Consider the following 72,089-nt stretch of genomic DNA (forward strand, 5'->3'; position numbering starts at 1 on the left):
ACAAAGGTTTGTAGAAATTTTCTGTGACATAAGGTCAAAGGGCATAATGCCAATTAACAATATGACCACTTCAAATGGCCACAAAGTCAATTTGGCACGGGTTCGATTCCCCAGCGCTTTCTTTAGCAACTTGTTGCGTGCGTCATAAATGTGATTGATTATGGAGCTGACTTGTGTTCAATGCTTCAAATGACAACATGTTGCATATTGTTGATTGTGTTATTGTTGTTATTGTTTGTGTTTCTGTGACGCACATCATTTATTATATAAACGCGTTTAGTTTCATTGATTTTAATGTTGAGGAAGTTACTTAACCAGGGTACTGCTTTCATTTGCAAGAGCCATGATTTTCTTCCTACTGAGATATATTTGCAATGCTGGGTTTGCAAATCTCTTATTTATTAAGGGAGTTCAGGATTTTGTACAAATGTTCTAGCATTTGGCATATATTTTACGGCTATGCATTTGCTCCGTCATGGCAAATATGCAACATCAAAAACCGTAGTTTATTTTTTCAATATTGAGTAGTAAAACCGAACAAAATATGCAATGAATGATATGAAAATGAAAAACCTTGTTCACCATCCGTAGCTTTCATTTGCTATAGCAACGTTTCCAACATCAAATAAATAAAAATCTAAATTCCCTTTATTATATTCTAAGTTATGCTACATATTTGATATCAACACGTTTACAGTTAGAACACTGAATCATTCCAAAGTCTCGACTTATCCTTTCCCCCCAGGTTACTAAATAAGTTTGACCTCATTAGTTCTTTTTTTTACTAAAAGTATTTTTCAACTTCCGGCATCAGTCTATTCTGCTGTCTATAGAAAAAAGGCAGCAAAGTGCCTTTTGGAAATTTTAATGACAATAAATGTCTGTGAATACAGTTTACTTATAAACTAAAGAATGACTCATTTAAAATTCACAATTAATGATAAAACAAGGTTTTAATTTTGATGTCTATTTGAAAAATCTTAGATTTCCCAATAAAAATTCAGTTTTCTCCGATTTCACTTTTTGCACTTTACTGCCTTCCTGCTATGGACGGCAGTATTGTCCACGAGTTTAATACTTGCAAGGACTGCAATGCCAACTAATATTCCAAGTAATTTTTAGTGGCAAACATTTCTCTTTTCATATGAGTTAACCGGGGATTTCCCGTATCGCTTTAAATGTATGAAAATATTTATTCCAAGAAATTTTTAATTTTATAATTTATTTTAATAATTTGGAAAAATTTAAACAACGTGATGTCGCCTTGTCCGTCCTGATGTCACGTTGTTTAAATTTTTCCCAAATTATTAAAATTTCTCTTTTCATTCAATTTTTATAAGCTTCCTGTGAAAGTTTCTCCCTCTTCTTCTCCCATCACGCTGCTTTTTCCGGTGTTTTCTTATCTGCTTCGGTGACATATCCTTATTGAAAACAGCGCTTTTAAAATCAATACTATACAAACCAATCAGAAAAATGTTTTCGCAAATTCGACGATAATTTCGAACTTTTTATTTAGAATTTTCTGGATGTTTTTAGTATGCAGTTTTGTAGCCCAACCACTTTCAGTCAAACAAGGTACAAGTTATAGATCTCTCAAAGTTCGTATTTATTTTTGACAATTTTTTTTCTGGAGGGCGTTAGCTTGGAAGAAAATCTGAAATCAGAAAAACAAATTGTCCAAAATCAGTACGAATTTTGAAAGATCCTAATTTGTACTTTGCTAGACTAAAATTGCTTGGGCTGCAAAACTGCATACTCAAAAAACTTCAAAAATTCTTAATATTAAGTTCCAAAATTACGTAGAATTTTCGAATTTTTTTGAAAACTTTTTTGTGTTTGCTTTGCATAGTTTTAGTTACAAAATTCATTGAAGTTTTTTCTTTGATTATCCAAAATAAAAAAAGGACTTTAATTGACGAAATTTGATAAAAATTGTCAAAGCTATTTTCGGATTCGCCGCTGTAGTTACCGCATGCAACTGCATTACTGATGTCAACGAATCCCCTCATTATCTCTTTATTTTTTAATTTCATATATAATGTTGACATTTTAAATTTTGTTTATTTTTAGCCCCTTTCAGTTACATTACTCTTTTTTTATCAGCATTTGGCGTCATTTTCGAAATCCATGTATCTCTGACCCATACATCACCTCCACCTTCAAATCAATTTACGTTACTCCATCTCCCAGGAGAAAATGAAACGAGTTTTAGTGGCCAGCAAATCGCTTTTAATTTTTTTGATCCTTTCACTATTTGCGTTTCCTGCAATACTTGATTTCTTTGTTTTTTGTTTTTGTTATTTTGTACATCTTTCTGCACGCTTAATGGTGATTTTTTTAATTTTCTTTGTTTTTATTTATTTTTTCACTTTTCAGTTCAAGTTTGAGTTGAATAAACCTCACCCATACTTTTTAGGATGCATTTATATAGTCGTAGTTCGTTTGTGTATGTAAAATTGTTGTAATTTTGTAACTCACATACGTGCAAATAATGGCGCTCTCTCCTTTTGTGAGAGAGAAAAATTTATATAAATTTACGTCACTTGTTTGCGTGCCGAGTCTACAAAAGGCAATCAAGTGGTTGCCGTATTTATAAATGAATTATAAACTAGTGGGGATATTTTTAACGTCAGACTATATATGCTTTGTTTCCGCCTATAGCTGTCTCATGTGTCGCATGTTGGTGATACATTATTGCTATAATTTGTTACTTCTAACTGTTGTTGTATCAAATTTAAAGACACTCCCTGAAGGTTTTGGGGATTGTTACCGATGTTGATGGTCCATTTTCCGGATTTAATATATCGGGGCACCTGGGAGTAGGGTTCTAATTTGGTCACACCGGCTACCAACGTGTTATACGGCACGCTCCCATGGATACGTTATTAAGACATTTTAGAAGAAGTTACAGCAAACCGCCAGCTTGTGCAGGGTTTGACCATAGTAAAGTCCTAGAGGATGGGTTTAAAGTAAATGATTTGTAACTTTTAGGACACTACACATCCGAGATATGCATTACGTATTACATATTAGGCTTACGTTTGACAAGATAGCAGGTTAACCTAGAATGATTCGTGGTTCCTTTTTAGGTCGCGCTTCTTATTATCTTCTTCGTTCGTAAATGGCGATCTAGCCTGTTCTGGCTCTTTTATATTGTGCTCTTTTACCTCGCTTTTTAGGAGGTGCTAAGGGTCGCAAGAAGACGTCCCGTGGCATTTCTGAGTGCAGTATTTTGACAGACCTGCAGCCTTTTGGGGTGTGTGTTTTTAGGTCGGGCAAACAAACTAGCGACGCTTAGTACATGAGCAATTCTAGAAACACGATCTAGCACACCTTCTTCGGAAATTTTCGAGATTTTTGAAAAACGCGTTTAACTAGTTAAGAAATTGGGATTCTATCTCCTTCTCTTTCTCTCTATTTCTTCAATATCTGCATTTGTCTACTTTATACTATGTTTATTTGTATATTTTCCTTTCTCTTGCTTTTTCTACACATCGTTCTTTCCTTATCTTTGTTCCATACATATTTATTATTATCTTTGTTTGATTTCTTTGGCTTTGGCTTTGAAAATCCATCACATTGAAATGGGATTGTTTAGACGTTAGAGCTTTTTCTCGTCGTTTATAGAAACAACACATACAGTAAAATTAATGTTTGGAGACTTTTGCTCGCCAAATATATAATTTTTTACTCTCCCATTCTCGTGCTCAGTTTTAGTTCTCTATCTCTTCATTATACGGGTGTGCCCATTTTCTCAAAGTATTGTTGTTGCCATTTAACCGGTTAGCGTTTGCCAAAATACTCAAAACAATTGTACTCCCTACAAATTCACTCACCGCTACTCAGCGTCGCTCTCACCAGCGCAACAAAGCAAGTGCCTTCGACGCGTTTGTAGCAGCGTCGTTTTATTGTAGCAAGGCGCTCACATGACAAACAGCTAGCAACTCGTAAGTTCATCAATTTTCCCAAAGAGTCGGACCACAACGCGTCGAAAACATTACCTGCCGCATCAGTCGCCATCAAATGATGAAACTGAGCTCAACTCGCAGCAACTCTACTCTGTTGAATGTTGTAATCGACCAACGACTTAGAATTGACACCTGTCGATATCTAATGGAAATTCAATCGCGTCGTCTAGCGGGAGAATAGAATTTAAAAAAACAAAATTTGAGAATTGTGTCTATGAAATAAAAAAATCTAAAATAAAAAACAAGTAACATATTAACCCCTTAAAAGCCACGCACAAAGTAACAACAACGCCGTTAGTTGTGAAACGCCGGCAGTTAGCAGATTGAACACAGCACCGCCCTATTTGGTCGTAATAAAAATAAGTGTCAATAGCAACAAAGAGCTGCATTAAATGCATTGAAGAGACGCAACGACAAAAGGTTAAAAAAATTTAAAAAAACATTTTTGCAACCTCACAAGCCAAATTTTTTGGTTTATTTCAAACTCAAATCCGCAAAAGAGTTTTTGCAAAATTGTGAAAAATAAAAATTATAATATTTTAATATTTTATGAGCACGTTTGTCAATTGACGTCAGCATTCACCTCGCAAAAAAATTACTAAACAAAAAGGCACTAACAAAATTGTTAAGGCGATTTTTGTATGAGTAAAAAGTGTAACAAAATAAATAAAAAATAAACAACAAAGAAGTACAGTGTTAAATTGAAAAAATTAAAAAACAAATTTTTTTGGCACACGCGCATCCGTTGGAACCATCTGAGTAAAAAAAAAAATTACTCAACAAGCAGAACAAAGAAAAGAATTGTCGTTTATATACACAAACAAAAATTTTGTGAAAGAAAAGTTACTGAAAAAAAATTTATCAAAAGGTAATTGGAAAAAATTCCACATAGAAACATCATCAAATCAAGTTAAAAAAAAATGCGATGTGTCTCCACTATTTCTCCACACACTACTTCCATGTGAGCGTATTTTAGTCGCAAATGTAGATGTATATACATGTAAAAGAACACGGCTAACGACAAAAAAGAAATACACTCATAGACTATGTGATGCACTGGCCTACTGTGCTACGTGAGAATCTCACTGAAGTGCGAGTTGTCCATTGCAGTCACAGCAAAGCAACTGTGAGCAAAAACCAGAGTTTTTTTAGGATTTATTTGATTTAATTTTAACGTATGACAGAGACAGTGACTTACTATATCTGCAAAGATCATTAGTTGTATACGTCAAATAAACACCAAAATGCAGTACTAATATTTATTTCTAAATTTATTAAGTATTCATAATTTGTTTTCTTCTTTTAATCTTTAAAATTTTTCTGGGGCGATTTCTTGCTCATTTCGGTAAGCTAGTTTTATTTCTCTCTTTCGCAATGTTTTCTTTAATTATTCCTTCAAGTAAATTTTTGAATGTGCTGGTATAGTTTTTGAAGTATTATTTGAAAAAAATGATCTTTCTTGGTAATACATTTTCTTGGAGCACTTCTTAGGTCGCAAAGTCTTCGCGAAATACGCCCTTTAGTCTTTCATATTGATGTTATATTACAGGTGTACATTTAGTGTTATATCGGGGAAAAATATTAAAAGTTGTCTATTTCAAAATTAGCCTAAGTAAGTTTGGGTTGAAGGCAGGAAGAAAAATTACTTATATCAGAGGTTGTTTGTAAGATAAACCTCACTAAATATATAATGTTCTCGTTTATTCCTGTTGTTCTTATTTAAAGACACCCATTCAAACAAACGCAATTCAAATAAAAACAATTTGTAGCCACAGCTGATTATCACTTTAGTCAATGAATTATAAATAATTAATTGTGATTAGATGACTGCTAGGCGCACTTGATTACACAAGACTTGATAACAAAAACGTAATTTCCGTTGAATCTAAATGTTTGTGAATGTATAATATGTAAAACTTATTATAAAAGATTAATATTGCGCGAAATCAATGTCTTGTTTACTTTTTTTGTTTTAATGCATAAGGCTAATTAGTTAAACAAAAATATAAGAAAATATAGTTAAAGGAAAATAAAGCAAGACAAATAATAAGTAAAGAAATAAAGTAAAAAAAAAAATAAAAATAAAGAGCAAATAAATATTATGAGAAGTAAGAAAAATAAAAAACAAGAAACTTACATATATGTATAAAAAAATTTAAAAAGGCAATAAAATGGAGGATATAATGATCAAATTACTACAAATTATAAAAATTAAAAACGTAAACAAAAAGGAGAGAATTAAAAAGAAAAATTTGCCAAAACAAACAAAAATTGTAATAAAACTTATAAAAAAAATGATTAAATTATATAAACACAATTTGCAAAAATATTCAAAAAAATACAAAATATTACAAAACTGGTCCTAAAATTACGAACACTTAATACATTGCCAAAACAAACAAAAACAAGTAAGGAAGGCTAAGTTCGGGTGTAACCAAACATTACATACTCAGTTGAGAGCTATGGAGACAAAATAAGGGAAAATCACCATGTAGGAAAATGAACCTAGGGTAACCCCGGAATGTGTTGTTTGTACGATATGGGTATCAAATGAAAGGTGTTAATGAGTATTTTAAAAGGGAGTGGGCCTTAGTTCTATTGGTGGACGCCTTTTCGAAATATCGATATAAAGGTGGACCAGGGGTGACTCTAGAATTTGTTTGTACGATATGGGTATCAAAAGAAAGGTGTTAATGAGTTTTTTAAAAGGGCGTTGGCCTCAGTTCTATAGGTGGACGCCTTTTCGAGATATCGCCATAAAGGTGGACCAGGGATGACTCTAGAATGCGTTTATACAATCAATATGGGTATCAAACGAAAGGTGTTAATGAGTATTTTAAAAGGGAGTGGGCCTTAGTTCTATGGGTGGACGCCTTTTCGAAATATCGATATAAAGGTGGACCAGGGGTGACTCTAGAATTTGTTTGTACGATATGGGTACCAAATGAAAGGTGTTAATGAGTATTTTAAAAGGGAGTGGGTCTTAGTTCTGTAGGTGGACGCCTTTTCGAGATATCGCCATAAAGGTGGACCAGGGTTGACTCTAGAATGCGTTTGTACATTATGAGTATCAAACGAAAGGTGATAATGAGTATTTTAAAAGGGAGTGGGCCTTAGTTCTATAGATGGACGCCTTTTCGATATATCGCCATAAAGGTGGACCGGGGGTGACTCTATAATGTGTTTGTACAATATGGGTGTCAAATTAAAGGTATTAATAAGAATTTTAAAGGGGAGTTGTGGTAGTTGTATATGTGAAGGCGTTTTCGAGATTTCGACCAAAATGTGGACCAGGGTGACCCAGAACATCATCTGTCGGGTACCGCTAATTTATTTATATATGTAATACCAAGAACAGTATTCCTGCCATGATTCCAAGGGCTTTCGATTTCGCCCTGCAGAACTTTTTCATTTTCTTCTACTTAATATAGTAGGTGTCACACCCATTTTACAAAGTTTTTGCTAAAGTTATATTTTGCGTCAATAAACCAATGCAATTACCATGCTTCATCCATTTTTTCGTATTTGGTATAGAATTATAGCATTTTTTTCATTTTTCGTAATTTTCGAAATCGAAAAAGTGGGCGTGGTCATAGTCGGATTTTGGCCATTTTCTATACCAATACAAAGTGTGTTCAGATAATTATGTGAACTGAGTTTAGTAAAGATATATCGATTTTTGCTCAAGTTATCGTGTTAACGGCCGAGCGGAAGGACAGACGATCTACTGTGTATAAAAGCTGGGCGTGGCATTAAATTTATCCTGGACAAATCAAATGAAAAAGGGCGGAGCCACGCCCATTTTGAAGTTTTCTTCTGTTTTTGTATTTTGTTGCACCATATCATTACTGGAGTTGAATGTTGACATAATTTACTTATATACTGTAAAGATATTAAATTTTTTGTAAAAATTCACTTAAAATTTTTTTTTTTTTTAAAGTGGGCGTGGTCGTTCTCCGATTTTGCTAATTTTTATTAAGCATACATATAGTAATACAAGCAACGTTCCTGCCAAATTTCATCATGATATCTTCAACGACTGCCAAATTACAGCTTGCAAAACTTCTTAATTACCTTCTTTTAAAAGTGGGCGGTGCCACGCCCGTTGTCCAAAATTTTACTTATTTTCTCTTCTACGTCATAAGTTCAACCCACCTACCAAGTTTCATCGCTTTACCCGTCTTTGGTAATGAATTATCGCACTTTTTGTATTTTTCGAAATTTTCGATATCGAAAAGTGGGCGTGGTTATAGTCCGATATCGTTCATTTTAAATAACGATCTGAGATGAGTGCCCAGGAACCTACATACCAAATTTCGTCAAGATGCCTCAAAATTTACTCAAGTTATCGTGTTAACGGACGGACGGACATGGCTCAATCATATTTTTTTCGATACTGATGATTTTGATATATGGAAGCCTATATCTATCTCGATTCCTTTATACCTGTACAACCAACCGTTATACAATCAAAGTTAATATACTCTGTGAGCTCTGCTCAACTGAGTATAATTACGAAGAAAATAATTGCGAAACAAATTTTAAATAATTTTTTTAATTTACAAAAATAATAATTACAAAAAATTGCGAAAAAAACTAAGAAAAAGAGACAAAGAGAAATAAAAAAAACTTGACACTAAATTATGAAATACTTATTCAATGAAATACTAAAAAAATAATTAAGTATAATAATAATAAAAATTATGTTATAATAAAGAAATATTTAAAGCAAAATTACAAGCAATAAATAAAAAAAAAACTAATAAAAGTAATTAAATAAAACATTTAAAACAATTCAAACAATGAAGATAAAATTAAAAAATGTTTATTAAAATATAAAAAAAGTAATGAAAAAATAAAGAAAAAACATTAAAACTATGAAATATAAAAAATAGTATGGTAAAAACAAAAAAATCCAAAGAATAATATAAAGTAAATGTAAAAACTGAAACAAAGTAAAATTGAACTTAGGAAAAAAATAAAATAAGAAATCGAAAGAAAAAATGTAGTAAAAAAATAAAAAAATTTAATAAAAAAGTATAGTTAAAAAATAAAAAAAAAAGTGAAAGTGGAAAATGTAGTAATGGGATTTAAAAAAATTTAAATAAAAAATTAAAAAAGGATATTAAATATCTATAAAAATTTAATAAAATAAAAAATATATAAAATATATGCAAAAAGTTTGAAATAATAATCGAATAATCAAATCAATATGAACAAAATTAAAGGAAAAAAAAAAATAAAAAAATACAGTAGCAAAAAAGTACGAATTAAAGATAAAAAAAAAAATAAATAAATGTAAGGCGCGATAACCTCCGAAGAGATCTAAGGCCGAGCTCCTCTTCCAATTTGCGTCGTGCTTCTCTTGATTTTACCTACAAATTGGCCGGACGGGACCTACATGTTTTATGCCGACTCCGAACGGTATCTGCAAGGCAGATGAGTTTTCACTGAGAGCTTTTCATGGCAGAAATACACCCGGAGCGCTTGCCAAACACTGCCGAGGGGCGACCCCGCTTAGAAAAATTTTCTTCTAATTGAAAAACCTCATTTCTAAAATTTTGATGTTGCTTTGCCCGGGGTGCGAACCCAGGGCATACGGTGTGATAGGAGGAGCACGCTACCATCACACCACGGTGGCGGATAAGACGCAATAAAAATAAAGCAACAAAATTAAGATAGAAAATGTTCAAAATAAATGAAAGCAAAATTAAAATCAGCGAAAAAAGAAAAGAAAGAGAATACATGGAAAGAAGAAAAAACAAACATAAAAAAGGAAGAAATAAAAAACAAAAGAAGGAAAAAAACAAAATAAGAAAGCAAAAACAGGAAACAAAGAGAAAAAGACAAAAAGAAAAAACTCGAAAAAATTGGAGATGAAAGAGAAAATAAGAAAAGCGAAGAAAATAAGAAAATTAAATAGAGGAAAATAAAAACAGAAGAAAATAAAAAAAGAAGAAAAAAAAGAAGAATAAAAGAAAGGAAAAGAAAAAAGTGTAATATATTTTAATTTAAAAGCAGAAAACAAAGAAGAAGAAAAAAATAGGAAATGAAAAAAAAGGAAACAAAATAAAAATAAAAAAGGAAGGGAAAAAGAAAAAAAGAAGAATACGAAAAAACAAGATTACAGGAAAAGAAGAAAATAAAAAAAAATGTATAATAAAAAAGAAGAAAATAAAAAAGAAGAATATATTTGAATTTAAAAGCAGAAAACATAAAAGGAAAATATAAGAAATTAATATAAAGGAAAAAATAAAAAAGACAAAAAGAAGAAAGAGACAAAAATAAGAAAAATAAAAGGATTTACAATTATTATCTTCATAACTGCTAAAACTACAATCCTAAAAATCAGTAAAGAATGCCTTTAAACAGTGAAAATTACGCACTAGTTATTAGTTATAATAAAAAAAGGGTTCGAAAGTAAAACAAAATTTCAAAGTTTTCAGATAAGAAATTACCAAAATAAATCCTGCTATTAATAACAAATTTAAAAATATGTTTCGTCAAAATTAAAAATCAAAGCTTTCGTCTCTCCATATCAATTTTTTCGTTCTCGTTTTGTTATATTTTATATAAATTCATATGTCAATTGAAATTTTAATAGCTTCTTTTAATGCACTGCGACAGATGAAAATTCTTGTCACCATCACAATTAATCACAATTCACAAACTTCCATTATATATGCACTAAAATGATATCCATCAATCAACGCGTTTACTTAGTTGCCATGGAAATTAGTGAATAAATCAATGTCTTCGAATTTAGATGTATACATATGTACATACACACTTATAACCCGTAATTGTGCACTTGATTTAATTTACGAATATATATCTTATACAATTTTCCGTTGTTGTGCAATCTTTATTTTCAATTGATCATATCATTTATTTTACCTTCAGAAGTGCCATCGAACTTCTCTTTTATATATATTCGCACGTGTATGTAGAAGTACTTATGCGAATAACATTGAACTTGAAAATACTATATTTTTCCTATACTTTATCTTATTGTTTGTCAGTTCGTCCACACATTTGTTACGTTTATATCTACACAATCAAATTTGTTACTGCTGCAAGTATCCAAAAACTTAATGCATTTCTTCTTATGATCAACTGTATAAGCAGCTAACTTAGTTTTTGATTGCTTTAGCCGTCAGACTGAACGTGACATGAATCAAATTGACCATTGTCTCAGCGGTTTTGTTGTTTGGCTATTGATGGTTGTTGACCTTCAAGTTCAGCGCTTAAGTTCAAAGATTTTATTGACAGTCATACTCTTTTTGATATCTTCTTCGAATAAGTAAACAAATTCGAAGGATTAAAATTTGGTAAGACTATTTTAGTTTGTTGAAAAGATTAGAATAATAACTGAAATCCAATTAAATAAGAAAAAAATTGTGGAATTAGCTGTCTAGAGTTCTGCTATCTAATTTGGATTATTGGGGAAGTTACTTGGGAAAAATTAGAAAATTGAAACAACTCAACAGCGTTGAAATAAATTGCATTTTTCTTAAAAAAATTGAAGTTTATTGGGAAAAGCAGAAAATTTCTTAACAAAGACAAAAAAAGAAACAAAAATAATAAGGCCCTGTCCGACTGTGCCTAAGTCTTTATACCTTTCATGAATTAACCTGAGCAATAATCTTATCCAATTCGCTATATCCGAATAATCGACTGTATAAGAAACGAAATATATAGAGAAAAGATGTACACAAGCGACTATTTCGATAAATTTCAAATACATAATTGATTGGTAATCCTCTGGCTCCTGTTGTCTACATTAGGTAGCTGTGACTATGAACCTCCTTATCTAGGATGTAAACTAAAAACAAGACCGATCTCTTCTCTGATTAAACTTGAAGCTTCTATCTAATAAGTTGAGGAAAATGTTGCAAAAAATCCCTTTTACCTGAAAATGGATTATATGGGGGGCATATGCTATTGTGGTTCGATCCGATTGGTTTCGAAAAATGTTTAATCGGTCACCAAAATATAGCGGCACGCCAAATTTCATCAAGATATCTCCAAAATTGTGCAATTGAGTTTGCGTTCAACTTAACGATGACGATCTCCTGACCATTTCGGTATACTTATTGGTGGGTCTATATCTGTTCCTTTTTGTTTTAAGGCATAATAACGAAATACACGAAAAAAAACAATTGAACGAAACAAAGAAAATTACAAAGTAAAAACGAAAAGTAAATGTTTGTTAAAGAAAAAAGTCAATAAAAAATAAAAAAGCAAATGAATTAGAAAAATATCAAAATAATTAAACAAATAATTTTTTTTTAAATTAAAGAATAAACAAATTATGAAAAAAGGTGATTAAAAAAATTTATGATTTGAACAAAAATATGTAAAAAAAAGTTCAGTCTTTAAAAAGAAATATGTAAAGACAAAATATATATTATTTAAAAAAAATAATCAAAAAAAAAAAAAAAAAATATTAAAAAAAAAAATTAATTCATAAAAAATATGTCACTTAAAGAAAACTATTTGAAAAAAAAAAACAAAATTAGCAAAAAGTACGGAATACAAAAAAAATATTAAAAAAATAAATTAGGTTTGAAAAATCTAAAAACAAAAAGGAATTACAAAATAAAATATGAAAAAATACAAGTACTATAAAGAAAGTAGACACAAAAACCTAAAAAATTGTTATTAATTACAATCAAATAAAAATAAATTAATTAATTACAGTAAATAAAGTAATTACAAGAAAAAAGTGAATTATGAAAAAAATTTGTTATAGAAAATTATCTAATATCAATAAAAAAAAATAATGCTAGAAAAATTTCCAAATTGTTTTTTGTGTTGTTTTTTATTTATATATATATATATTTTTTTTTTGATATTTTTTTTTTTGATATTTTTCTTCATTATACCTCATTCTGGACCATAACGAACTTTTTTTAAGACAAATAGCCACTTCATAAAAAACCGTCACCGATTTCAAAGAAAATTAAAAAAGAAATTATTATTAGGAACTTATAAACAATATAAAAATTCAAAAAATTGCATTTAAGAGAACATGAAAACAATATGCTAACTCCATAAGCTTTGAAAAAAAAAAAAATATATAAATTAAACATGAAATTAACAAGTAAGGAAGGCTAAGTTCGGGTGTAACCGAACATTACATACTCAGTTGAGAGCTGTGGTGACAAAATAATGGAAAATCACCATGTAGTAAAAAGAACCTAGGGTAACCCTGGAATGTGTTTGTATGACATGGGTATCAAATGGAAGGTATTAAAGAGTATCTTAAGAGGGAGTGGGCCATAGTTCTATAGATGGACGCCATTTAGGGATATCGCCACAAAGGTGGACCAGGCCTGACTCCAGAATTTGTTTGTACGATATGGGTATCAAATGAAATGTGTTAATTGATAATTTTAAAAGGGAGTGGGCCTAAGTTCTACGATATGGGTGTTTGTACGATATGGGTATCAAATGAAAGGTATTAATGAGTATTTTAAAAGGGCGTGGGCCTAAGTTCTATAGATGGACGCCTTTTCGAGATATCGCCATAAAGGTGGACCAGGGGTGACTCTAGAATTTGTTTGTACTATATGGGTATCAAATGAAAGGTGTTAATGAGTATTTTAAAAGGGAGTGGGCCTTTGATCTATGGGTGGACGCCTTTTTGGGATATCGCCATAAACGTGGACCAGGGGTGACTCTAGAATGTGTTTGTAAGATATGGGTATCAAATTAAAGGTATTATTGAGGGTTTTAAAAGGGAGTGGCCCTTAGTTGTATATGTGAAGGCGTTTTCGAGATATCGATCAAAATGTGGACCAGGGTGATCCAGAACATCATCTGTCGGGTACCGCTAATTTATTTATATATGCAATACCACGAACAGTATTCCTTCCAAGATTCGAAGGGCTTTTGATTTCGCCCTGCAAAAGAGTTTAGTAAAGATATATCGATTTTTGCTCAAGTTATCGTGTTAACGGCCGAGCGGAAGGACAGACGGTCGACTGTGTATAAAAACTAAGCGTGGCTTCAACCGATTTCGCCCTTTTTCACAGAAAACAGTTATCGTCCTAGAAGCTAAGCCTCTACCAAATTTCACAAGGATTGGTTAATTTTTGTTCGACTTATGGCATTACAAGCATCCTAGACAAATTAAATGAAAAAGGGCGGAGCCACGCCCATTTTGAAATTTTCTTTTATTTTTGTATTTTGTTGCACCATATCATTACGGGAGTTGAATGTTGGTATAATTTACTTATATGCTGTAAAGATATTAACTTTTCTTTTAAAATTTGAATTTAAAAAAAATTTTTTTAAAAAGTGGGCGTGGTCGTTCTCCGATTTTGCAAATTTTTATTAAGCAGACATAAAGTAATAAGAGTAACGTTCCTGCCAAATTTCATCATGATATCTTCAACGACTGCCAAATTACAGCTTGCAAAACTTCTAAATTACCTTCATTTAAAAGTGGGCGGTGCCACGCCCATTGTCCAAAATTTTACTAGTTTTCTATTCTGCGTCATAAGCTCAACTCACCTACCAAGTTTCATCGCTTAATGCGTATTTGGTAATGAATTATCGCACTTTTTCAATTTTTCGAAATTTTCGATATGGAAAAAGTGGGCGTGGTTATTGTCCGATATCGTTCATTTTAAATAGCGATCTGAGATGAGTGCTCAGGAACCTACGTACCAAATTTCATTAAGATACCTCAAAATTTACTCAAGTTATCGTGTTAACGGACAGACGGACGGACATGGCTAAATCGAATTTTTTTTCGATACTGATGATTTTGATATATGGAAGTCTATATCTATCTCGATTCCTTTATACCTGTACAACCAACCGTTATGCAATCAAAGTTAATATACTCTGTGAGCTCTGCTCAACTGAGTATAAAAAGGGTATTAATTAAAAAGGGCTTTACCTTGAAATTTTTATTTGACTAGAGCTTGGTGTGGGTCGTGTTAAATTATTAATTTGCACCTAAATTTTCTTTAGCAATTTTATCACTTCCTTGCGAATTCGACTTATTTATTTGCTTTTAATTTTATTGCTGCTTTTATATTCATACAATTGCTAAAAGTTTTGTAATTTTTTTGTTTATTTTGACTTTGATTACGTTCTTGATTAGATATTTCATATAAACTATGGTGTTATTGTAGTTAAATGGCGGTAATTTTTTGCATTTGTGCCCCAATTCGAAAAACCTTGTGAGACTTAAACAAGATGATACATTTTTATACTCAGCTGAGCAGAGCTCACAGAGTATATTAATTTTGTTCGCATCATGGTACCCCGTAACGGCATAACCTAATCGAGATAGATATAGACTTCTATATATCAAAATGATCTGGGCAAAAAAGAAATTCATTTAGCTATGTCCGTTCGTTCGTCTGTCCGTAAACACGATAACTTGAGTAAATTTTGAGGTATTTTAATGAAATTTGGTATGTAAGTTCTGAGCACTCATCTCAGATCGTTATTTAAAATTAACGAAATCGGACTATAACCACGCCCAATTTTTCGATATCGAAAATTTCGAAAAACCGAAAAAGCGCGATAATTCATTACCAAAGACGGGTAAAGTGATGAAACTTGGTAGGTGAGTTGACCTCATGACGCAGAATAGAAAATTAGTAAAATTTTGGACAACGGGCATGGCACCGCCAACATCTAAAAGAAATAATAAATAATTTAAAAGTTTTGCAAGCTGTAATTTGGCAGCTGAGTATTAGCCTTCCTTACTTGTTTTTGTTTTTTTTTTTTGTGAACTTTGAAGAAATTTCGCATAGACGTATGAAAATTTCGCTGTTAATTGTGGGATGTACTGCAGAAAAAATTCCAAACTATTTTCTATTCCAATTAGTGAAATCACCGAAACTATCTAGTACGGAAAAAAAAATAAAAAACATTAAAAAACCCAAAAGAATAAACAACTTAGTGGGAGAGAAACGAAAAAAGACTGAAAGGAAAATAATAAAGAAAGAAAAAGGATATAAAATACGAAAAGATAAAAACTAACATAAAAACGGAAAAAGTGCACGTGTATTAAAAAGCGAAGCAATTTTGCATAGTATTGTCATTGACATAACTTAAAACAAGAAAAATTAATAGATAAATTAAAACAAAAATCTATTAAAAAAATACAATTTGCTATTTGGCAAGTACCATTGAAAACAACTTGTGACTTGCTTGCTTAACAAGAAATTTGTGAACATGTGAATAAATACATATATTTTTATTTTGAAAACATTAAACAGTAAAAAAATAAGCACATACGTAACATAAATCAAAAATATATTTTTGTAAACATTTTTGCATGGACAAGTATCTCATCTTAACATAAAACACCTAATACATCTTGGAATCATTGTTACATATCAGTCATTATAGTGAAACAAAAAATAGAGCGTTCTTTACTAACCTAAAATATTAATACAGATATTTTTGGAAAATTTTTACTCTTAATGGTACGTAGAAAATTTTGAATTTCAATAAATTTATGGATACATTAGAATTTTAAAGAAAACACAATTTTGCCTCAGGTATTTCAATTAATTTTAGTCGCGGCGTCAGCTTGGAAGAAATCACCGTGACTAACTGTCTGTGACGGTATGAAACTCACTCGTCATCACTTACCTATAATTTCACTCACATACCAATCAAAGCTCTGTTCAAACCATGTGATATTATTATGAACTTTGAGTTTTGTGGCATTTTCTGTGACATCAAGTAGAAGATATCTGCACATATAACTGATTCATTGTTTCAAATTGAGGAGAGCTGTGATTTTGTCGTGTGATTGCATTACATGATAAATTGTGGCAGATAAGCTTTAGAGGTTTGGTCTGAAATGTCTTTTGAAATGCCTAGAACTGGTCCACAATTAGGTTAGGTGGTAGCTTCACTGGTAGGGGAAGCTCCCTTGGACAGCATGAAGGTCCGTTGTTATACCACATAAAATAACGGTGACGTAAGCTATAGCTGACCGCCACCGTGGTATGATGGTAGCGTGCTACGCCTACCACACCGAATATCCTTCGTTTACGCCCCGGCAAAGCAACATCAAAATTTTAGAAACAAGGTTTTTCAATTAGAAGACAATTTTTCTAAGAGGGTTCGCCCCTCGGCAGTGTTTGGCAAACACTCTGAGTGTATTTCTGCCAAGAAAAGCTCTCAATGAAAACTCATCTGCCTTGCAGATGCCGTTCGGAGTCGGCATAAGACAAGTAAGTCCCGTCCCGCCAATTTGTAGGAAAAATTAAAAGGGGCGCGACGCAAATTGGAAGAGAAGCTCGGCCTAAAATCTCTGCGGAGGTTATCGCGCCTTACAACGAAATAGTTTTGAATGAGACCGATCTCAACCTTGGATACATTCTCTGGAGATCCAAGTGAGTCGCGACCGAAATACTTTCGTCTAGTTCTAGCAAAAGCTGGCCAATCAAGCATGGAGTGACTCGATGATTCCAGTATATTGACACGTACCATATGGATTCCCATTTGGCTGTGCCCTGTCAAAACCCCATCGACCATTGATAGATGAGCCTTAGGGAATACGATTATTTCGGCAGACCTCCTGCCATATACTCCCGGCCAAAATAATCTTGCTACCCTGCAAGAGGTGGTGTTCGATTGCTGAGCTAATTCAAGGCCCATCTATGCGGGAGCAGACCACAGGTGGCCAGGTGTTTCAATTATACCGATGCGAGCTAAAAGATCCGTCAGACAGTGGCCCCAGATAACACTATGGCCCGGGACCCAGATACTCTTAATCTTAAAATAGTTTAATGCAATCGAAAGCGAGGCCAAGCACTCCCAGACCACCATCGTTCGCAGTATAGTTGAGCTCATGGCCTTGATATCCGCTTGGCTATTCCAGTATACTTTAAATTCCCTAACCGTAGTAGCACTGGGTAGCATTTCATCCACCGCTTCTTTAATCGCGGCAGCTACAGCTTGAAAGGTGCTCCAATTATCAGCCATTTTAAACTTGTGGCTACATTTAGCTCCCTCCACCAACCTTTCCATCCAACTTCGACCTATCCGTGAAAGAATTAACTGGTCACTGCCCTAGACGAGTCCCCTTTCCCATTTCTCTTACGGGGAGAGACTGTGGTGTAGCTTGCACAGGGAACAGTTATCGGCCACAATAGTCCGTCCTGGTAAGAAGGCTAAAGTACCGGAAGTCAGAAAGCACATAGCCCATATCATGAAGCCTGACCAACAACCAGGCCGCGGCCGCCTTTCCCGCAATATCTACTGGATGTATGTTCATCATGACTTTCAATGCCAAGGTAGGTGTTGTTCTAAAAGCGCTGCTGATACAAATCAGCATCGTTCGTTGTACTGACACTAATCTTCAAAAAGAACCATTAATTTGTTATTACAACACCTACGCTAGACCTGCTTTTTCTTCAGTATCGAAAGCAGTCTTTCTCTATAAATATAATGCATTGGAATGAAAACGTACTACTATGAGTCCTATCATTTTAAAGAAATCCCCTAATCTTTTCGAACATCATATTTTCTGTTATGTATGTATGTATGTATTTTCGTCAGATGTTGTTCCTATGTTGACTCTCATATGCATTCAAATATATTCTGCCACTTGAAAACCTAAAAAGTCAGTTGTAAAAAAACGAATATGTAATGCGCGTCTTTGGTATCACATAGCTTTGTCTAGCCGTCTAGTTTTTATATTTTTTCAGGTGTTGAACCTTATTGCACTTGGTCGCCGAAAGCCATACAATTTTTTCATTTATTTTGTTATGAAAAAAGCTATTAAAACTTAAATTCAATATTCTAAATTTCAAATGCATCGTAAATTTGCGGTGATATGTACATATGTAAGTGGTTTACATGCCGAGGTTATGCATGGAATTTCAAAGCTCGCAGGCGTTTCAAATGATAGCTACGATAATACAGGAAGGAAAAAAAATTTTAACCTTAAAAAAATACAGTAAAAAAAATAAATTAAAAATGAAATTTTTTTTTGCGTGATTAAGTGGGATTTGCGTTCATTTTAATGCATGAAAACATTTTTTTAAATGAAATTTTTAATTCTTCTTTATTAAAAAAAACCTTGACTTCAGGACGGACAGGTGATAGATGTTTCGATTATGCAAATTAAATTTAATATAAAAACAATAACTAAACAAATTTTTTAAATGTTAAAATAAAAAAATAACATAAAAATAATACAAAATACATATAAATATTTTGAAAAAAGTGAAAAAGCTTAAGAAAAGATAAATTATTAAAAAAAACTAATTGTTAATACATCCCAGAGCACGGGGAAAATGTGTCAATAAAATATGACACTATGGCGGCATTGCTATCAAACAAGTCCAATTTTCACATCCATTCTGCAACAGATGTCGCAGTGTTGTGAATATCAATTGACACGAACCAGAATAGAAGTAGGATTAATGAAGACAAACAAAAAACCGCTGTGATGGCTGAATGGTTATAGCAGCGGCGCCTAAACGTTGCCGATGAAGGAATTTAGCAGTTCCCGAAATGGATCTATACAACGAGCTTTGGCAGTTGTCTAAATTTTGTCTTTCTTCTATTCTAATTTAAAAATTTTTTCAATTAAGAAAAAATTTATCATAACAATAATAATGATAAAAAATTATTGTTAGGCCTTGAGCTCGATTCGAACCCGCGATATCAAAAAAAACTAAATTAAAAAAAAATTCACCGTTATTTGTCGGTCACAGCAGTATAACAGGTAAAAATTTAATAAAAAATTAGAAAAAGAAAATAAAAATAAAAATACAAAAAAGATTAGGAACAGCAACAGAATAATAAAGAAATAAAAAAGTAAAGAAAAAGAAAAAATTTAAAAGATCAAAGTAAATATAAACTTCAAAAAATTTTTAACAAAAAAGAAAGAAAAAATAAATAAAATTAAATAAGAAAAAATAACAAAATTAAGCATTAAAAAAAACAGTAAAGGAAATAAAATGATTTAACAAAAATAAAAAAAAAAAATTATAAAAAAAAAAAAAAATTTTTAGAATAAAAAATTATTTGTACGATTAAGTGGGAATCGCCTTCGGTTTAATACAGGAAAAAATTTGTTTACATAAATTTTTTAGTTCTTATTTATTTAATAATAACAATATGACATCAGGACGGACAAAGTCATAGCTATTTCGATTATACAGATTTAATTGAATTGAAAAACAATAATTAAAAATTTGAAAAAAAAAATAAAATTAAAAAAAAAAAACTTAAAAAAATAAAATAAAATTAAAAAAAAAAAACTTAAAAAAAAAACTTAAAAAAATGATTATTAAAAAAAAAAAAATCACCCTTATTTGAAAGTCACAGCAAAACTTAAACGTTAAATAGCTGTTTTGAGCATCGTCCATTGATACTTTAATGTCTAATGTTTTTATATAAACATTATTATATAGACATACACAAACGCATAATTTTTCCAGCTGCGCAATGCAATGCTTGTGATATTTTTTTTACTTTCATAAGCAGAGAGAATATTAATTTCATAAATCGACACATCCAGACGGAGCTTCTATATAAAATACGATTGTCTATATTAATTTCGTTGCGCGCATGTGGTTTTTTATTGAAAACAAGAACAAATCCATTTTCACTTTCTTTGTTTTCATATTGAAAAAAAAAGAGAGAAATGCACGCCTTGTAAACAATACACTCAAATGCTGATAAATTGATTGCATTTATTTATTTTTGTATTTTTTTCTGAGAAGCGTGTGATATGTTTTTAATTTTATTGTTTATTGTTATTCTTTTCATTTAATTAATCTTTTAATAACTCAGTCGGGTGTGATTGTTGTGAAATCTCTGAAACGCAGAGCGAGAGTGCCATTTTCATAGGTTTTTTTTTGTATCCATGTATATGATGATTACTAAAAAACTCCCGCAAGCTCTACTGAAATGTTTACAGTAAACTGCAGCGAAATCATCCGAGAATTCGACAAAACAGACTTCTGTGACGGCATCTACATATTTTTTTTTTCGCAATCACGCCTACCAGTACTGGCAGTCGTAGGTCCGATCACAGCTCTCTACCCAAACAATTACCTGCGAATTGTCGCAGGAAACTGCACATATTGATTCATAGCGCCAGGAAAACACCATCTCTAGCAGCTTACTGCGGCATCTAGCAGTGATTCTAACTGCTGTTGCTAATTCGTCTGCTGCGACGGGAGCTGCGATTGGCGCTGTGATTACGAATTTTGCTCTTCTATCACTGACACGTATAAAAATCGCTGCGGTTGATCACAATCACAAATCATGTTGATCCCCAAAAATCGCAGAATCAAATCTTGAATTAAGGCACTGGCGAACCGGAATGTGAGTCAGTATTCTAGAAGGCTCAACGTGATCATATCATATCGCTTTCGAGACATTCAGGCTTATACGGAGCGTATCGAATGTAATTTCAGTCAAAGAAATTTTCAACATCGGCAATAGACCCCAAAATTTTCGGGAAGTGTCTTTACCAAAATTGAGGCAAGGAGTCAACCTCGGGCTTAGAATCATTTCAGTTTTTATGCTAAATATGGGTTTTTGTCTTCCCAATATATATATAACATGCTTTAAAAGATAACAAAACTTTTCAAAAATAAAAAAAAGTATATATATGGTCTATCTGCATAATTTTTAAGCAGTTTTTAGCTATTACTCTCCCTTGCTCTCTCTCCCCCTTTTCCTTATCTTTTTATTCACTGTTCCCTCTGCCTTTCTCTTTTTATGCGTCTATTTCTTCTCTCTGTATTTTCCCTCACTTCTTTTCCGCTCCATTTACCCATATCTTTCTATCTTTGTTCAACTCTATCTTTTTCGCCTTCCCTCCTTTCTCTTTTCTCTAGTACTTCTCCATCACTTTTCCCAGTCTCAGTCCCAGTTCTAGTCCAAGTCCCAGTCCCAGTCGATCCCTGCTCCATTTCCCGAAAAAAGTGACATTAATACTAATCTAGACAAAGGGCTAAATGCCCAATTTCAGGTAAATCGAAACAAGAACAGAATTCGTTCAAAAAGATCGGTCCCTGGCCCTCTTCCCGGAGAAGAAGTATCGTAAATATTTACCGAGGCAAAGGATATACTAAATTTCAGGAAAATCAAACTGTGAATATAATTTGTTCGAATAGATCGGTCCCGGCTCAACTTCCCGTAAAGAAACCTCACAGGAACGCTATCCTATCTTTCAAGTTTGGATTAAATTGTACACGGTGTGCAAATATGATTAAATCAAATCGGTTAAGTAGCTTAGGAGTCCATCGCGGACAAATAGAGTGAAAGGAAATTTATAAATACTAAGATGTATAATCGATTAGACTTTTTACTGCTTAACAATAAACATTGATATATCTAATAATTGTCCTTTTTTCATATCATTTCAGCTTGTTCGACCTGTTCCAACATCTATGGAGTTTCATCTAGACAGTGCAGAATACTGTCAAGCACAGCACAAATAAAAAGTAAGTTTCATAAAGGTAAAAATGTTCCTATTATTAATGCACGAGCATACCAGACAGCCGCGGGTTTGTCCGAGCTTTGGTTTATCTGCCTTTAAAAAAAAATTATGAAATTTCTATTGCAGTCTGTCTTAAGAGGACAGGGATGATTCCTCTTTCACTTCATTTCTCACTAACTCTTTCTCGCTTTTTTTTGTCATTTTCTCTCCAACTGCACCCTCACCTACACCTAAACCTCCACCAACCCTTTATCCACATAATTATAAATTTTTCGAATAGTCGGTGCGTGTTCGACTTCGTGGTTATACTAATACTATAGTATACTACCCAAGTTCCAAATCTTAAGCAAGTCGCAACATAAATAAGAATAGTTCGGTTCCGTGTGCACTTTCCAGAAACTAGATACCCTATTAAATGACACTCGTATATTATGCTGGCTTGCTGGCATACAATGTCGAAAATTCCAGTTTAACTGACGAATAAGAACCAAAACAATACTTTGGAACAGTTTTTCTAAACCCTCACTTCGGCAGTGGTTTGGCAAACCATCCAAGTATATTTGTGGCATGAACTTCTCATGTGACTCAAAGAAGTATTCAAAATTTTATAGGACATCCAATTTTGTCTTGCTGCCCTTGGACTCTGTTGTATAACACCATTAAAACTCGAACGCTAATTGTTTCTGAAATAATATAAAGTGTGCCTAAAAGTATGTAACATTTAGTGCTGCATCTGCTGCATCTGCTGCATGGCATTGGGACTGTCTGTCATCTGAGCTTCTATCTTTTGGCGATCAGGTTTTAGCAACACTGATATCTATAATATGAGAACTGATATCTATAATCTGAGAACTGATATGCTCGGAATCTTACATTTCTATGAATCAACTTAAGCCTCAAACTTTTTTTCAGGGTGAATCATTGATTATTGTGTTTTTCAATTTAGGCATTTTATACCTTCTTTCGAGGTCAGTTGGAAATACTTTATTTGGCAAGAACCAATACCTCAAAGGAACACAGTCTTCCATGTGAAGGATGATGATTTCTAAAATAATGTAGAGTGCGCCTAAAATTATGTAAGATTTTATGCACTATTTTCTACATGGCAGATATACTATTTGCATCGACTGGCTTTCTTTTGCCGGTCAGTTTTGTCTGTACCAGTACCTAGAATCTGGGAGCAGGTGTGATCGGAATCTTACTGTTCTATAAATTTACTAAAGCCAAAAATTATACTCTACTCAAGTCCAATCATTGATTATGCTATTTTTTAATCTATAATATAAAAATAAGTCGAGCTTTCCTTCCTAACGCTATAACTCCAGAACGCACGAACCGATTTCCACGGTTTTGTATTCGTTGGAAAGGTCTCGGGCTCCGTGAGGTTTATAGCAAATTCAGGATCGACGCACAGAGTCTCGAGATATAGGCCAAAATGTGGACCCGGGTACCCCTAGAATGTGTTTATAGAATATGGATATCAAATGAAAACTGTTAATGAGTGCTTTAGTAGAGGGTAATTTTCAAGGGGTATGAACCCTGGGTGACTTGGGTCTCGATATATAGGCCAAAACGTGGACCCGGGTACCCCTGGAATGTGTTTATAGAATATGGATAAAAAATTAAACTGTTGATGAGTGCTTTAGTAGAGGGTAATTTTCATACCCCTGAGTGACTAGGGTCTCGAGATATAGGCCAAAACGTGGACCCGGGTACCCCCAGAATGTGTTTATAGAATATATATATAAAATTTGATATCTGTTGATGAGTGCTTTAGTAGAGGGTAATTTTCATACCCCGGTGGGTGACTAGGGTCTCGAGATATAGGCCACAACGTGGGCCCGTGAACGCCTAGATAGTGTTTTTACATTATGGGTATCAATTTGAAGCTGTTGATGAGTGCTTTAGTACAGGGTAGTTTTCATACCTATTGGTGACTATGGTCTCGAGATATAGGGCAAAACGTGGATCAGGGTAACACTAGGATGTGTTTTTACATTATGGATATCAAATTGAAGCTGTTGATGTGTGCTTTAGTAAAGAGTAAATTTTACACCGCTGCATGACTAGGGTCTCGAGATATAGGCCACAACGTGGGCCCGTGAACGCCTAGATAGTGTTTTTACATTATGGGTATCAATTTGAAGCTGTTGATGAGTGCTTTAGTACAGGGTAGTTTTCATACCTATTGGTGACTAGGGTCTCGAGATATAGGGCAAAACGTGGATCAGGGTAACACTAGGATGTTTTTTTACATTATGGGTATCAAATTGAAGCTGTTGATGTGTGCTTTAGTACAGAGTAAGTTTTAAACCGCTGGGTGACTAGGGTCTCGAGATATAGGTCAAAACATGGACCCGGATACCCCTAGAATGTGTGTGTATTATGGATATCAAATGAAAGCTGTTGCTGAGAACTTTAAAGTAATTTTCATTGTGATATTCGATTTAGTTCCATCAACCTGGCAAAACTGATAAATATGCATGCGAAGTCGAAATAAAGACGTGAATTAATAATACCCACATACCTATTTACATACGTCCTATTCGATTTGCCTAAAATTTGCCTATATTATTGTTTACGATGCTTTTTTTCCGGGAAGTAGACCAGAGACAGACTGGGACTGGGATTAGGACTAGGACTGGGACTGAGACTCGGAGTGGGACTGGGACAAGAAGTGGGACTGGAACAAAATACATACCACCCTCTGGGACGGCAATAAGATATGAAAAAGAATGAGAAAAACTTGAGAGAAGAGAAAAGAGAGAAGGAGACTGAGAAAGAGATAGAATGAGACGAAGATGGAGATAGATGAAGCGAAAAATACGGAGGGAGGAGTGAATACAAAGATTAGGAAAAAGTGTAGAGGGGCGAGGGCAGAGTTAGACTGAAAAAGCTTATTAAAATGTATGCAGAAAGACCAAATTTAGGGCAGAACAACGTCTGTCGGGTCTGCTAGTTCTCGTATAAAACCCTAGTTTGGCAAGCATAAATCCTACATTCACAAAGCCAAATGCTTACTACTTCGTAGTCGATTAATTGAAATTAGCTCATTTGATATTATTGCTTACTGGGTGATCTTTTTTAATTAAATTATGAACGTGTATGTCTGTCGATTTTTGCCAAGTCAAATAAGGCACCTACAATTAAACACTAACTTGCCATGTGGTCCTTAGTGTGTTAATCTTCACAACAGCTACTTAATCAACCAGGCGTAAAGCGGCAATTAAATTAGAATCATTTTCACATAACTTAAGGCATAACTAATTAGCTATAGAAAGTAGAAAAGCGTCAGAGCTCCGCCATTTAGAGACAATTATTATGTCTAAGTAATGCATTTAGCTACCAACTAATGATTTCTTTGCTTTTAGCATAATAAAAATAAAATAAATCTAAACTTTAAGAAACATATTAAATAATTTTTTTTATTTAGAAAAATTAATTGCCGCTAATCTCTCAAGTATAACGCTAAATCATACAAAAACGAGAAAAGTTATTTACGAGAACTTTTTTGTTTGGTTGCATTTTTTCTCGTCAATTTCACTTTCCAGCATTAATTCCCAGAAAAAATTGTACAATCTTTGTTTTATAATATATCTTTCTATTGCTATTCGCTGTTAATTTTTTACGATGCTGCTTTTATTTGTTTTTGTTAATTGCTTACTAAATATTTTTTAGCATGTTTTCAATTTATGAAAATGTCCCTTTTATGGTGTAAGCGCTTTGACAAAAGGTCAACAAAAGTCAATTCGTTTCTCCCTTACATATACATTCATAAACATACCTACATTTGTTTGTATAATATCAGCTTTTATTTGCATTTCGTGGAACGTAATTTGTTTTTATTTCCCCATTTTTTGTTTTGCTTCTGTTTATTTGTATTTGTATGTATTTTGGCAAATTGACAACAAAAATATTTTCTATTTATTAATAACTAAACATTTATAGGGTGCTCAAGTGGTGCTCTTTTACGTCAACAGGCTTTGAAAGTTGGTATTTTTTCTAAAGAAACCTTGGTTTTAAGCAAAGTTTGCAAGCTTTTGCTGCAAATGCAAAAGCTCAACTCATTAAAAGCTCACAACAATAAGACTTTTATTCCCCAAAAGCTTTTATAGACAAAACCTAAAAAGTGCAAGTGCGAAAGCTGCTGAAACTCAAAGCTTTTCCAATACAAAAGCTTTACAATTACATTGACCTTATTCTTATATCACATATTTTTTGTTGATTTTTTATAAAACGAAATCGTAATTAATAATTAAATTTAAAAAATTTCAAGTGCAAAAGCTGCTGAAACTCAAAGCTTTTCTGATACCAAAGCTTCACAATCACATTGATATTATTCTTATATTAAATATTTTGTTGTGATTTTTTTTATAAAAAGAAATCTTAATAATTTGAAAATTTAAAAAATTTCAAGTGCAAAAGCTGTTCAAACTCAAAGCTTTTCTAATACCAAATCTTCATAATCACATTGACCTTATTTTTATATGATATATTTTTTGTTGATTTTATTAGAAAACGAATTAATAATTTAATAATTAATAATTAAAAAAATTTCAAGTGCAAAAGCTGCTGAAACTCATAGATTTTCCAATACAAAAGCTTCGCAATAACATTGACTTTATTCTTATACCAAATATTTTGTGTTGAGCTTTTTAATAAAACGAAATCTTAACCCCTTCAAATAGTTAAGCGCCAATTAAGTAAGTAAGGATGCTTTTAAGGAAATCATAATTTGTATCTACTGCCGGGTGTTTCTGTTTTTCACACCAGCCAGCGTGACTGAGCATTCACAAGTTCTTTCAATCATAAGCTTCAGTTAATTCACAATATCGACTGCAACTAATCGTATTAAAACACATTTTGTTAAGTAAGGAGACTTGAGAGAGACAGGCGTTGGCGTGCTCCCAATCGGTGTCAGTTATGTCGAAACCGGCGTGACTAAGCATTCAATTCAAAATATCGACTGTAACTAATCGTATTTAAAAAAAATTTGATCAGTAAGCTCTTATCGAAAGCTATCCTATTATATAGTAAATGAAAATTACAGTCTTTCAAGCTCATGTAACTCACATGGCTTAAGCTGGAAAGCTCTTCTTATTACTGGTTTTCTTAGCACGATACTTCGGACCTTATATAAAGAGTTACTTTTTGCCACACTAACTGCGGATCGATTTTTAAAGTTACTAAAAAGTTCAAATTTAACTTGATTTTACTTCGTAATCTTTCACCAAAAGCTTTAACATGTCATAGTTAATGTGAGGAATGACTTTATATACAGGAACTTTTTGTTCGCAGAGCATTTTTTTAGCTTACGCTTCACGTCTTCAGCTCTGATGAACTGACATTTGCTATATTGAAATGTCAAAGACACTGGACTCCCGACTGTAAGGTGATTTGAGGCGTTGTGTTGCGTTACAGAGCAGAAGCTCATGTAAAGTTATTCAAAAGCTCTAGGAAAAGTTTCAGCTACTTAATATTTGATATAACTTTGCCAAACAAAAGTAATCAAATGAAAGCTTAATTGATCAAAAACCCAGGCAATCAACGGCTTTCGCTTACAATCTGCAGTGGTTTAACAATCGCTGTTATATGGTACTCTCCAGACATAATTGAGTGTAAAAATATAAGCAAGCTTTCTTTGAAAGGTTTTTTAAATAAGACTTGCACAAAACCTCGCTTAAATATATATTGAATGCGAAAGCTCTCACCCACAGAAAGCTTTTTCAGTTAATAGTTAGCCACATCTGACTCTACTTCAAAAAAGCTCATGCGACTCGCTGGCGTTTTGATTCGAAAGCTCCAGTAAGCTTACACTTAACGCTTTACATGCCGAAACTTTTAAGTATCAGCAAGGTTTGAAATTTTAAAATTAAATTTACCATACCGTTGGGCAATTGTCACTTTCTGTTACTGGACGGCAAAAGCATTTGACGTTGTATGACCAAGTCTGTGGTCAAATTTGACCTAATGAAAACCAAGCATACATTTTTGCTACATCAAGGTGCTCTTTACTTTTGCTTAAACTAACTGGCTAAGGTTGCCCTTTGTTTTTCTTATTGCAACACAATTACAAGCATATAGCTTAAGCAAATGTCGAACTCACTTATGTCGTGATAATCCTCAAATCAATTTACATCAATTGTGAAAAACGTTTGCATGCCAACTAAAAGCACCAAGCAATGATCAGCGTAGCTTATGGAAAATGGCGCGTCGCACAGTGGCGCCTTTTGAGTTTTTTCTTTGCAAAAATCATAACTTTTGAACCAATGAAGATATTTTAAAAATTTAAAATGCAAATGAAAGCTAATTATTTGAAGTTTTATTGTGTGAAAGCTCAGAATGTCACAGATACAGGGTGCTTCAAAATTCGTCAAAGTCGAAAATTTTTAGAAAAATGCAAAAACAAAATTTTTTTAGTAAAAAATAAAAAAAAATAAAATGAGATTTGTCTTATAATGACGTACTTAAGCATTAAATAAGATAAACTAATGATTTTGATAAGATAGCGTGGCGCTGCCCACTTATTATAAAAAGTTGTATCTAAGTAGTCACGTAATCAATAACTACCAAAATCGATAGACGTATTGTTTCTTTTAAATGGCAATACTCTTATAAAACTCAAATGTCCGTTGTTGGTGACACAATAACAAGGTGCTTCAAAATTCATCGTAAAATTTTAAATGTTTTTTTTTTAATTTACAAGCCAAATATGTATTTTATTAATAACTAAAAGTTATTGAAAGTGGTTCAATGAAATTTTATTTGAGCTAAAGATTAAACAGCCAACGAATTTTGGAAAAAGGGAGTAGCATTGCCCATTTATGCTAAAAAGTTTGATCTTAGTAACCGCTTTACCAATTTGTACCAAACTCGATAGACGTATTGATTTCTATAAAAATTTAATACTCATTCGAAGGCGAAATGCCTAAGCTTTAAAATAAATTTGATAAACTTTAGAGAAATGCAATAACGAAAAGTATATATTTATAAAAAACTTAATTAATTCTTTTTTTTGAAATAAAAAATTAACTTGTACATAGATATCTTATTTTTCAGTAAAGTAACAAAATTGATTAGTAAATCTCTTTTTCATTGTTGTGATAAGAAGTGAGAAACTTATTTTATCTTAACATAGTCATAGTCACTGGAACCATTTCTGAGCTATACGCATCTGTAAGATCTTTTTGTGTTCTTACATACCTCATAGATGATATGACTGGATCAGAAGCGATAGCTAACATGTTGAAAAGGTCTTCGTTTTGTCTAACTTGTGATACTTTGCAGGTGTTCATACATCTATATCTTTTGTAGTCCTTGTTCTTAGATTCTTGAGCTTCTTCAGACAATTCTCCTAATGGTAAGCACTGGTACTCTATTAAATCTTTTCCACGAGCTAAAATTTTATGTACCGTTGGTGTAAGTTTCTTCTCAGGTTACTTTTGATGCAGCAACTCTGTAGTTTTAGATGCATATTCTCCAAATTTGGGTCCATTAACTTGTTCATGGCAGTTTAAAATATTTAAAATTACTCCCAATGTTTTCACAATATCTCTATCAACTCCTGTTATGCGAGCAGTCACTTCATCGTTTTCAAAAAATCTTCTTGAGCAGTTACCAACATTTGTATTTCCGTATCCATACTTTGGACAGTCAACTCTAAGGCCAATCTCTTTATAGAATGCATCCTGAATTATTTTTTTTCTCCTTACATGTTGTATTGTCGTCGAAAACTTCTCCTTGTTGTGGTAGTGTATAAGCCAGCGAGTGTATCTGACTAAATATTAATCTGTGAACTATATTTAAAAATACTATTCACTTTATTTAAGTAAACAGAATACTTAGTTCCTTAATCTCCAAAAGACGAATGATAATGTGCATTGTATGATGGATAGCTTTATATACCTACTCAAATTATTAAAATGAACTTCAGGCATACAATTCGTAACTAAAAAAATGTATGTCGTTAACAAGTTCCAATAACAAAAACGACCTTACGGCCGTACTGAATTATATATACCTGCTCAGGCGCGTATTTATGCCCAAGGTTGTTTAACTTTATTTGATGTAAAAAGTGAAGTTGCAGCTGGACGCAGGTAGACTTTATGAATTTAGATAACTGAATATTTCACAAATAACTACTGTTAATTTGACGGAGCACATATTTTAACATTTTTTTTTCCATCAAAGTTTTAAAAAGGGCCTAAAAATAGGCATTTCGAAAAACAGGTATATCCGCCAACTTTTAACAAAAAAAAAATTGTTTCAATCCTAAAAGAAAAAGAAGAAAAATTTGAAATTTTTCCCAATGTTGAAAATTGGTTAACTTTGAGCGGCTCTACCTGGTAAACTATAATTTTCTGTAAAAAAACAATTGTATATTCTTGATCCCTGGAAAATTCTCTATTAGAAACATGTATTAGAACGCTTTCATGATTTTTTTTTATTTTTGCCATGCTTTAACGACAGAGGCGCCACTGTGCGTCGGACAAAAGAGCGCTTTTTAAGTCCAATTTTATTTTTGTTTTCCTGTTTTTTCATGTTTTTTTTGACAGAGTTGTTAAGTTGTTGTCTTAAGTACAAAACGTTTAAAAGGTTAATTTACAAGACATTTTCATGTCATCTGTTAATAAATTTTTATCTAAAAACATTTTGCACACTTCAACAATATAATTTTAGCGATAAAATCAATTAATGATAAATTGCCACCCAGGGCCAACTCAGTGTTTTCGAGCTTAATTAATTTTGTCTTGGCGCCAAACGCTTTAGGTCTACGACTTTTTTTTTTGTGTTGACGTATTTTGTGAAAAAGTCGTTATTGCTTTAATGGGGTTTTAATTAATCTATGAATCATATTTATGTTATTTTATGGACAGAATTAGTAGTTAATAGATTTCAATTGAAACTTAACTGAGTAATTTATTTATATATTTTTTTGCAAAAAAAAAAATTATTGCTAATTGGTGCTTGATCTCATTTTTAATTAAAATAAGTTTTTGTTCTAGTTTCTAATATACTAGAAAATCAAGCCAATATCATAGGATTGACAAATAATAGAGACTAAAAGTATGAAAGCACCTTCAGCGCAGACTACTTACGCGGCCAAAGGAGTATAGCGTCATCCAACATTGGGCGGGCTGACTACCTAATACCAAGCCTGTGCTTCAATGTCGAATCTATAACCGAAGTTTGTTAGATCACGTTAAGGTATGAATTTTCGCATGCGCATTTAAATTGAGAGTTCCAAATGTTGCTCACGGGCGCAAAAAAAAACTCTGAAATTGAAAGTTCTCTTACAAATTGGTCCCAAAGCTGTTCTCCTTGTTCTGAAACCAGCTGCAGCTACAATCAAGAATTGGCCGAATCCCATCTGCTTTATACGAAAGATGATGTTACGTCTGCAGAAATACTCCCTCAAGGTTTAGCGAAGTGTTACTTATGTGTGCCGTCCTTTTTCCGACAGCATCGGGAACGATTTTTTTTGACTGCGCCACTTTTTGGTTCTGTGGATTTTAGTAGCGTTTTATGACAGGAATGCTTTACAGCAGTAATATTCTAATCCTCTTGAACCGCTAGGCTTGGCATTTTGATGTACGCTGTTCGTTGCGCTGAGATCAGCTAATTGAATCCAGAAAACTCTCTTTGGAAGTGGTATCGGGCCCATTTGATGTTAGAATGGGACTATATGGATTTCCTGTTTTTCAATGTACAAATACCTTGCCGTTCGGTGATATTCTGAGCCTGACACTATTATTATATAGTTTGGACTTTCAGGAAAGCTATATCGAACCTTTGTGAAATTTTTTTTGTTATGCATGGGGAAATTATTCAAAATTTGTTAATCTACTCTATATTTTAGATCCCTGTACTGCATTTGAGCCAAATAAAGTCTGTTTTTATCTCCACATATTGTTCCTTAGTGCAGATGCGAAATAGAGGATAATTCAAATTTAGAAAAATGTTTCTAACCATATCAAGCCAAAGCCGCCAAGTGTATTGTATTTCGCTTGAGGCTTTTGGCGATTTTGTTTTGATATAATGCTTTTCGAAATTGGCTTTTATGTTCGGGTAATAATATTAGGCACAAACCAATAAAAATACTGTGTTAAAATATGAGATACAAGTTAACACCCGTGTATGTCACCGCATTTAACTTACAACGCGTTGATCACAAACTAATCATCTGGTATCGCTCGGACGCTGCTTTTATAGCCGCATCTGTGCTATGTTTTCCTTACTTGCTTGCTTTCGCACACGTCTGAACTATTTGCGCATCACATTCTCGAATACTTCTCTGATGTATCAGTGTCTACTTAACGTTAATATTTGCCACAATTCATTGAAAAGAATGACGCTTGTAAAATTCACAAATCGGGTTTAAAATCCATGAATCAACAAACAGTTGTTCGCATTGTGGTTAATTCAATCCAGTTTCCTGTCAACCGAACACATTTGCTCAGTCAGTCAGCAGAGAAACTGTTGGTCTAAAGTTAACAATATTATGTAAAAATTACAGATTCTCAATTTATCGAACCGATTTTCCTGTTAAAAGAACTGTTTTGATTGGTTATTTCAACAGCGAACAACAGTCAATGTTCGGCAAAGACATCAACTTACATCAAGAGAAAGTTACGCTCACGGCGCTCACTGCTTTGTTTTTATGATCATAATACCGCAGAAATCTTTGGCAGATCAACCGCCTTCACTGTTATTCCAAAATCTGTTATTTTAACAGTTAATTGTTAAGTTAACAGTTATTTTTTTTATTTGGCCGCGGAAATGATCAATGCAGAATCAACAACTTGATCAAAATTGATTCAACAGCTACCAGCCACCATAGAAACTCAATCCTGCGATCAATTTTTAAATTAACTTTACAATGAACGAGAGATTTGAAACTTCGAAAACTGGTTCAAAACACGTTGGCAACTCAATATAAATTAAAATTTCGCTAGATGGCGCTAAGACTGACAAATTTACAAAATTCGTATATATGGCCCACTTAGGCTCAAGCTCGGAACATACATATCATAGCTACAGAACTTCGATAACCTTGGTTCTTCTACCAATTTGTAAAAAATAGTTGACTTAACGCTGTTGAACTGGCCCGTCTTGGAGGACCTCACATAGACTGAATGAGGTCATAGTGTTGATTTAAAATTCAACAAAGTGAAAGTGCTATATTCCGGCGAAATTTCAACATATAAAAGCGATTTTCAACGTGAGGTTTCTACACCCACGCTACAAACCTGATACGCGTTCTTCTTAAAAAAAATTACCTAAAACAACAATAACGTGCTTATTAGAATAACAATAAATGCTAGAGAATTAATAAAAAATGCACATGGGAAAGATAAAAACAACTAGATAAAAATGATGTCTTAAAATAGATACAAGAAATTTTAAGATATAACTCAAAAGATTGCAAGCATGCAATATCACATGGAAATAGAAATCAAAGCATGTTTATTTTTATAAAGATTGTGCATATGGTGTACAACATCGTGTATGTATACAGCGGCGAACAGAAAAACAGCAGTGACAGTTTTCACCAAATTTCGTGAGTTAAATTCATCTTCTTTTATTTACGTTATTTAAAGAAAAAACTTCTTCATATTGTAACCAACACTGAAAGAAAAATACTGGTAAAATCAACCGAAATGCGGGGCAATTTAACCGACATTTCTGGCAATTTTTATCCATCGCAACAAGATGTTGAATCAACTGCGCACAAATCGTTGATTCGTAATTGACCGTTTTAGTAGTCAAATGAACAAACAAAGTTGTTACGACAGCTTTGTACGGAAGTACCTATGTTGCGGAATTTGCAAGGCAGCTGAGTTTTTACTGAGATCTTTTCATGGCAGAAATACACTCGGAGTGCTTGCCGAACAGTGCCGAGGGGCGACCCCGCTTAGGAAAATTTTCTTCTAATTGAAAGACCTTATTTCTAAAATTTGTATGTTGCTGTGCCCGGGGTGTGAACCAAGGGTCTTCGGTGTGGTAGGCGGAGCACGCTACCATCGCACCACGGTGGCCGCCATATACATACGTAAATATGTGCATACATATAGTACACAGCATACATAAGTACAAGGTAGAGAGCGCAGTGAGCGTAAAATTCTCTTTGAAATTTGCTCATGCATTGACTGTTGATCGCTGTTGAAATGACCAGTGAGATCAGTTGAGTTGACAAAAAAAGCAGTTAGATTGATTAGGAATCTGTCAATTTAAGGAATTTTGTTAACTTAAGAGCGACAATTTCTCTTATGTTGAAATGACTAAACTAATTTGTTCGCTTGACAAAGAACTCGGTCGAATTAACCATAATTCGATCAATTTCACCGAATCTCTGTTAAGTCAAGAACAACAGAACCGATTTGTTGATTTTACTAGCACCATTTCTTTTAGTGAAGAAAAAGGCAAACCAATCTGAAAAACGTTTTCGAAAAAATTCGAGAAAAATTTACGAAAGTTTTGAACTTTTTATTTGAAGTTCTCTAACGTTTTTTTGAGTATGCAGTCTTGTAGTCCAATAAATTTTAGTCTAACAAAGAACATTTTAAGGTCTCTCAAAAATTGCATTAGTTTTTGACACTTGTTGTTGCGAAGGTTGTTTCAGTGAAAATCTCACTGAAAGCTCATCTGTTTTGCAGGTGCCGCTCGGCGTCGGCGTAAATAATGTAGCTCACGTCAATTTGTAGGAAAAATTTAAAGAAGCATGACGCAAATTGGAAGAGTTGTTCGGCGTAAAATCTCTGCGGAGGTGACCGCGTTGGTTTTTTATTTTTCGGATTTTCCTCCATACTAAGTGATAATTTTCTTTATATGAAACACTCTTCGGAAAAAATTCCCCAATTTTGAGCGAACTAGACCTTTTAGTTATTTATACTAAAACTGATTGGGCTACAAAGCTGCATACGCAAAAAATTTGCAGGACTCCAAATAAAAAGTTCGAAAAATTAGTAAAACTTTCTTGAATTTTCGAAAATATTTTTGAGAGTGTTCGTTTAAAAATTCATAAAAGTTTTTCCTTTAAATATCGGAAATGAAAAAAAAAGAATTTAATCGACAAAATTTGGTAAAAAATTCCACTGCTGATTTTCTATTCACTGCTATATATCTACATATATACAAATGTATAGTATTGTATATTTATTACTTACGATGGCGCAGCAAATAAATTAAGCGACAAGAAAATGTCAGCGTCGAGCCAAGAAGATACGTAAATGGGGAACAAAAAAAACCATTAGTTAATGACAAAATTAACTCAACATGACAAAACTTATTAATTTACAAACCTTTTAAATTTAATATGCTATAGTATTGTGACGAATATTAGCAGTTCTATAAATCACTATGTTGCTAATAAATAAATGCACAACAACAGTAAGCAGACACATATATGTACATGTAAACATCAAAGCAAGCTGCCACACATACATGTAAACCGCTAAGCTAACAGCAACTAACAAAATCAGCATAGAGAATATTTCACATACATAAATGTAGTCGGCAGCTAAGACCAGAAGTAGTTACACACACACGCGCATATAAATAGAGGAAAAACGTATAAATATCAGATACGTAAAGGATATATAAATAAGCCTGTTCGCGAAAAATCTATACCTTAGGTGAAAAGAGTGAACGAGGTATCCTATTGTATAAAAGCAGCGCCAGCTGAGGAATAAGGAATTTGTTTGATTTAAATATACTATTAGTGAAGTACGGGATAATTGTAATTGTGAAGTATTACTCCCAAAGTAGTCTAAATAAAGAACGTGTTGTTATACTCATTATTTGAGTTGATTATTTGACAGTTCAGAGATTCGAACGTTAACAGAAACTGCAAAATAATCAGGAATTTCTCAAAAATTCGTTACAGTATTTATTTTATTTTAATTCTTCCTTCATCCTTACTTACTTACCTTACTACTCTCCTTTCTAAACCAAGAAATTGACAAATTGATTTGTACTCAAATAACTAGAAAGCGCAAGTCAATCGCGCTGTTGTGAAAATATTTTATTTTATAATGCAATCTATATATATAAAATTCAAATTATTTATGTAGGTACAGATCGAGTTGCGTCCTAAACGGATCGACCGATCAACCAAATTTGCACAACCCACTAGAAACCTTCCAAGGATGATCATAGGCTAAAAATAATATCGATATATAAAAGAGGCGTGGCACCTCCCATACAAAATGAACATTTGGTACTACATAACTCTGAAGGTATTCATGCTAAAACATTGAAATTCAGTGAGGAGTTATATGAGGTCAATCCCTAACACCCCCAAGAAAATGTGGGGTGGGGGATAAGGGGGCGTGGCACCTCCCATATAAATGAAATTTATCATACTGCATATCTCTGGATGTAGTAATGGTAGGATAATGAAACTTGGTAAGGAGCTATATGAGGTTAAGTCCTAACACCTCCAGTAAAATGTGGAATTGGGGAAAAGAGGCGTGGCACCTTCCGTACAAATGGGATTTTTCAGAACTATGGCTGCCGTACAAACTTGGGTCATTATAACAGGTAAAGTTTGACAAATGGGACTTTCAGAATTATGGCTGCCTTAAAAACTTAGGTTATTTCAACACGTTAAGTTTGATTGCAGAGTTGAGTTTGGCTGTTATTCCTTTAGTATTCTTTTATGTTATCTTTAGGGTTGGTATTTTTGGATACGCCTGGAGGAACTGGAAAAAAACATTTCTGTTTAACTTGATATTAATTGATATAAGAGCAAAAAAAGAAATCACTATGGCAGTTGCTTTCTCAGATACCGCGGATACCCTTTGTGTGGTGGACGTAAAACTCCGCATTTAAATGATACTATCTGCAAACATCTAATACACCGATGTGTAACATAGGCACACGGTCAGGCCAAAGTGGGGGTGTGCGATGTGTGCACCATGACTCAGAAACAGTCGCTGCAATTTTAGACCGAACCCTTAAGAATTTAAGGTGTAATGATCTTCCCAAAGGTGGTGGTATTTACGTACAAAAATTTACTCTCTTTAGGAATATGAGAGGGCATTTTGGCGGGAATACTTCAGCAGCAGCTTTTGCTAAACAATTTCTTGAAATTAATTATGGCGAAATTCCTATTTCTTTACTAACAGATTTGATTTCTTTTCCTGCAAGTTTTTGAGAAATTATGACATCACCTGAAACTTTAATATCTAATATTTCTTCCAAATATTGAATCTATCTTTACAAATTATAAATTGCTTTGAGAAAAGGCATTTTAGACACCTTAAAATGAGGATGTTAATATCACTAGAACCAAGACAACTTATCACTCTATTAACACAGTCGTGGAAGAGTCCCAAGCTGTGCATAATTTCTCCTCATCGATTGATCCTTAAAAAAGGGCCCATAATATCATAATATGTATGCTTCGTTATTTCGATCTCCACGCTTATGTAGTGGGACAAGGCTTTTCATCACAAAACTTTTACGAATGTCATTGAAGCAATTCATTTATCGGAAAATTTCGAAAACAAAAAAGTTTAAAACCAAGGATTCTATTGATACCGATATATTTGTCTTTTCAATTTTAAATGCCTCAAATTTCCTATCCCTATCAATGAAGCTCTAGGACGATCATTAGATGCGAATCAAGGGATTGATGAGCGCAATACAAACCTTTATAGCTTCAGAGCTTCTGCAACTCAATTGTCAACCTCACCTACGCGAGGGGAATCCTGTTACAAATATGATTATATTATACAACAACAGTCGTTAGCTGTAGCAGAAGTCAATCTTACCAATTCATGTTTTATCCATGGCCAGTTACGTGTAGCTTATATATATTTTTATATTATTATATTTTTATAGAAACGTGGGGTAAAACCCACTGGCATAAGCTAGTATAATATAAATGCAGGTTTTCATAATTCAAAATTCCCACTTTTAAATTTTTGTATACTTATTAGTTTTTATTTATATGTGAAATTTAATTACACTAAAAGCAACTATTATAATGCATTCATTAAAAATTTCCTTTCGTGGTTATAGGTAACATTCTATTTTCACTTGAACAATGAATTTGTTTTTGTTTTTTTTTGTATGATGGCTACCGCCTTAATGCTCTTATATGATTATCCATTACCTAGATAATTTTGATGCATAGCTTATTTAATGGCGTGAAAATTTGTTTATGAAAATTGAAAGGTTGAACAAAGCACGGTACATTTATATTATAGAATCTAATGGATTAAAATTAAAATAGCGCTTTGTTGTGTCTATAGAATAATTGCATATAAAAGGTAAAATTTTTTGAAATGATAGAGAGAACTAATAGGAATTTTTTTTGTTTTAAACGATTTTTGTTTCTTAATAAAAATAACTTCAACTCTTGTTCGACTTGCTCAAGCTTTAAGCCTTTTACTTTAATTCGCATTAAGAGCTTTCACGAAGTTTCCACTTTCACTTTGAAAGCTTGCACGAAGCTTTTACTTGCACCAACTTGAGAAAGCTTCAAGCTCAATAAAGTATACATGACTGACCAGAAAGTAAAATTCATATTTTTTTATTTTAAAATGCTCTTTGATAGTTAAGGATATCCAAATAGAAAATGTTTGATGCTTCTTCCATTTCTTACATCTGGCCCTGGTTATCGTGAGCCTGTTATCAGCTTTTGAAGTTATAATCTTTACGTGGTTTACAAATACAAATACACTGGAGACAAATAATTTTTAAGCACTTAAGTTGCTAGCTTGGTCACGGCACCCCAATAGTTTTTCGTGGATTTTATGAGCTTTAAGCTTTGATGTCAATGTCGTATCGAAAAAAAATGTGTATTATAACACAGCTTTTTGCTCCAGTCGTCAGCCTTCAACCCAATTTATTCTGAAAAACAGTTTTGACAAGTCTTAGCACGCACGAAAGTTGAGGCAACGCAGTCTCCAACTAAAAACTGTCAAGACGTGGCAAAAGGAAGGTACGGCTTTAGCTAATAGTCACGTAAGAAAATAATTATCAAATTAAACTATGTAATGAACTTTTTGAATAAGATTTTACTGATCAATAATGAATAAAAGCTTAAATCAAAGCTCTCAGTTAAAGCTATCACACTTTAAGCATAAAAGGTTTCCGAAAATTGCTTGAAAGCTTTCGCACTGATAGATTAGAGCTTTCACTATAACAAATATGATGCGGATGTTGTTGAACCAGTGCGGAAACATTATATTAGTTTATATCGGACTTAGGAAGCCATTCCGTCAAAGTATTTACTATTCTATTCATTGAAACTGTGCTTCCATGGGACGTTTTAACCTGTTATGTCTTGCACGGACACTTATAACCTCGTACAGTCAAGAATTAAATCGAATTGGTTCAGGCAGCATTGTTATTCTAAAGCGGGACCTTGGACATAAGGACAGTCGCTCTCATTTCTAAAGAGAGCTCCCTGTAGGCTTATGATTGACTTGCTCCAAGACATACGCCAGGTTGCAGAAGCACCTCATGGTGAACAAAATCGTCAACGAGCCGTTCAGTCAAGCATATGAAATGGTTCCTCATCTTGCTACCAGAATGCCACAGAATGCAAGAATGAGTATGTAAGGTTCGGTCGACTGAGATTCTTTGCCTTTCCTTTGGATGATATGCCAAAGTATCTGCTGAGTAAGCGCAGACTGCCACAGAGTGGGGAGGGACGGGCGAAGGAAGACCACATATCTCTTGGTGCTACCAATTCCCCACAATCACCTAGAAGGTTAACATCATCTTTTCGTACACTACCAACACTACGAGAAAACGCCTTACATACGAATATTGTTCGACGAATAATCCATCATAGAATTTTTTCTATAAAAAGTGTAATCATCAACTCACATGATATACATTTTGGACATCTTTGCAGCCCAAACCTTCCTATCTTGCAATTTTTTTTTATCTTTTTTTTGGAAAGGTGATGTTGCTCATCCCATTGTACTCAAACAAATTTTTATGAATAATTTCTTTCCCTTAGTATTAATATTTTTTTATTTAAATAATTAATATAATCAAAATCTTTTTTTTTCAGGGGAGAAATACAGCAAAAAAGTGGGAAATACATATATAAAAGGGAAAAGAGTTGGATTTTGTTGGAAGCGTGTCCAGTTCGGCAACAGTTAGATAGGCGAAAGCAGCAGCGTAGATAGCGCGCCACGAAGGAAGAACGTGTGAGCGCGAGAAAGTGATAGTGCAACGGAAATTTGAAGGATTGTAAGGAAAGCAAGAAAGAGATAGCGCTTAGAAGAATTGGCACTAACCTTCAGTAGCTGAAGGCTTTTAGAGGAACTAAAAACGACAGCAGGGATTACAAAAGCAAAATAAACGGCAAACAGGTTTTGTGCAAGCAAGCAAAAAAAAAAAAACAGAGAAAAAAACTATTTTTGAAAAACTTTTTTCTAATTACTTTTTTGTGATAATTTTTAAGCTTGAAAATAAAAAAACGTTAAGAAAAACTAAATAATTTGCTACAAAAAAAAAAAAAAAAACAAGAGCAGTAGAAATTGTACTCAATTTTTGATTTATTGCGCTAATTACAATACAATTTCCGTACGCTAAGCTTCAGAAGTCCCAAAAGAAATTCTAAAAAAAAAAACCTTTACGCAACACATGCAACAACAAAAGCAAAACACATCAGATAAATAAACAACAAACTGTAAAGCAGAGCGAAACGAAAACGCTGCATATTTCATTCACATTATTCGTTTTAGTGCTGGAATTCCCAACTGTCTTGTGTGTTTTTGATTTTAACTAAGAAGCGCACTACAACTTACACACATACACACGCTTACATATACGTAACTGTATATTTTAGATATATATATATTATATTTAATAAAATATTTAATGAGCAACATGCGTCAAAAGGATTTGCGCCCCGCACCTGCTCTTATTGAGTTTAAGGGCATGAAGTTCCTAATCACCGATCGGCCATCAGATGTGACCATCCATCATTATATAACGGTATATAAAATTAAACTTTTTTTTGCTTTTTCTTTTTCACTAAACTTTCCTTTATTTTTTTTTTAGGAGCTCAAGAAGAATAATGTTAGCACAGTAGTGCGCGTATGCGAGCCCAGCTATAATATTGATGAGCTTGAAGCTCAAGGCATCACTGTTAAGGATTTAGCATTCGAGGATGGCACCTTTCCGCCACCTCAAATCGTTGATGAGTGGTTCGAAATTTTGAAGCAGAAGTGAGTTTTCGAAAAGTACATATTTTTGTTAATTTGGTTTCTTTTATAAATCTTTTTTAAATAATAGCTTTAGTTTATTTGTTTTGTTTGTTAAATTTTGTTGTTGTTTTGTTCTTTGCTTGCCTGCAAGTGGTTTATAATCATTATGATTGCTGCAGCATTACTTCGCCGCAAATCATTTGCACGTCATGCGTCGTACGCATAGCAATATATCGCATATCATTTTCGAAGGGTCAGCTTGTGTTATTATCAAGTCTTCTAGGTTCTTAAATCTCTGCAATTGTAATTGTAAATTTGAAGAAAATTGTAGCAAATTTTACTTAAAAGTAAGACTTTGTGGAGAAACTCAAGCAATGTATTTTTTCAAGCAACTAAAATTCTTCTCTAGATATTCGAATTAGATTCGCGAGCCAAGGTTTTTTGTACTTTATAATCGTGATTGGGTGGATTGATCTGGTTAGCAAGAGCCTGTACATAACAATATATTTTGGCATTAGAATGGTTTTTCAGTTGCTGAAACCGTCCTCCGGTGGAAGTAGTTATCCAGTTATATCTTCGAAAATATTTGCGGTTTTGAAAAGTAAAGCCATCTCTCGACGAATAAACATCACGCTCTGCAAGTCGCTCATTAAACCTTTCCTGATGTGTGGCTCGAATTCATGGACGGTGTCGAGAGAAGAGTGAAGTATTCGAGGGAAAAGTTCTCCGGAAGGATTGTGGCCCTGTCCGTGAAGCCGACGGCGAGTATCAAAGGAGGTATGATGGTGAGCTGTATGCGCATTATGCAGATATGGCGATAGAGCAGCGAATAAAAACCCAAAGGCTTCGTTGGGTAAGTCATGTTATGCGAATGGACGAAGACGCTTCGGCCAAGAAAGTTTTTCAGTCGATTCCGCAGTTTGGAAGCAGAGGGAGGGGGAGACCTCCACTGAGTTGGGAGAGGTAGATGAGATAGACTAGACCTCCCTTAGTACTCCCAACTGGCGTCTGTTATCGCCAGAATCGCTTAGGCGGTTAAGCGCCAATTAATGATGAATTTGATATTTCGGATTTGGTTTATGCCACATTCCATATATCAAAATATCGCACAGACAGGACCATAGATCTTTCGGAGTACTTTTCACTTGAACACTTTAAGGCGCACACTCATTAACTTTAAAAACCCAAATTGGAAAGAATGGAAGACATTCACAGATTACTTTTTCGTTGCCCTTCTTATCCCGACTAATGTCTGCCAATACGAGCGACCGAGCAACGTCATCACTTCGGCTCGCTTCATCCCGGCTGGTGGAATACCCGAAATTTGACCTTATTTCCCGGCTGAAACAGCTGCCCTTCGTGAGCGAGACAGGTCAATTTTGGAAACCTTCATATTAGGCATCTCAATATGAAGATCATGCAGTAAAATATCAAAGTAATGCAAGGCTTTATAAGCTCCGAAAACATTTTATGCCGAGCTTCTCTTCCAATTTTCGTCGAGCTCCTTTTTATTTTTTCACACAAATTGTCGGGACGGGGATCTACATGTCACGGCATCTGCAAGGCATCTGAATTTTCGCTGAGAAGCTTTTCATGGCAGAAATACACTTGCAGTGTGAATCTAATTGAAAAAACTGTTTTCTAAATTTTCGATGCTGCTTTGACCGGGAGTTGAACACACGGTCTTCTGTGTGGTAGGCGGAACACGCTACCACCACGGTGGAACACGCTACCACCACACCACGGCGAACGCCATCATGCGACTGGTAAAAGGAAATCAATAATACAATAATAATATATTCATCGCATTTAGCGATAAAACTTCATGGGACTAAAAGACCAAATCTTCCAAAGCAATATACCCAGACGGAATAGCTAAGCCGATGCTAAACACCTTGGCGACGACAGCATCATCTACATGGTACATTTTTCAACGTATCGTTGAAGTACTTTGCCATTCCAGAACAATGAAAGATGGCAAGGATCATTTCACTATACTCTTTCAACTATTTCCAATTTACTTGATCTATTCAAAATGACAAATATTCTCCTCTTAGAACCCGGACCAGTATCGTGTCATACGATCAGTGATCGAAATCAATTTTTTAAGTCGCAGTAGCCCTGAAATGGTGATCGGATTAAGGAAATATATGTGACCCGGACTATGAAAAGGTGGCCTATGACTCAAAAAAGAAATTGCGAGAAACAGATGTTAAAGATAAACAATTCATTTTTTCAGTTTCTTAGTAGTAGTAATTTTTTTTGAGTCATAAGCCACCTTTTCATAGACCGGGTCACATATGATATGGTACCTACGAGTACTCAGTAGATCCATAATTTATTATTATTTTTACGAATAGTTGGACCGATTGATATCTATCATTTGAGTGAAATTGTTTTCCGTACGTGATCGTATAACACGATACGGGCCCAAAACAGGAGCTTTTCTTTTGCATTTAAAAAAAAATGCATGTGTAGAGGTCCACACTAAAATGAAATATTTGTATATCATTTTCATATAAAAAAGTTTGGTTTTGGTGTGGACCTTCTCATATGTAGTTTGACAGCTTTCAAATATCATTTCCATTCGAATCGAGTTTTAGTATAAGGCCCCGGCTCTTCATTCTAAAACTAACAAAGCCATCGCTTGCATGAAAGCAATTTTCATATGCCCAATGCAATCTAAAAACAATTAGCATAAATTAAAAAAAAAAAATATTTTAATAGCATGCCGCAAAAACTTTTGTCATATTTAAGTTGCTTACAAATGCTTCAGCTTGTATTTATGTTGCTGATTCAATAGTTATTGAATCAAATACTTGCCAATGAAACTTTATAATAAACAAGTAAGAAAGTCCAAGTTTGGGCGAAACTGAACATTACATACCCAGCTGTGTACTTGAAACGAAGTTGTTGTTAGTGTGGTAAATAGTGTTATAAGGCTGCGCTATAATATATATCTTCCTCTATTCTGAACTCATTTTCATTCAAAAGAAGCAAAACGAATACCGAGGCTACCACTAATGAACTTGAGCGTGTAAAAATGCAATTTAACAGTTGTAGCTATAAAAAGAAATTTACGCGCAATTTCGTTCGAATTGGTAGATATTTGTTCGACTCTTATGGCATTAAAAGTATTTTGGAAAGAGTAACAAAAATAATATAAATATAGTTAAAAAAAAACTAAAAAACACGCAAATATGGTGCCGCTTTAGTATCTAAAATCCACTTAGATATCACAGGCCAACAAAATAAGAGTTTTGGTTTGGTGCAGCTCTACCAAATTTGGTAGTACTCGCTACCCTCATAAAAACTGTATAAAAATAAAAAAAAAATAAAAATGTTTAATGCTACGTACAGTTTTCTAGATAGGGTCAAGAACCCTTTTTTAAGAGGTTAAGGCATGTATGGCCCCATAACTTTGTTTCTGTTTATTCTATCAACACAGTTTTGATGTCGTTGAAAAGAGTACATTTCGCTTCTATCAGTATATAAGTTGTTAATATGTCTTCACAAACGTCAGAGAAATTGCCAAAATAATGTGAAAAATTCAATTTTTTGTAAAATTTTTTCATTTTTAATCACGGGTTTCTCGAATAATTTGTCAACCAGTGCATATGTAAATTATTTTAAAACAATCTCCTAATTATTTTTGTTGTTTACGGCCTTTGAATTATAACTTTTTAAATATAAACGAGCTCTAGGCCAAATATTTGTACATTCTTAATAAAACACAATACGTATGTATGTATATGTCGACATATTGCATTCAAAAATTCCTGATGATGACTTCAGACTGAAGTCGAAATATCGACAAATTAAATAATATAATTGTATATCAAAAATTCACGTATTGTGTTTTATTAAGAATATACAAATATTTGGCCTAGAGCTCGTTTATATTTAAAAAGTTACAATCTCCTAATAATTCAAACACATTTAACTTTTTTATATCCCTGTAGATCTTCCTGTGATTTTCTACTTTAGTACGTTTCTACTGTGAAAAAAAAAATATTTTATACAAATTTTTTCCTCCTCCTTTATTTTTTAAATTTTCTGTAATTAGTACTTTCGAGAGCGCGGTTTCAAGTGTTAGTGCCTTTCTATAAATAAATAAAAAAATTTCAATATCATGTCTTCATCACGAGGTAGTTGTGTCAATGACCAATGTGTTTTGCCACATTTGTGGAGAATACACAGTCCAAAAATTCAGGAAAAGTATAACAGATTTTATAAAAAGTGCTTATTTTTTGTACTTTAAATTACAAGTTGTAGACAAAAACAAGCCGTGGATACCTCGAATAGTTTTCAAAATGTGCTGTGAACACTTGAGACAGTGGGTCAATGGTAAAAGAAGCTATATGAGATTCGGGGTGCCTATGCAATGGAGAGAACAAACAAATCACTTCGATGACTGTTACTTCTGTTGTGTCGATTTGCGTGGTGTTAATGTTAAAAAAATGATATATCCAAACGTTCAATCCGCTACCACATTCAGAGGAAGCACCTGTTCCAACATTTTATTCTACCCGTGAATCATCAAATAGTGAAGTGTTTAGCGATAGTGATATCGAAGAAATAGCGTGAGCCAACAACTTTTACCAAAGTAGAATTAAACGATCTAATAAGGGATCTTTAATTATCTAAGGAATCTGCAGAAGTGTTGGCTTCGAGATTAAAAGAAAAAAAAACTTGTTGGCTACAGGTACGAAAGTGACTCTCTATCGTACAAGAGAGCAAGAGTTGATGCCATTTTTTAATTCGGAAAATGATATAGTTTTTGATCAGATGTGCAAGGCCTCCTTCTCAAAATTGGTCTTTCAGAATATCACCCAAATGAATGGCGTCTCTTTATAGACAGCTCTAAACGAAGCCTTAAGTGTCTTCTTTTACACAATGGCAACCAATATGGTTCAATTCCCATTGCTCATTCAACTAAATTAAAGGAAGAATATCAAAATATTGCACTTGTTTTAGACAAAATCAAGTATAACGAACGTAATTGGAGTATTTGTGTAGATCTAAAGATGGTTAACTTTTTGTTAGGACAACAAAGTGGATACACCAAATACCCATGTTTTTATTGCCTGTGGGATAGTCGTGCCAAGCACCAACACTGAACAGAAAGGGACTAGCCTGTACGTGAGATATTGGAAATGGGAAAGCAGAATGTGATAAACCCACCTTTAGTTACAAGAGATTCAATAATTTTGCCACCCTTACACATTAAACTGGGTCTAATGAAACAATTTGTGAAGGCGTTAAATAAAAATGGACAATGTTTTCTTTACATAACGAGGAAATTTCCTAGGCTAAGCATAGAAAAAATAAAAGCGGGTATTTTTGATGGCCCACAGATAAGAATGTTGATAAAAGATATTGATTTTTCAAATTCAATGACCAGTTTGGAACTGCTTGCGTGGAATTCGTTTGTAGAAGTTACTAAGAACTTTCTGGGAAATCAAAGTCCATTATCTCCATAGCCATCTTGACCAGTTTCCGGAGAATCTTGGTTCCTATAGCGAAGAACAAGGCGAACGGTTTCACCAGGACCTAAAAACTATGGAAAAGAGGTACCAAGGCCGATGGGATCAGCATATGATGGCTGACTACTGCTGGGGAATGCAACGTGATTGTCTTGCCATACCTCATTCACGAAAATCACGTAAACGAAAGTTTTTATGTAAATAAAAAGTTAATAATAAAATAAATAACAACACTTTTCACAGTAAAAATTTACTAAAATAGAATATATTAGGAAGATCTACGCGGAGATAAAAAAGTTATATGTCTTTGAAAACAGAATTAATAGGAGATTGTTTTAAAACAATTTACATATGCACTGGTTGACAAATTATTCGAGAAAACCGTGATTAAAAATGAAAAAATTTAACAAAAAATTGAATTTTTAACATTATTTTGGCAATTTCTCTGACGTTTGTGAAGACATATTAACGGCTTGCGGAAAAGTGTACTCTTTTCTACGACTGTGTTGATAGAATAAACAGAAACAAAGTTATGGGGCCATACATGCCTTAACCTCTTAAAAAGGGGTTCTTGACCCTATCTAGAAAACTGTACGTAGCATTAAAAAAGTAAGTATACAGTTTTTATGAGGGTACCGAGTACTACCAAATTTGGTTACAATTACAGCTGCACCAAAATCACTGTTGACCAGTGTATTTGATGTTGATAGCACCGTAGCACAGAGGTTCGTGTCTCCGCTATTAAGCACACAACTCTTTGTTTTGTAGTGAATTATTTAACCACTTCAATAATTGCTGCTAGATGGGTCTAACTCTCATTTGCGCGCCTATCCTAGAGCGTTACAAACAAGCATACATACAAGTGAAGCTAATTTAAGCGTGTTAAAAAAAAGGTGGGGGGGGGGGGGGGGTTCACGCCTTAGCTCGGCCATACCACTACTGAGGTAGAATATCAGTCAAATGTAGTTTAATACAGTTATTGCTAATTTTGTGAAGGACAAGTGGTTGTGGTATTTATTGATTTTGGTTATCTTCACTCAGTCTTTATAATTTGGCAAGGATAGTGTCTGCCAAATTTCAATGTTACCTCTTTAACGGTTTTTGATCTACGGCTTGTTAAACTTCTAAATTTTCTTAATGTGGGTGGTGCCACGCCAATATTCCAAAATTTTTTTGAATTTATAAAATGCGCCATAAAACCAATCCACCTACCAAGTTTCATTAGCTTCGCGATATTCGTTTTTGAAATATCTAATTTTTAAAATTTGCGATATCGAAAAAGTGGGCGTGGTTATCGTCGCATTTCGCTCATATTCAATACCAATATATTCTGGGTCCAGGTAAGCCCGTATACCGAAGATTGGTGAAGATAATTTAATATTAGCTCAAGTTATAGTGTTAACGGACGGACATGGCTTCATTTTTTTTTTTCGATCATGATGATATATGGAAGTTTAAATCTATCTCGATTCCTTAATACCTGTACAACAACCGCAAAGTTAAGATACCCTGTGCACAAGTACAGCTGGGAATAAAAATGCTTCTAATTTCACATAAGTATACAATACTCGTATTCGTTTGCAAGTAATCACAATTTGTACAAAAAGCATAAGCAAAAAAAATCAATTTCGAATTCCTTTTCAAAAAGTTTTTTGACTCTACATATATACATATATATTTCTATATCTTTAAAATTTTTTTAAATCTTACTAACTTCAATCACCCGTCAGATTGTAATTCTGTTGTGATAATTCTTCCACTTGTTGCAACTCTTTGATTGTGGTTTTACTTTTCTCTCTCTCTCTTTTTCGTTTATTGCAACAAAAAATATTAAATGTTAAAAAAAAAAAATGAAAAATCGTTCAAACACCTTTTGAATTCACTACAAAAAAAATTAAAAAAAAAAACCTACGAAATTACGTTCACAAAAACAACAAACTCGTCTGTCTGTTGTAGGTTTATCTATAATAATGCAACAACTCACACTTCAAGTGCTTCTAGAAATTCATCGGTTTCATTTTATAAAAATAAACGGTTTTCACTTAAAAACAAACATAGAAATGATTATGAAAATTTATATAATTCAAATGCTGTGTACAACAATGCAAATGACAATGATAATGATTTGTTGATGGCAGCTGATACGAATGCAAATGTCAGTAATGATGAATGCGATAATGATTATGAAAACAATGCCGCGTGTAGGTAAGAGGGTTCTACTTTTTAACGCAATCTAAATTAGATACATTGAGTCATTCCATGCTAAATCGAAGGCTCCCTATTTTCTTTTGAATTTTACTTTTATATCTAAATATATTTTTTTAACTTAAATTGGAGGTTAAAAAATAATACATATATTTTGGGTTGTGCTCTCAAATGTTAAAAAAAATATTTATAATCTTTTTATTTTTTTTTTAATGTTATCAAAATTGTTTTTACTCTTTCTGTTAGCTTAAATTTTTTTAAAATTAAAATTAATAAATTTTTTTGCTTAATATGTATTAAGAAATTTTTAAAGCAATTTTGAAATTATAAAATATATTGCAAACAATTTAAAAATTTTTTTAGCTTAATTTTTTTTTTAATAATGTTTTATATTAATAGTTACTTTTTAATTGCCTTTCATAAAATTGTAAAACTTTCGATTTGATATAGAATTACCCAGAAACTTATACTAACACACACGCACATGCGCACAACACAAGATAAAATTCGCACTGAAAATTTGAAAAATTTAATAAGCATCTGCGACGCTGCGCTTAGGCACTAGGCAGACAGTTGAAAATAATTCGTTTCATTTTTGTTGAATTATTTCGAGTTAAAAACTATTAAATAAAAATTATGTTTGATTTATTATAATCATAATTTTTTATTTAATTTCATTAATTTTCGCTCATTTTTTTCACAGGTATCAACAAAATCCCGAAGCTTGCGTTGCTGTACACTGCGTCGCTGGTTTGGGTCGTGCTCCAGTTTTGGTAGCATTGGCGCTAATTGAATTGGGACTCAAGTATGAGGCAGCTGTTGAGATGATAAGAGAGTGAGTTTAATATGTAATTTCATTTTTGACTATTGTTTTAGTTAATACTTTTTTTTAACAATTTTTTTTTGTAAGAAATAAAGTAATGTTTAAAGTGAGTGTCAATATGAATGTAAATACGAAAGGATTAAAAAAACAATAGAATACATAAAAAAAAACTTAATATAATAAAATAAATTAATAAAATAAAAATAAAGAAAGTTATATAAAAAACAAAAAATTAATAAAATAAAAAATAAAAACAAAAACTAAAAGTATAAAATGCGCTAAAAAAAAATTAGAAAAAATAAAAATAAACTAAAGCAAGTAAGGAAGCCTAAAAAATAAGGGAAATTTACCATGTACGAAAATGAACCTAGCGTAACCCTGGAATGTGTTTGTATGACATGGGTATCAAATGGAAGGTATTAAAGAGTATTTTAAAAGGGAGTGGGCTATAGTTCTATAGGTGGACGCCTTTTCGAGATATCGCCATAAAGGTGGACCAGGGGTGACTCTATAACGTTTTGTACGATATGGGTATCAAGTGAAAGGAGTTAATGACTATTTTAAAAGGGAATGGGCCTTAGTTCTATAGGTAGACGCCTTTTCGAGATAACGCCATAAAGGTGGACCAGGGGTGACTCTCGAATGCGTTTGTACGATATGGGTATCAAATCAAAGGTATTAATGAGGGTTTTAAAAGGGAGTGAAGGCGTTTTCGAGATACCGACCAAAATGTGGACCAGGGTGACCCAGAACATCATCTGTCGGGTACCGCTAATTTATTTATATATGTAATACCACGAACAGTATTCCTGCCAAGATTCCAAGGGCTTTTGATTTCGCCCTGCAAAACTTTTTCATTTTCTTCTACTTAATATGTTAGGGGTCGCACCCATTTTACAAAGTTTTTTCTAAAGTTATATTTTGCGTCAATAAACCAATCCAATTATGTACTATGTTTCATCCCTTTTTTCATATTTGATATAGAATTATGGCATTTTTTCATTTTTCGTAATTTTCGATTTCGGCCATATTTTATACCAAGATAAAGTGAGTTCAGATAAGTATGTGAACTAAGTTTAGTAAAGATATATCAATTTTTGCTTAAGTTATCGTGTTAACGAACGAACGAAAGGACAGACGGTCGACTGTGTATAAAAACGGCGTGGCTACAACCGTTTTCGCCCATTTTCACAGAAAACAGTTACCGGCATAGAATCTATGCCCCTACCAAATTTCACAAGGATTGGCAAATTTTTGTTCGACTTATGGCATTAAAAGTATTCTAGACAAATTAAATGAAAAAGGGCGGAGCCTCGCCCGTTTTGAAATTTTCTTTTATTTTTGATTTTGTTCCACCATATCATTACTGGAGTTGAATGTTGGCATAATTTACTTATACATATATACGGTAAAGATATTAAATTTTTTGTTAAAATTTGACTTAAAAACAATTTTTTTTTAAAAAGTGGGCGTGTGCTTCATTCTTTTTTGCTAATTTTATTTCAGCACATATATAGTATGTAATAGTAGTACCGTTCCTGCCAAATTTGATCATGATATCTTCAACGACTGCCAAATTACAGCTTGCAAAACTTTTAAATTACCTTCTTTTAAAAGTGGGCGGAGCCACGCCCATTGTCCAAAATTTTACTAATTTTCTATTCTGCGTCATAAGTTCAACCCACCTACCAAATTTCATCGCTTTATCCGTCTTTGGTAATGAATTATCGCATTTTTCGGTTTTTCGAAATTTTCGATATCGAAAAAGTGGGCGTGGTTATAGTCCGATATCGTTCATCTTAAATAGCGATCTGAGATGAGTGCGCAGGAACTTACATACCAAATTTCATCAAGATACCCCAAAATTTACTCAAGTTATCGTGTTAACGGACGGACGGACATGGCTCAATCAAATTTTTTCTCGATACTGATGATTTTGATATATGGAAGCCTATATCTATCTCGATTCCTTTATACCTGTACAACCAACCGTTATCCAATCAAAGTTAATATACTCTGTGTGCAAAGCACGCTGAGTATAAAAACGGAAGGGAATATAAATGCTTAAAAGGAAACAAAATATAAAAAGCTGAGTACAAAAAAATAAAAGATAAAAACAAAAAAGTGATATAATAAAAAGAAAAATATAAAAACAAAAAAATTAAAAAAAAAAAAAAACAACAAAAAGGAAGAATTCAAAGCGATACAAATAAATGAGAAGGATGGAGAAAACAGTTGAACAGGAAAAAAACAAGTAAAAAGAAAGAAAAGGAAATAACAATGGAAAACTCTTAAAAAGGAAAAGATAATAATAATAAAAATAAAAAAGGCAACAAAAAGAAATAAAACTAAAGGGGAACAAAAAACTAATAAAAACAGAAAAGAATAAATAAAAAAAACGAGAAATTAAGAGAACACAAAGAAAATCAAAAATATGAAGATAAAATACTTAAAAAAATAAAAAATATTAAAATAAAAGAATCAAAAAAAAAAAAAAAGATGAAAAGGAAAGAATAATAAAAAATAAAGAAAAGAAAACTTAAAAAAAGTAAAATAAAGAATATAATAAATAAACAAATAAAGAAAAGAAATAAAAACTAAAGAAAAGCATAAAAATTAATAAAAACAGAAAAAAAATCAAAATATATAAAAAAAATTTAATAAAAAAAATACAAAAACAAAGACAAATAATAATTTGATATAAAGTCAAGTCAAATCAAATGAAAAACATAAACAAAATTTAAAAGTAAAATAAATGAAAAGAGCAAGATAAAAAGAAAAATTATAGAATATTAAAAACGAAGTTTGGTAACAAAGAAAAACAAAAAAATTCTTGGAATTTAAATAATGTTATAATTTGAACAAAAGAGTTATACGTAATAAAATTTGTTCCTTCTTAAAAATTGTATGAAATCATATGTATTATCAAGAAGTTTTAAAATTTGAAATCAATAATACATCAAAATATAATTAAGTTTTTCTCATTATCCTTTCCAGTAAACGACGAGGCGCCATCAATGCCAAACAGCTGTCATTCTTGGAACGGTATAAGCCAAAGGCAAGGCTAAAGCACAAAAATGGCCACAAGAATTCATGTTGCGTGCAATAGATTTTCCAAAACCATATAAATTCCCACCAGATGAAAAGTGTTCATTTTTAAAGAAGAAAAAAACAAAAAAAAAAAAAAACATAAAACAGAAGTAAAACCAGCAAATGTGAAATAAAGCATAAATTGAAAAAATAAACAATCGCAACAAAAAATAGCAACCGCAGCAGCTTCAGAAGCAACAACAACAATACAATACATACCAATCAACAGCAATATAAGTAATTTTTAATGGCCGTAAGAGCAGAGTCGACAGCAAAGAGGGCAAATAACATTTCTCAGAAAGAAAAAGACTACTAAAGTGGAAAATAATGCTCAGCATAGATCAACAGCAATCAATCAATTATAGCAGTGAACATGTTATTGTAGCTCTAATGACTAGCAAACGGTATTGAGAGCAATTGTTAGGAAACACTTGCAATATAAAATAATGAACGTCCGCAATTGCAGCAACAGGAACAAAATGGAAAAACACCAACAGCTAAAACAGATAGCTTACGCAAAAAACTATTGTTACATACAAATAGGCGCATAGACGCGCAACGCACACACACACACCTACTTCCTTCAGCACCACTATTTTATTTAGCTAATCATTGGATTGATTCAAAACTTACGCTTAATGCTTATCTTATTTCAACCTCTCTTCTCTACTCTTATTCAACCTCGAAAGTATGTACTACTTGAGTACTGGGCCTTGGCTACATCAACTCTTATCAACACTACAACAACAATAGCATTATCAAAAATACAAGTCGGTCAACGCTGACGCATTGAACGCCAACTTTTTTTTTCTTTTTTAAACTTTAAAGTTCACTTTTTATTTGATGATGATAATGATTATGTAATTGATGTTTTAGAGAGCAAAATATATCTGAATTTTTTCTTATATAATTGAAACAAATTTTAATTAAAAAAAATGTTTTTTGTAAGTGCAACAACAATGATCTAGGAAAAAGAAAAATACAAAAGAGAACGTAAAGACGAAAAACGAAAACTTAATTAATTAATTCTTAGTTTTAATGTTAAATAAAAACAGAAAATTTAATATTTATATACTAACAAGAAAACAATTAAACTAAAAAAAATACATAAATTTATAAATAAAAATAAAATGCGTATTTTAGTTTTCGCCTTTTTTTTTGTTTTCTAATTTTAATTAACTTCCCTTTCACAACAATTTCTTGTATTTGTTTGTTTCGTTTTTTTTTATCACTTATGCGCATCTTTTTGTACTTATGTATAATCAATTGTAAGCATAAGCATAATGTGCAAAAAGTAAAATATATATAAAAAAAAAAAATAAAAATTACAAAAAAAAAAAAATCAAAAAATGGAAATGAATTGTAAGAAAAACAAAATTCGATTATGTACGATGCGGAACAATAAATAAGTAGAAAACGCTAAAATTGTAAAAAAAAAAACAAAATAAATTAATGAGTATCATTTCGCAAAAATAGGAAAACCAAAATACTTTTAAAAGAAAATATTTACTTCGAGCTGCCTTCCTAAAGCAGCTGCATTATGTGGGTACAACTCTATTCAAATTCAATTAAGTTAAGTGGAACACTTGGAATGGTTGTAGTAACCCAAAAGCACTTCCCGTAGGAAGTATAGAAGAGCTGCCTTCCTAAAGCAGGTGGATTTTCCGGCAACTCCATTAAAGTTCAACTTATGTATGGTGAAACAATTAAATTTGCATTTGTAATACAAAAATAATCCCGAAGTTAAGAGGAGTGCTACCTAGACTGAGTCTAAAAAAAAAGCCGCCCTGAGTTTCCGTCTATGGTGTCCGAACACATTGTGCATAGTGAAGTGTAAATGCTAATGCAGTTTCACTTTGCGAGGATATAAGGCGGCATATGCCGAACAACTATGTATGAAGGAATCCGGCACCCCAGCGGGTTAGGGGATCAGAATATACCCGCGGTAGGTATGCCTGTCGTAAGAGGCGACTAAAATACCAGATTCAAAGGGCTGTGTAGCGCAACCTTTTAGGTTGCCAGCGCAATATATAGCTTCTCCAAACCCAATTGTCAACCTCACCTGTCCGCGGCGAATCCTGTTTCACTAACAAACGAGGCTCTGGCGACCCCAAGCTCCTCATGGAACTTGGGGGTAGGGAGGGAGGGAATGGCCTGAAGGTTTAATGTGGCCACATAAATCGTTCCCGAGATGGTCGGGCTAGCACCTTAATGGCGCTGTGGTACCGGAGCGTACCGGATTTGTATCCGGCAAAGGACCATCACATCGATAACACTCCCCAAAGCCTTCGGGGAGCAACCTTATCGCTACAACAACAACAACAACAAGGAATCCGGCAACAATTCAATTGAAATATGAAACTAACGTATCTTACAATACTATCTCTATAACGTGTAACCCCTTTCGAAACTGCTATTTTCCTTGAACATCTTTTACATATTTCTGATAGCATTGCTGAATGCGATGAATTACAATAACAGCTCTCTCACCAGTGGGTCTTCTACACGGAACAGTTAATCACAGGCTTGTCCAAACTCCTGTGTGCCGATGTTGAGTAAGCTGCTCGCCTGAAGTGATCTCATTCAAATTTACACCCCCGGTTCGAACAAACAGCAAAGAAACCGATGTGAAACACGCTGCCACAATTTTTTTTTATATATAGAGCTCCTGTCGCGCTGTTCTTATGACATTCATCCTAGCTCATATTCGCACAAAAAGCAATACAAGCATTGCAGTATTCAAACCATACCTCCCTAGGACGTAAATCTCAAGCCGAACTTATCTTCACTCACGTTTTTCTGACATGCGAAATGCCTTTTAAAACCTAAGATATTGAACTAGAGTTATATTGCAAGAAAAAAAGGTCCAACAAGCCTGTAGCTCTTTATGCCTATTCATTAATATCAAGAGGAATGGGGAAGCAGATGAACAAGAACAATAACTCCTTACATGGGGGTTACACTGAAATGGCAGTCCTTGGTCGGGAAAAATCCCGAGTCGCTCCGGTACATAGAACCGACTGCCTTGGGAAGCGGAATACTGCTCTTCAGGGAGAGAAATGAGATGATAACCAAACAGTTACTGTTGAATACCCAGAAACCTGGGCATCCCAACAGACATCTGATTGATGAGCCAACACCGCCCAGGGGCTTAAGGAGTCATCTCCGTAAGCATTATGAGGAAACAAGCACCTGAGAACTCAGCCGTATGAAGCCAAAAAACACAAGCAGGTCCCCAGCGAACTCCACAAACAGGCATCGGATCTTTATGCCAGGAATTGCCCGGTGAATCCAGTACTCAAAGAACAGTACCCAAAACTTGTGGAAGAGGAACGCATACTCCCCAGGGAAACGCGAGTCACTCTAGCTCAACTTCGATCTGGATACTGCAACAGGTTAAACACTTACCTATCCAGAATCAACCCCGATATACAAAATGTATGCCCCGCTTGCAATGTGTCCCCACATGACACCAACCATCTCTTTAATTGTAATGTGGAACCAACGCCTCTAACACCCCTCTCATTATGGTCCACCCCTGTTGAAACTGCAAGTTTCCTTGGATTCCCGTTAGAGGATATTGATGACAATTTGTGATCGGTCGCACCTATTGAAAGGGGCGAAGCACTGCTATAACAACAACAACAACACCAACAGTAAACCCTAATTTCTACCATATCTTGACTATCAGGAAGCTGATTATTTTATCAAGGTCTTCAAACCTGTCTACGACCAAATTTTGTTTTTCCGAAATATTAGAACTAGCTAATCAAGGAGAGACTGTTTTGTCCCGTTTTTAACTTTTTGTCGGGGTTACTAAAATCGGTTCAAAAGAGAGCAAACAAGCTACATACAGTTTATTTCTCTTCCTTTCAATATATTTGATCGAGTTGCGAAAACATGATCTTGTTAAAAGCGAGGCTCATACACAGACTACAATCAGTCGTCTTATCCTTTTTAAGGGCACAGTGCACAGAAAAGAATCAGATTTAATACATTTGACCTCAACGGGTCATACTTAACCCTAGCGAAAGCGGCACGGATGCACAGAAAACGCTCGGCCTTTTCATCGTTAAGCATTCGATCGACTCGATAAGTTGCGAACTTAATAAAGAAATTTGAAATATCAGCGCCGTTCACGTGGAAATCTCCCTGTGAAATGCTTTCAACCTGCTCCGGCAAGACTTGGGCCAACCTTTCTTCTGTAGAATTCCTTACCGCTACAAGAGTAACAACACGAAAGACAAGTAAGGAATGCCACGTGTGTTACCTTATAAAGTAAAAAATCGCAGCTTCCTTAAGCAAATGACCACTTGCCAGTTGGAAAGAGTCCCAACGCTAATGAGACTCTCAACATAACTCATCTCCCTGAAGGCACTTTTCAATATTGCTTCGTTTCGTTGCATCCACTCCTCGAAATCTCAAACTCATCGCATTAAACTGGAATAGACTTAAAAGGTAAGAAAATAATGCGATATATATAAAAACGAAGGTATAACTTTCATCATTCAAAACTTCGTATCGTCTATTGAATGAATATGAATGTGTTGACCGCAGTTATGGTGAGTGTAGGCGAAGTTGGTGAAAACGGCTTACGTCTCGAAAGCTTCCAGTACTCTAGATCACAGTTGTTGAGCTTCGCAATATAAAAGCCGTCACGATTAAAGCGCACCGTGGGATAATGTATCGAAAACTGCTGCCAATTTGTGTATATCTCTTGAACCAAGCCAAATGATAAACTTTTTGTTTTTACAATGTAAAGGTACCAACTTGTAGATTAATCCACAACTTTCTATAAAGTTCCACCATTAACCCTTCAAAGCAAAAACTGAAATATATTGGCACATAAATGACCCAGCACAAATTGCTTCATATCTCTTGAGCCAAGCTAGATTTTTTAAACTATTCTATTGTATTATGTAACCACCTTCATGAGGACTACTCCAAATTTAAATTCAGTGTTGTACTATAAACGGTTCGATTTCTACGAGCGATTTATCGCTTCATCGATAAGTGCCGACTGCCAACTGATTTTTGTGTATATCTCTTGAACAAATCAGAATTTCAATTTTTTTCTTTTACATTCATATTAGCGCCTAATTTAGATTGATCCACAATTTGATTTAAGGTTCCATCATTAACGGTTAAGGTGCTAAATGCACAACTTTACCATTTGCTTTGGATCAAGAAATAGACACAAATTATCGAAAAACCGATTAATGCATTTAGCCCCTTAACCGTTAGTGATAGAAACTTGAATCAAATTGTGTATCAATCTAAATTAGGCGCTGATATGGATGCAAAAGAATAAAATTGAAATTCTGATTTGTTCAAGAGATATACACAAAAATCAGTTGGCAGTCGGCAATTATCGATGAAGCGATAAATCGCTCGTAGAAATCGAACCGTTTATAATACAACACTGAATTTAAAGCTAGAGTAGTCCTCATGAAGGTGGCTACATAATACAATAGAATAGTTTAATAAATCTAGCTTGGTTCAAGAGATATGAGGCAATTTATGTGCTGGGTCATTTATGTATAAATATGTTTCAGTTTTTGCCTTGAAGGGTTAATTATGGAACTTTATAGCAATTTGCGGATTAATCGAAATGTGTAGGCCTAAACATTGTAAAAAAAAATTTTGTTACGTTACTTGGTTCAAGAGCTATGGGGAAATTTAAGTGCTGGGTCATTTGTGTGCCGATAACTCCTTATTTTGCGTTGAAGGGTTAATGATGGAATTTTACATGAAATTGTGGATTAATCCAAAAGTGGATACCTATATATATATAAAAATAGTCATTTGGCTTGGTTCAATAAATATACATACATAGTAGTTGTCGATAAGCCGATTAACCCACGTAGCGCCTTAACCGTCACGACTTTTAAATTTTTTACATTAGATGGTGAGAACGTGTTTTTCTTTCGATGTGATTTGAAGTGGCTCGGCTAATTTTACAGATTTCGTCCTCCCCTCCATTCAAGGTATAAACATATTTGAACTAACGGTTTTTATGCTGCACCAATTGAGAGCAGATAACAGTTTGAGAGCAGATGGTAAATTAATGCATGAACTTTGAATTTGGCAAACACGAAAAACTACTAATTTGTTCGAAATTACGTAAATACAGAGCTCGTTATGTACATAAGAACAGGGTGATGTTGATAAGGTAATTCGGCGAAATGAATACAGGGCGTTGTTGCTGATAACAAGAACTTAGTTCCACGAAATATACATAGATGGCACTGCGGAGCTCTGTGATATTTGCAATATATGTGGCACCCTGCACTATTCCATCTTCATACATACTAGCTTTTACTACATATGTTCTATTTTGTACACCTGTAGTTTTTATTCATTTTCTCTATACCATTCTTTTTGCAATACTTACTGGCTAACAAGTGCGCGCTGATACGATAGCGAAATAAAAAATCTTCAACACAGTTTTTAGTTACAATAGTTAATAAAATATCAATATTTATTAACCACGGTTTATTCACTTATAATTAAATAGTCGTCTCGTAACTGGAAGCAATTTGGGGGGTTTAAAATCAATAAAACCAACCAAAACTGGTGACCCCGCAGACAATTTTTCGGGTAACGGCAAAAACATCCCGTTAAGTCACACCACCTCTTGAAACGGGTTTACATATTCCAATTCATCGTCACACCACGACCACGCGGTTTTCGCTGTTAAGTCGACAACATGAACAACGACAGCGGTTTATTAACGAATACGGGTACTCCACCACAACAAGCTGCGCCATCAGCAAACAATATAGCAGTTGTGTACGCAAGGCTCCCAGTACCACCGATGTGTAACACCAACATCGAAGCATGGTTCACTACCATGGATTTTTGGTTTACAGCATCGGGTATTACTGCTGATAAACAAAAAACAGCAACAATTCTAGCAGCACTTGATCCAAATGTTATAGCACAGTTGAGCGACGTCATTGCCTCGTTACCACAAAACGACAGGTTTGACTACGTAAAGCAGAAGATCATCGAACATTTTGCCGATAGTGAGCAGCGACGATTAAATCGCCTTTTGTCAGAATTGCCGCTAGGAGACAAAAAGCCGTCAGAACTCTACTACGAAATGAGGAGAGTTGCTGGTAGCACTCTGGGGGAGGCAGCCCTAAAAGGCCTCTGGACGAAGCGTTTACCAGAATTCGCGCAGCCAGTAGTAACCGCCTCATCTGGAACTGCAGCCGAATTTACAAAAATAGCTGATTCCATTGTCGACGCCATTTCTCCAAACCAGATCAACAAAGTCAGTGCGGACCAACCCAACGAAATTAACGAGTTACGTGCGGCCATAGTGGAGTTGGGTAGAAAATTCGAAAAACTAACATCTCGTTCACGTTCTACGAATCGCGGTCGCAGTACCTCACGTGCACGACCTCGAACTGGTAACTTATCTCCAAGAGATTCCGCATCAGGCGCATCGGTTGATGAATGTTGGTATCACAAAAAATATGGGCGAAGCGCTCGCAAATGCAGGAGCCCGTGCCGTCTCAAAAGTCGTGCAGCAGTTGCAACGACCACCAATTCATCCACAAAATGACTGCCAACGCGCGTGCCGAGTCGTGGCGAAGATCCGGACACCGAGCGCAAAGTTCTTCGCTTACAGGTCCACGACAGAAATTCAAAAAAATCTTTTCTCGTGGATACTGGTGCAGACGTGTCTGTTCTGCCGATCGCAACCAAAACCTACGATGTACGACCTACTTCAACAAAGCTGTATGCCGCAAATGGAACGCCGATAAAGGTAATCGGAGAAAAGAGAATTAATTTAGATCTCGGCCTCCGCCGCAATTTCGAATGGTCGTTTGTTATAGCCGACGTAACGACTACAATCATCGGTGCAGACTTTATTCGTTTTTACGACTTGTTAATAGACTTACGCCGAAACAGAATTGTAGATAACATGACCCAACTTTGTGCGCCACTTACGTTGCCAAAAATTACGGAAAGAATCGCAATCAAAACGTTCGATACAACTGACCCATTTGCATCTTTATTAGCCGAGTTCTCCGACATTACGAAACTAGCACCGCAAGGATCATCGACGAAAAGCACCATCACGCACCGAATAATCACGACTGGTCAACCGGTATTTGCTCGACCGAGGCGTCTACCTCCCGATAAGCTCAAGGCTGCGAAAAAGGAGTTCGAATATTTGATGAAGGCAGGAATTTGTCGTCCGTCTAGTAGCAACTGGTCCAGCCCGTTGCACCTAGTAAAAAAAGGTGACGGGACATGGAGACCATGCGGGGACTATCGCGCTCTCAATGCGCAGACGCTGCCCGACCGATATCCGCTCCCATATCTAATCGATTTTACTACAAACTTGCGAGGTAAGACCATATTTTCCAAAATTGACCTTCAACGTGCTTTTCACCAGGTGCCCATACATGAGGATGATATCACAAAGACGGCGATTACGACACCATTCGGCTTGTACGAATTTAGTTTCATGACGTTCGGTCTATGCAATGCCGCGCAGACCTTTCAAAGGCTTATCAATGAGGTCTTGCGTGGGTTGCATTTTACATTTCCCTACATCGACGACATTTGCGTCGCATCCACGTCCATCGAGCAACACCGGCACGATTTAAAAGCAGTTTTTACACGTCTCCGCGAACATAACCTCGCTATAAATCCTTCGAAATGCGAGTTTGGCAAAAATCACCTTAAGTTTCTGGGACACTTGGTCGACGCCCAAGGCATTCACCCATTGCCCGAGAAAGTTTCGGTTATTCGCAGTTTCCCGAAGCCTTCCGTCGCCAAAGAATTAAAAAGTTTTTTAGCAATGGTAAATTTCTACAGGAAGTTCCTACCAAATGCGATGTCGTATCAGTCACATCTACATAGTCTCATCATCGGCAATAAGAAAAACGACCGCTCACCTATTCAATGGAATGCCGAAGCCGAAGCCGCTTTCGAACGTTGCAAACACGAATTGGCAAACGCAACGCTTCTGGCACACCCCGCATCGGATGCAGAGTTAGCATTATACGTCGACGCATCAGATACCGCTGTCGGAGCTGCACTGCACCAAGTTGTCAATGGTGAGCTGCAGCCGCTCGGATTTTACTCAAAAAAGTTCACTGCTTCGCAACGCAACTACAGCACGTACGACCGCGAATTTGCTGCGGTATACCAAGGCGTGTCACATTTTCGCTATATGCTTGAAGGCCGAAAATGCTACATCATGACCGACCATCGTCCACTTATTTATGCATTCCGTCAAAAACCCGAAAAAGCTTCACCCCGCCGACTCCGACAACTCGATTTTATTGGGCAATTTTCAACCGACATACGTCATGTAGCCGGAAAAGGAAATGTTACAGCAGATCTACTTTCGCGAATACAATCGATCGAGCATATGATTGACTACACAAAAGTTGCAGCCGCGCAACAAACTGACACTCAGTTGCAATCACTTCTAAATGAACCAGGTATGCATAACAGCTCACTAGTACTAAAAAATTTTCCGATACCCAACAGCACAGCTCAATTAGTATGCGACACATCAACATCAGCCGTCCGCCCATACGTCCCAAAAGAGTTTCGAGAGATCGTGCTACGAAAAATTCATGGTTTGTCACACCCAGGTGTCCGTGCAACGGTTAAGCTAATGACTCAAAGATTTGTTTGGCCGAGTATCAGGAAAGACACCGCAAATTTCGTACGCTGTTGTGAAGCATGTCAAAGAACGAAGGTTCATCGCCATACGAAATCATTGCCTTCGAGATATGAACCTCCAAAAGACCGATTTTCTCATATCAACATAGACATCGTTGGCCCTTTCCCACCTAGTGAGGGGCAACGATATTGCTTAACAATCATTGATCGATACACGCGATGGCCTGAGGCTGCGCCTATGCCTGACATGACCGCCGAATCCGTCACAAAAGCACTCATATTCCATTGGATAGCACGGTTTGGTGTTCCAGAACGCATAACGTCAGATCAAGGCAGGCAATTCGACTCTACAGTTTTTGCAAAACTAATGTCCACAATCGGTGCAACACATCTCCGAACGACTCCGTACCACCCGCAATCAAACGGTATCATCGAAAGGTGGCATAGGAGTTTAAAAGCCGCCATTTTATGCCACGAGCCATCAAAATGGGTTCAGCAGTTACCTATGATTTTGCTGGGGTTACGCGTCGCCTTCAAGCCTGACATCAAAGCATGTCCCGCTTTACTCGTTTATGGTACCACACTACGCATTCCTGGCAAGTTTTTCCAAACTAGGAAGCTAAACGATGTCAACGAAGACACGGTATCACAATTCAGATTATCAATGCAAAACCTTCAACCCACACAGACAGCACATCATACAACATCAAAAATGTTCGTATCGCCCGCGCTGCAAACATCAACTCACGTATTTGTGCGCAACGATAGTGTACGACCATCATTAACATGTCCCTACGACGGGCCATATCCTGTAGTCAAGCGATCGCCGAAATTTTTCAAACTACTTGTACGAGGACGCCACACGAATATAAGCATAGACCGCCCAAAGCCAGCATTCATAGCAAATCCCGACTGTACGGAATCGACTGTCACGCAAAATACAGAGGAGCAGTCTAAACATACTTCGATGAAACATACTCGCAGTGGTAGACACGTTAGCATACCACATCGATTCCGGTAGTTTCATCTAGCGGGGGAGTACTGTGGCACCCTGCACTATTCCATCTTCATACATACTAGCTTTTACTACATATGTTCTATTTTGTACACCTGTAGTTTTTATTCATTTTCTCTATACCATTCTTTTTGCAATACTTACTGGCTAACAAGTGCGCGCTGATACGATAGCGAAATAAAAAATCTTCAACACAGTTTTTAGTTACAATAGTTAATAAAATATCAATATTTATTAACCACGGTTTATTCACTTATAATTAAATAGTCGTCTCGTAACTGGAAGCAATTTGGGGGGTTTAAAATCAATAAAACCAACCAAATATATATACCTAGCTTGTGCGCATAAGATTTTGAAATTAATTGGCCTGGATACATGGACTCCTTCGTCTTTCGTTCGTATCCTAACATGTGCTTAAACTGATCCTAATAAAATGAATCGATTGTACTATTCGATTATTATACCAGCAAACACTTAAAACCTGTCAGCCATTTGGTTAGGAAAGAGTTTACGACTCGTGAGAACGGAACGCAACGTAAGCGAAATTCAGTTCTCTGGCTTCTGGCCACACCTATTTTTTTACCCGACTATGGGCGGCGTCCACCGTGGTGTGATGGTAGCGTGCTCCGCCTACCACACCGTATACCTGGGTTAACACCCCGGGCAAAGCAACATCAAATTTTTTAGAAATAAGGTTTTTCAATTAGAAGAAAATTTTTCTAAGCGGGGTCGCCCCTCAGCAGTGTTTGGCAAGCGCTCCGAGTGTATTTCTGCCATGAAAATCTCTCAGTGAAAACTCATCTGCCTTGCAGATGCCGTTCGGTGTCGGCATAAAACATGTAGGTCCCGTCCGGCCAATTTGTAGGGAAAATCAAGAGGAGCACGACGCAAATTGGAAGAGAAGCTCGGCCTAAAATCTCTTCGGAGGTTATCGCGCCTTACATTTATTTTTATTTTATGGTCAACACTAGCAGAAAATAAGAAAAACCAGTGCCATGATTTAAGTTCGTCATCGTGTAAGCTCTCTAAGCTACCTACAATCACATATTCACGTTCGTTTTTTAGGCAGTTGGTTTTTGAAACTTCCGTTTGGCATCCGAACAAGATATGCAACAAAATATGTACATTAGGGTGCTTCGGTTGCGATGGTTTTATTTTTGACAGTATTTGAGTATTCTAGTATACAAACTCAACTATAGAGCGCAAGCCTTTCTTGATAATACAACAACCTTATTATAAAAAGTAGCGTAGAGTATTCAGCCAGTAGGTTATCAGGTCAATTAATTCCATAAGTTTATACCCCAATTTATTTCTCCGCCAATACTTTTCGACTATTTTCATTACAAGAAAAACTTATCCCATAATAGGTAGTGAAATCGAATACCCTGAAAGGAATTTTGATCGAAAATATATACAATATATACTGGATCTGGTAGCAAGCTAGGTAAGGTTAAACCTAATGGGTTCATAGTGTTAACAGAAGTTTGCTCAGCGACTCAAAAACCCTATCAAAAACCAGGACCTGTGTTATAAAATAACACTGTACACTAAGCAACTACTTGAAGCTCTCTAGGACGTATAATGCTTATATCTTCTAGATACTTTGTGTTGCTGCTACCAGCTGGAGTTTAAGCCTGGCGAACACAGGACACGAGCAGAGTACGTACTCGTTCGTTTCTACCTGGAACCCACACTTCCTTTATCTGCCATCACTGGCAAGGCCTAATTAAAAAGCATGTGACGCCTGAAGGCAGTTTCCAGTCAGAATACCCATCGTAAGCCTGCAATCTGCTCTTAGGTCTCTTCAACACTTTGCAGCCCTGCACTTGTCTCCACGCCTTTCCTGCTTTATACCGATTGTGTGCAACTCTTGTCTTCTTTCAATCCCGCTTAATCTGATTGGGACGTCTACGATACAAACTTCGAGGGATGTGCCCTGTTTGGCTAGCTTATTTGCTTTTTCGTTTCCATCTATTCCCATCTGTCCAGTATAGATGTATACTTTTCCCTATCCCGATTCTTTCCAAGAATGGCTTTCCCTCTAACACGCTTTTAGATGTTGTGATATGCGAGATTTTTGCCTTAATTGCTGCATTGCTGTCAATACAAAAGTTGTAGCAGCTAGATTTTAAGTTATTTTCCTCCACTGTTTCTGCTGGACGCTACTACTTCCACCTGAAAAACACTACATCGATCAGGCAGCTTGTAGGGTGTGTTTACTTCTGTACATAGTATACGGCAGACCATTGGTGTACACGTGTACCGCCTCATCTGGCATTTCAGCGCCCTTGCGCCAACCTTTTACTTCTAAAGTGTCTCAAAGAGCCTTATCGATGCGCAGGTATGGGATCAGGTAGTCGGAAGATGTCCAACTTTTTGCAGTGACTTGCAGTTAGTTAAGGCTATCGGGAATCGGACAACTTTTAGTTAACTCTCATTTTAGTTCACAGTTCTGATTCACCTATTTTATCAATTTTTTCACATGCATCCCTAACCGGACTATAAAAATTACTATGTCCTTTAACTGTACGTAGCCTTGATTAGGGAAAAAGTCGATTTGCAGCTTTCTAACCTTCCGCTAACGGAAGAACAGCTGGGTTCATGAATTTGCTTAGTCCATCCTTGACATCGCTTTTCATATCTTCAGGTTATTGAGAAATACTGGCGGGGGTTGGATGACCTAGAAGGTACAAAGCGGTCACATTAAAGGTCATTGTCGTACCTTAATATTGCCACTTTCTGGAACATATCGGATCAATATCCGGTAAAGGATCATTAAGATTTATACAACTTCCCAAATCTATCGGCGAGTTGCCTTATCGTTGACATCCTAAGAAGGGATACATTTCCAAACTTGTAGGAGTACTAGCCGGCATTGCCTTGTTAGGCATGCAGAAGGCTGGGGATGCCCTATCGTCGATGCTTTAGCAGTTGTAAAGACGACGACGACGAAGAAGAAGAAGAAACGGCGTACTACGCCATCGGCAACTGTCCAGCATTAAATGGTGCCAGACAGCGCTGTCTAGACGATACTTTTTTATAGATAATCTACGCTAGATTGTGGAGTATGACGACATATGTATATCTGGCAGTTGCTTCAACCACACCTAACTTAGGACCGGTTTTTCAGTATAAGTTCAACTCAGTTTGTCAGTTAAACTACGCTTAGACTATTCTACAGTTTTTAAGTCTACTTTAACTGAAGTTTAAACTCTTGTTAACCTACCGGTGATGTGCGTTCGTTCGAAATGGCGTCGAATATACCAAACAAGCATTTGGGCTTGAGTGCCATTAGAGCTCATGTTGATAACTAACATACCTCTAAGATCTCAAGAGTTGTTACGAGACAGTGGCTCTACTTGAGAATCATAGTGTACTCAGCAAAAGAGGGAACTTTTTATAAAGCGAAAAATGCTATTACTTAAGTTGAAAAATTATAGTTCCCAACTTGTGGTTCTTTGGCTGGACTCAAGTGTAAGATTCTAATATTACAGTATTTCCACGAAAATAAAATGAAATATATATGATTTATTTTTGATAAATTACGATTCATTAGTGCCCCTCGATATCACTTCCGGAACTAGATATATATTTCACTGAAGAAATATTTGTTCCATGTTTGATGGGTAAACAAAATCCAGCTGTTGTCGTATCTACAAATTATCTAAATTATAAAAAACCAAGTTGCCGTACAAAAAAGCTTACACCAAAGGCGGCCTTAAACTGTGACTGAAAAACTACTCAGTAGCTTAGCTGAAGTTTAAATTTGACTAGAGTTTAAGCAAACTTAGTTTAAGCTTAGCTTAACCAACTACTGAAAAACCGGGCCTTAATCTCATTTACTTGTTTGGGCGTGCTAATTTAAATTATTGACCATAAACTGGCAGGTCTTATGTATATGTTCTGTGACAACTCTATACGACATATGCACGGAAGATGAGTTTTGGATAACGAGCTTTACATGACAGAAATACAGTCGACGATCTCGTATTGAACTATGGGTGTAGTAGGAAATCATACTATCTCCATATTTGAGCGGTCGACTACAGCTTGTTTTTCAACGCCTTTCGTTGTTGTTGCAAAAATCAAAAGTTTTTTACAAAATAAAAAGTATTGCTAACTGCATTTGTTTATATGTATGGGCAAACAATTTCTATGCGCAGCAACACAAAGAGGAATACATAAATTAGGTAACGAATACCATCACTTCTTTGCACTCAGCATAGTCAACCCCAATACACATCAGAACAACAAGATGCAATACGTAAACGAGGTTGTTATTGTACAACACATGTACAAACAATTACACTCAACCAGACCAAATGAGACGTCAGGACGCATTCGCTTGAATTTCCGTGGGTGGTAATGCACATTGCGTTGCTTGCCTTTGATGCGCCTTTGTTGTGCCTTGCATCTCTAAAGTATGCCAGCCTGGTATGCGAACGAATGCAATACGAGTACAGTCACATAACAGACTCGTGCATGAAGAGGGGAAACTAATACCAACAGCCAACGTAAGTAACAAGAAAATGTACGGGGTACATACATCTGTAGGTGTGGCGGATTTCAGTTAGTCGGTGCGAGTTTAGTGGTAAAATGTGTACATTGTTTGATTGGAGGTAGGATGAGTTAGCACTGGCAAAAAGGCCATTAACTCTGCGCTCTATGCGTTGAGTGGATAATGTGTAAGATACATTTTTGCGCGTTGTGAGAATAAACATTTCTATGGTGGTGTTGTTATAGTTGCGAACAATTGGATACGTCAAATGAACGTAAGTATTCCTATGCTACTACTTAGGGGGAAAATGTAATTGAGAGTTGTGACATAAGGTCAACGGTCATAACATCATTGACCTTATGGCCACATCAGATGGTTACAAGGTTAATTGAAGTAATTACTATATAAAATGGTCAAAACGCCAAATTTCAAATGTACTCATTAGTTGACTTTATGTCACCCAATCGTGAACATATGAGTGTGATGTAGTCGTTGATGTTTACACTTAATTCTGCCATAAAAGACTGTGACACATAAAAGTCTGGCTACGAATTCAGACCACAATACGCTTCAAAGAATCGTTTATGCAATATGTGGCAGATTAGAGGTTTGGAAAGCGTGAATGGCAACTTCCCACGCTTCCATTCGGTGACATTATTTGTTCATCGTGAATGCCCTCAGGAAGTGCCGAGTGACGGCACATTCGTCTAACCAGATTACTTCCCAGTTGTACTACATGAGTAGGAGCGAACGGTCCACCCTGCAAACCTCTGCAAGACTGTCGAAAATCATCAAGGACATTCGTCTAACCAGATGCCAGCCTAGTAGTCCTACTTAAGTAGGAACGAAATGTGCACCTTCCAAAGCTCTGCAAGACTGTTGAAAATCTTCCTGGAAATTGGCAGTAAAACTGATAAATCGACTTCTATTCCTTCTCATCCTGCCAGCTTCTGCAGAGGGAGTTCGTTCGTATGCGTCACCGTCGGAGCATCGGTGTCCTGTTAATACCCCAATCAATGAGCTTAGAGGGAGACGATTTCGATTAATAAAAAAATCTAGTTCGGTTCTAATTTATGCGAGATAAAGTTTGACGGATGACGGAAAGTTACAAGATCGGGGCAAATTACTGCAGGAATGATATCTGCGATCTGGTATCCGACCTACAGAGAGTGCTTAAGTTGTGAAGTGAGCACTTATCCTCGTTGCAAAGCAGCAAGTGAGAAGACAAACCCGATACCCCAATAACCGAAGACGGAAAACGAAGCGAAGCGAAAGACAGGGGTTGTGTAGCGCAATATATAGCTTTTCCAACCCAATTGTCAACCTCACCTTCGAGCGGCGAATCCCGTTTCACTAACAGATGAGGCTCTGGTCACCTCAAGCTCCTCATGGAACTTGGGGGTGGGGAGAGAGGGATGGCCATATAAATCGTTCCGGAGATGGTCGGGCTAGTATTTTAATGGTGCTGTGTTACCGGATCGTACCTGATCTTTATCCGGCAAAGGACCATCACATCGATAACACTCCTCAAAGTCTTCGGGGAGTAACCTTATCGCTACAACAACAACAACTACTACCCTGTTGTAAAGAGCATGCATCACTCTTAATTGGCAAGAAAGGCGAACCTGCAAGCGTACTGTGCAACAGAACTAAACCGTGATTGCATAAGATATTGATTTTATTGTCCTTAACAAATGCGCAGTGAGGTGTGCCTTTTTTGGAATAGATAAAGTGGCATAAAAGTGGACCTTGAGGTAAATGAGGACACAACGAAGTATTTCTGTCATACAAGAAAGAATAGCCACATTAACGCCTTGGCAGGCACGTCACTATTGACGGATATAAATTCGAAACTGTGAAGGACTTCATCTATCTGAGAACCAGCATTAACACCGAAAACAACTTAGAAAGTGTTACTTTGGTCTGTCTAGGCAAATTGAAAAGTAAAGTCCTGTCTCCACGAACTAAAATCACGTTCTTCAAGTCGCTTATCATACCTGTCCTTATGTATGGATTGGGATTATGGATGGTATCAAAAGAGGAGGAGATGGCTATAGGAGTTTTCGAATGAAAAGTTCTCCGAAAGATTTATGGGGGCTGTCCGTGATACCGACGACGAGCATCGAAGGTGGTATAATGGTAAGCTGTACGAGCAAATATAAAGATAGTGCAGCGAATGAAAGCTCAAAGGCTAGGTTATGACTAGGTTATGTTATGCGAATGAACGAAGAGCCTGCGGTGAATAAATTATTTCAATTGACACCACAGTTTGGAAGGAGAGGGATAGGGAGACCTTCACCCGAGTTGGAAGATGAAGATGGAAGAAGCTTTGACCTCCTTGGCGTTCACAGTTGACGCCAGTTATTGCGAAACAGGGATAACTGGCGTGAATTGCTATGAAGCGGCCAAATTGCTTAGGTGGTTAAGTGCCAATTAATGATCAATTTTCGGGTCCTTTTTTAGATGGTGTGGCATGGAGTATCGAAAGCTGCCACCAACAACCTTTCGTTTATCTGGTTCATAAAATTCTAATGCCTCGGCCATCCTTCGGCTGAGAATGTTGAAATAATGACCTGTTTTTTGACGCCAATGTTTTCCTCAAAGTTTTATATCTTTATTCCTGAGCTCATCCTTCCTTGTGTATGTTCATATCGGCAAAAAGGTTCTAGGCCCTGTGGGATTTTGAGCTTTGACGAGTTGAGTAGGCTGTAATGAGCTACTAAAACTTGTGTAGGAGTCTGTCAATTGTAATAAATACTTTTGTATATTTCCGTAAGTAAAAATTTGTTTGAAACAATTTGCCATTTTGTACTTGCAGCATGGATGAGCAGTAAGCTGACAATTGCCTCATCGCAACTATTCCGATATCAGTATATAAATATGTATATACGTATGTAAGCAATGTTGGCTGTTATATGTATATATCTGTGAAATATAAAAAAAATCGCATATCCCGCTTTCTAGTTTCATTATTCATACTAGTACCTCACTGCTCCTAACTATTGTCTAAAATCCAATTGACAAGTTGACGCAGCATCAGGTTTTTGATACATTCGCATAGATGAGTAAGCATAGCTGAGCAACTCTCTAATTGGGGTTAAAACTTTTAGGTAGATATCCGTGTCAAAGAACTCACCATCCTTTCACTCTCTGCACAGATTAGCAACTCGTACTAAATGCTTATTTACTACTAAGTAACTGAGCTGATGTCGATTAGGGATTAATTATGATAATTAAAAATATGTTAAAATGTTTGTAGGTTTAAAGCTCAGTTATGCACAAAGTTGGTGTGTGGGGTGTATGTTGACAACCGATAAAGTTGGAATATTTGAAAAAATGCCTGGAGTTTTTCCTACTACTAGAAACTACGAACGATATGATATTTGTAGCGAACCGACTAACGAATTAACGAGCCAGATGTGAGTCAAGCTAGATAGATAGATAGATAGTATGTTGTGAGGTTAAGCACTGCGACCTATTGGTCTATTGTGCCCTCATTCTCTTCACAACACCTCGTCCAAACCGAATTCTCTGAGAAAATCCAGAATGTTTCTCGTCTGCAAAGAGTGTGTGTGACTACTGAGTCACGCTAAGGGAGCAAAGCTTTGGAAACATCACAGTCATGTAATATGCACGGCGAAGTAAATGTTGCATATTTTAAGGCGATCGTGAAGTAAATATAAACTTAAAAAACTAAAAACTCGTTTATTTCTAT

General features: G+C 34.9%; 2 protein-coding genes across 3 annotated transcripts; both read left to right on the forward strand.

The window, feature by feature from the left end:
* The first annotated feature begins 3,922 nt into the window (after positions 1–3,922).
* On the forward strand, positions 3,923–40,916 carry LOC137239356 (uncharacterized). The gene is made up of 3 exons (XM_067764557.1): positions 3,923–4,836; positions 22,349–22,426; positions 40,457–40,916. The coding sequence occupies exon 1, from the start codon at positions 4,024–4,026 to the stop codon at positions 4,147–4,149; it is 126 nt and encodes a 41-aa protein (XP_067620658.1). The 5' UTR covers positions 3,923–4,023; the 3' UTR covers positions 4,150–4,836; positions 22,349–22,426; positions 40,457–40,916.
* Positions 40,917–41,067: 151 nt separating this feature from the next.
* Positions 41,068–54,335, forward strand: PRL-1 (PRL-1 phosphatase). Of its 2 annotated transcripts, XM_067764556.1 has the most exons (4): positions 41,068–41,388; positions 41,455–41,621; positions 49,995–50,126; positions 53,112–54,335. In XM_067764556.1, exons 1-4 carry the CDS (start codon positions 41,272–41,274, stop codon positions 53,221–53,223), a joined length of 528 nt encoding a protein of 175 aa, XP_067620657.1. In that variant the 5' UTR covers positions 41,068–41,271; the 3' UTR covers positions 53,224–54,335. The 2 variants fall into 2 exon arrangements, with proteins under 2 accessions (XP_067620657.1, XP_067620656.1); XM_067764555.1 differs by lacking the exons at positions 41,068–41,388; positions 41,455–41,621 and adding an exon at positions 48,899–49,291.
* The last annotated feature ends 17,754 nt before the right edge of the window (positions 54,336–72,089 follow it).

Source organism: Eurosta solidaginis, chromosome 2 (assembly GCF_040869045.1).
Source record: "Eurosta solidaginis isolate ZX-2024a chromosome 2, ASM4086904v1, whole genome shotgun sequence".
Taxonomy (NCBI): Eukaryota; Metazoa; Arthropoda; class Insecta; order Diptera; family Tephritidae; genus Eurosta; species Eurosta solidaginis.

What these genes read in the sequence shown, in the direction of transcription:
- LOC137239356 (XM_067764557.1), top strand. Translation starts at nt 4,024, where the DNA reads ATGATGAAACTGAGCTCAACTCGCAGCAACTCTACTCTGTTGAATGTT.
- PRL-1 (XM_067764555.1), top strand. Translation starts at nt 48,921, where the DNA reads ATGTTAAAAAAAAAAAATGAAAAATCGTTCAAACACCTTTTGAATTCA. An exon ending in GAAAACAATGCCGCGTGTAG is followed by an intron (nt 49,292 to 49,994) that starts GTAAGAGGGTTC and finishes TTTTTTTCACAG; the next exon opens with GTATCAACAAAATCCCGAAG. An exon ending in GCTGTTGAGATGATAAGAGA is followed by an intron (nt 50,127 to 53,111) that starts GTGAGTTTAATA and finishes TATCCTTTCCAG; the next exon opens with TAAACGACGAGGCGCCATCA.